Source organism: Armigeres subalbatus, unplaced genomic scaffold (assembly GCF_024139115.2).
Source record: "Armigeres subalbatus isolate Guangzhou_Male unplaced genomic scaffold, GZ_Asu_2 Contig245, whole genome shotgun sequence".
Taxonomy (NCBI): Eukaryota; Metazoa; Arthropoda; class Insecta; order Diptera; family Culicidae; genus Armigeres; species Armigeres subalbatus.
Window position 1 is genome coordinate 147,921 of NW_026942982.1, and position 72,089 is coordinate 220,009.

Sequence of the window (72,089 nt, forward strand, 5' to 3'; positions counted from 1 at the left end):
CAGCTTTATCAAAATCGAATTATTCTATGCAAAGTTGTGCTAATATTTAGGCTATTTATAGGACATTCTACATTGGAACAGATTTTCTCTTATCTATTTCACAAAACCTTCGTCTCTCTACCGCGTTCGGACTAGTTTGTCGAAACTAGGTGACTCCTACAGGGTGCATATGGCGGACGGTACGTGGTACGTGATCTTAATTACGTCAAAAACAGGAGTTAGTAGGGGCCCTCCTTAGCCGTGCGGTAAGATGCGCGGCTACAAAGCAAGACCATGCTGAGGGTGGCTGGGTTCGATTCCCGGTGCCGGTCTAGGCAATTTTCGGATTGGAAATTGTCTCGACTTCCCTGGGCATAAAAGTATCATCGTGTTAGCCTCATGATATACGAATGCAAAAATGGTAACCTGGCTTAGAAACCTCGCAGTTAATAACTGTGGAAGTGCTTAATGAACACTAAGCTGCGAGGCGGCTCTGTCCCAGTGCGGGGATGTAATGCCAATAAGAAGAAGAAGAAGACCGTGAGAAAACCAATTTTAAACACCCCACCATAGATGATATGCAGCACTTTCCTTTCAAAAACTCCCAGTGCTCTCGTGTCCATAGAGAACTACCGGTCTAAAAAGCGTTTTGTAGTTAGTCAGTTTGATACGAACGAACTCTATTCGATCGAAGCGTTTTGCAGAGTCCAAAGTACGTACGATTTCCTGCAATTATGTCTCCGAATATCTCTGCTGGTATCGTTATCGGAGGTCACCAGTGAGCCCAAGTACACGAATTCTTCAACCACCTCGATTTCGTCACCACCGATACAATTGTTTAAACTCGTGGAGGGTGGCTTACGTTGTCCTCTCTTGAGCCACTTCATATCATGTACTTCGTCTTCGACGTGTTGATGACTAGTCCTCTTAGTAGGCTCCTCCATCCTCTCAAGATTACGTGCCGTAATATCAATGTCGTCAGCGAAACCAAATAACTGGACGGACTTCGTGAAAATCGTACCTCTCGTGGCAATCCCTGCCCTTCGTATTACTCCCTCAAAAGCGATGTTGAATAGCAGATACGAAAGACCATCACCTTGCAGTAACCCTCTGCGCGTTTCAAAGGGACTCGAGAATTCCCCTGAAACTCGAACTACGCACATCACCCGATCATCAGTTTATCCGGAAATCCGTTATCATGCATTAGCTGCCATAGCTGGTCCCGATCGATTGTATCATATGCGGCGATAAATAGATTATGTGTGGGCACGTTATATTCGCGGCATTTCTGCAATAACTGACGTACGGCGAACACCTGGTCTGTGGTAGAGCGTTCACCCATAAATCCCGCATGGTACGGTCCACGAACTCTCTTGCGATTGCCGTAAGTCGGCGGCATAAAATATGGGAGAGTAACTTGTAGGCGGCGTTCAGCAATGTGATTGCGCGGTAGTTGCCACAACCCAGCTTATCGCCCTTTTTGTAGATGTGTCCCGACACCTTCCATCCACTCCTGCAGCAGAATCTCATCCTCCCAAACCTTGGTAATTACCTAGGGCTGCGCTTCAGCCAGTGCCTCACCACCGTATTTAAACAGTAGTTGGTGAACTTCAGGGTCATTGTTGTTTTTCAGCCCGTCGATCTCCTCCTGGTTTTCCTGGAGATTCGGAGCCGAAAATCGTATGCCCTGCGCGCGTGCTCCCAGGTTCATTAACATACCGCCACCGTTGTCGGCCATAACGCCATTCAGGTGCTCTTCGTAGTGCTGCTGCCATCTTTGGATCACCTCACGCTCGTTTGCCCTCATGAGGTATTGCAGCAATCTTGCCCCTGCTGCATTCTTCTCCTTTACTAACTGCTCACATTCGCCGTCATACCAGTCGTTTCTCTGATTCAGGGCACCGTCCCTAATGCAGCGGTTGCGGTCTATCGTCTTGTAGCCGGCCAATATTTAGCCGCGGCGGACGACTCCGACGCGCGTGTTGTACAGCGTCGAGAGCTTTGAGCGCAGACATACTGCAACGAGGTGGTGGTCGGATTTAATATTCGCACTGCGGTAAGCACGTTCGTTAGTGATGTCGAAGAAAAAATTATCGTCGAATAGAACATGGTCGATTTGGTTTTCCATTTCTAGATTAGGTGATTTCCATGTTGCCTTGTGGATATTCTTGCGGGGGAAGAAGATGCTTCGGACTACCATTCCGCGGGAGGATGCAAGTGTATGCATCATTGGCCGTTCTCGTTCGATACGGTATATGCAGACTATACATTCCGATGACCGGGCTATACATTTCCTCCGTTCTTTCCTGAACCTTCATGTCACCGATGATGATTTTGACGTCCCTCAGTGGGGATCCATCGTGTGTCTGCTCCAGCTGTGCATAGAACGCTTATTTCTCGTCGTCAGGTCTCCCTTCGTGTGGGCAGTGCACGTTGATGATGCTATAGTTAAAGAAACAGCCTTTTATCCCAAGTTTTATCCTCATCTTGCACATCCTTGCGTTGATTGGCACGCGTTGGCGCACCTTGTCCAAAATTATGAAGCCGGTTCCCAGCTCGTTTGTTGTGCCACAGCTTTGGTAGAAGGTAGCCGCTCAATGCCCGCTTTTCCACACTTTCTGTCCTGTCCAGCAGATTTCCTGCAGCGCTGCGACGTCGAAGTTGCGGGGATGTAATTTATCGTAGATTATCCTGTCTCAAGCTGCGATGCCTAGCGACTTACAGTTCCATGTTTCAAGCTTCCAATCGTGATCCTTTATTCTTCGCTTAAACTTAACATTAGGTGGAAACAACTTAAAAATTAGGTTCTTTTTCACACGGGATCAAACGGAGACTACTCAAATTCAAGTTGGGCCATCCAACTCAAAATTGGCTTCCCCCACCAACGGTCCAAATTTAGTGAATTGAACTTAATTTTGAGTTGTTTGAACTTCATTTTGGGTAGATGAGTTCAACCGTGCACATTCTAGGCAGGCACTAAATTTGTTCCTAACCGAACCAATTGGTTCACTTTTGGTTCACATTCAGTTCCAAGCACCTTTACGGAACAGGGTTTACTAAATCTGAAGAGATCTGAAGTCACTCAGTATCTAGTTGGCCTGGCCGTATGTAAATAAAAATGACGAAATTTAGAAACCGTCATTTTCCAGGATACTTTCAAGTATCCATAAAATAGTATAACATAATATTATAATAGTAGTTTGTGCAACTAGTTGCAAATTACGTGACACAAAGAATACACTATTTGAACACTCACCCAAGCCAATTTAGCTGAATGTTGTCATGTAACTATTGTTTTAATGCTGGTTTTCCATTATAGCACCCAAATGAGTGCTTTAATGGATTTTATGCAACCCATTTGAGTTGCATAATGTTCATTAAAGCACCCATGTCATTGCATGGAAAAGTAGGCCGTTTTATCACTCAAACGCGAACTGCAAACCAGGTAGGTATTATGATCAGGAATTGCAAAAAATTATTTTTCAAAACACTGCTATAGTATATTTTTTTATACGCTATTAAATTTTATTTCCTCGATTCGCCCCTGCGCGCATGCTGGAGCTTTTATATTATTTTGTTTTGTTTACATCGAATCTGAAGGCTCTGATGTTGAAGCTGTTTGTTCATTCATTTTCATCTTTCATTCTGCGATTTTACGGTGCTTTACACTCTCAGCTTCACACCAACATAACGGTTGTAGTTGTAAACAAATACGTTCGGTACCGTTGTTTGCGATCGTAGCGAGAGTCGAGTGTTTTCCGTATTATTCAATGTGTTGGTGGCTGCATGCGGTACGTGACTTCAAGTTCAGTGTGTTATCTTGTTTGCGTGTTTGCTAGGCGTGGTGGTGTGGTTTTTCGGTTCTCTATTTCAATCAGCGGTATTTTTTTCCGGCGACTTTCCAACAACCATCGTGCGACTATCAAGTGTCAGTTCCTATCCTTGCCTTGGTAGTGGTCTCTCTCAGCAGCGGTGAGCAGACCGTCCGGCGAAATTGTGTTAATTATTAGTAATTCATATTTGTCCGTTTTCGGGTGAAAAGTTAGTCAGCGGTCGGGTACAACAGTTGCCAGGCAAAACACTTCTATACCATTGAAAACGGAACGCTGCTTCAATATTATCCGTCGCGGTGGTCTAATACTTTTTACGGTTTCCCGAAGGCTGTGAGTCGTTCCTAAAAGAATCAAGTGACCACGAAAATGGGTCAGCACGTGTCCCGGACGGACTTCGAGTGGACTTACACCGAGGAACCGCACGCCAGTCGACGAAAAATAATCCTGCAAAAGTACCCACAAATCAAAAAGCTTTTTGGATATGATCCGCGATTCAAGTGGGTGGCTAGTGGCATGGTTCTGGCTCAGTTTGCAATGTTGTTTGTGGTGAAGGATCAGTCGTGGAAGATGATTATGCTGCTGGCATATTGCGTCGGAGGAGTGATAAATCATTCGCTTGCACTGGCCTGCCATGAGATTGCTCACAATTTAGCATTCGGACATGCGAGGCCCATGGCAAACCGACTGTTTGGATTTTTCTGCAATCTCCCGATCGGCCTGCCCATGTCGATTAGTTTCAAGAAGTATCATCTGGAACACCATCGGTATCAGGGGGACGAAGTGATCGACACGGATTTGCCGACTCTGCTGGAGGCGAAACTCTTTTGCAATACATTAGGAAAGCTCCTTTGGGTTATCATGCAGCCACTATTCTACATGTTCCGGCCGCTGATTGTCAACCCGAAACCACCGCAAAAGCTGGAGATTGTGAATGCTATCATACAGTTGATATTCAACGCTATAGTGGTTTACTTCTTCGGTTGGAAGGTGATGGTGTATCTGGTGGTGGGTTCGCTGATGGCTATGGGTCTACATCCGGTTGCGGGACACTTCATTTCCGAGCACTACATGTTTGCCAAGGGATTCGAAACCTATTCCTATTATGGACCACTGAACTGGATTACGTTCAACGTGGGTTACCACAACGAGCATCACGACTTCCCGGCCGTTCCAGGTCGGTATCTGCCGGAAGTGAAACGAATCGCGCCAGAGTTTTACGATACTATCCCTCAGCACGATTCGTGGAGTAGAGTGCTGTACGACTTCGTCACCGATCCCGCCATAGGACCGTACGCGCGAATCAAGAGAAAGGCGAGGGGACTGGATTCCTAGACGCGCCTGCCGAAGCTTTGACGGGGTAAGTCTATCTTAGTGATAAGGCAAATATCATACATCATACTATTAAGCATTGCCGTGATTTTTTTTTATTGTTTTCGGGCTTTGCAAGTCGATAATGTGCTGCCAATACTAGAAGATTCAATTGATGTCATTGGAAAATTAAAGATAACCTTTTTCTGCAAAAAAAGCGACTTAATCACCTTATATATGTCCTGTTCTTTCTTAACATTATTTAATTAAACACCGTGAAGGGCGATTCATTGAACAAGTCCCCTTCCCTACGTATAAGAATAATATATATAATAGCCCTGTTTGTCTGTCCGGTGACTAGCCAACCAGACGCAGCACGCGGGGAAATTCTCACAAAAAATAAAAGATTTGACACATCAATTCTTTTTAACTATCAGATGCAGAAAACAAAACCAGTGACAACCTTAGATAACCAGACACAGCATTTGATGAAAAAATCACAGACAACAGACATTGAAAATTTTGATTTTTTTTAAATGCATGAATTATTAATGAACCGTTTATATTTAAAAACAACACTTGCCACGGGCGCTTTTGCGTCTACAAATAAACTAGTGTAGAATGTTTTGTTAGAAAAAAATCATAATGAACACAAAGCCTTTCGATGTGTTTCGTCATACCAGAAAAATAAAAGGATGATAAAAGCCTATCTTTTCTGGTTGGTGGGTTCATACTGGCTATGGCTCCAAATATACAGATTTTTGCTTTGGGCATAAACGATTTTTAAATCAGTTTGAAGCAGTTTATAAACAAACAGAGTAAGTTCTCGGACAATTTGACTTTGTCAGATTTATTAGTTTAAGAACTACAATAGCATTCTTTGAAATCGATAATGTTAATGTTAGTTTATAAACTCATGTACGCCCGGATTGCAAACCACTCCAGGTGTTATCATGTGATTCACTGTTTGGACAAGATTCAGTCGTCTAGTCGTCGGCAAAAGTGTGCGGGTGATGAAGTATAAGTGTTTGTTCTGCCATGTCGTGTAATATTCCCAATGATATTCACAAATGACTGCAACGACCATTGGGACGGTTATCTTTTCTGCACGCTTTTGGTAGCTGGAGTTGCCGATCTGTACATGTAGGCATAAATAGCTTATTTGACAGAGTAGATAATTCTGCATTCAAAGTGCCATTCTGATTAATTGTAGCTACTCACGGAACGACGATACACTTATTATATTTAATGAGACGTTGTAGGCTGTAATATTTCAGTTTGCTTTTATTTTGAACATGTTTATGACAAAGAGATTGTCTTCACTGTTGTAGGGAACACCTGCAGGTTTGGGCAATAAATCCGCGCAACAAGCGATTTTCCTAACTCGATTACATTAGATTATGGTCTTCTACTGTGTATGTATTTAAAAGGTATGCCTTAATCGTTGTCTTGAACAATTATCAGTTAGATGTAGATGTGCGGAAGAAATACAATCAATATCAATGTCAGTTTCATAACAAACTATGATTCATCATTTGAAAACAATACGATTTATATCTTATCATGTTAGTTGCAGATGATATTTAACGAAATCCCCTATAGGTAGGAACAATGACAAATCTCTAAGGTTGTAAGGTTGTTTTTTTCTTGGACTTTTTTCAGAGACAATTACATTGATTTCGGACCATTTCTTTTGTTTTCTTTAACGACTCTGCATTACAACCAATGATGAGAAATGTCAAGAAAATTTCAAGGGATCTGCTATTATGTACTGATATGCTTATAACTTTTTTTTTTTCAAAAGTTATTTATAATTCGGATATTTTGGTTAACATGTGATGTTTAAAGTGGTCCCCAGGATGCTTACTATGAAGGGCCGCAAAGACGTTTTAAGCTGTTGAAGCGGGCCGCAGTATATTTGCAAGATTTGTAGCGGACTTGACATAAGAAAATGTTTTTTCGCCATATATAGCATCTTGTCGGCTCAGTTGACAGAAAATATTCTATGCTTTAAAAAAAAATCATGTGGCAACTAATTCTGTAATTTTGATCTCATGTTTTTCATACTTGTTGTTCGTAGCAAATAACAAAGGAATTCTTAAAAACACACTAACACACTCGATGTTCGAAGCAAAATTCGTTTGAGTTTCTAAACAGAATCCGTCTAGAATTCTGAACAGAATCCGTTTGGGATTCTAAACATAATCCGTTTGAGATTCTAAAAAAAAAAATCGTTCGTGAATCTGAACAGAATCCGATCAGAATTTTAAACAGAATCAGTTTGGAATTCTATTCGCGTTTCTGAACAGAATTCTGGTCGAAATTCGGGGCAGTATCTTTCGGAATTTGTATGAGATTTTCAATAGAGTCGGCTTAGAATTCTGTTTGAGATTCTGAACAGAATCTGTTTGCGATTCTAAAAAGAATTCGAATGATGTTCTGAACAGAAACCATTTCTGATAGTCTGGAGTTACTGATAATCCACTGAATTTCAGTTCAATTTATCCAAAACCTAACTTATTTTCAGAAATTAAAACATTCTTATTACGGAGCAGTGTATTACAACATTATTTTTACCAGTAGTTCAATATTTAGTTCCTTTAAATCTGAAATAAAATACAAATTTGCTATTATCATAACCCGGGTCAATAACATCGAAGTATATTTGCTGTCGACCTGCATATCATCCATGTATGAAGTTATGAATTTTATGAACCGTAATGATAAAACTAATCTAAATTCATAAATCTTGCTTCAACCTTACATCACTGAACTTGACAGGTTCCCGAATACCCCGAGTTATTGGAGTATTATAAAAATCATAAGGGTTGTGTACAAGACACGACCGCCCGACGTAAACTACATAAAACAGTTTGATGAAGTGAAGAATCAAGTGCCAGTGCAAGAATACATATTTGCAGCAGCTCTCTACAATACGCGCTCGTTATTCTGCTACGAACGGCAACGTAATTCTGCTACGACGTCGTACTTTGAACAAATTCGTATCGCCTCAATCTTCCTATGTTTAAAATGGTGTCCATGAGAAGAATCGATTAATTCCCAATAATGCATATTTCGAATCACTAACGACCACACGACCCACGCCATAGGCTGGAATAACAAAACCAAATAAGAATCTTGAAAGAATTAAACTTGACTGCCACTGAAGCCATCCATGCGAATACATATTTGTAGCATCTCCCTCCGACGCGCGCTCGTGATTCTGCTACGGATGCCAGGCAACTTTATGGCGTCTCCAAGCGGTTAATTTGCACTTTGAATAAAGTTCGCCTCGCCTCAATCTTCCTTTGTATAGAATGGAAGCCCTGAGAAGAACCGATTTTCCAATATCCCATATGTATTTGGAATAAAATTTGCTCAGCAACTCCGCCGATGTAGAGATGTCGTAAAATCTCGATTAATCGATTAGTAACTAATCGATTACTCTCGATTCTTGACGATTATTGAATCGATTCATCGTTGAGTAGTAATCGAATCAAAATTAATCGATTATCATAACGATGAATCGATTAATTGAAGTAATCGAAATCTAATAGTTGTCGTAAAATCCCGATTAATCGATTACTCTCGATTCTTGACGATTATCGAATCGATTAATCGTTGAAAGTAATCGATTTAAAAAGTTATCGATTATCACAACAAATTAATCGATTTGATCGAAGTAATCGATTAATTTGCGACATCTCTACCGATGCTGGGACCGCTCTCCGCGATATTTCAAATTAAATGCCACGCGCGCGGGGAAAAGCAGTTTTCTTATAATCAATAAAGATGGCCCATTAGTCCCGCCTCTTTGTTGTCCGGTATGACTGCAAATATTGTGTACCCGTCACACACTTACTAAAGGGGCGTGACTACAGGTTTAACTTTATTGATTACAAGAAAGCAGCTTTTCCGCGCGCGCGAGCCATTTCGTTCGAGATGTCGCGAAAAACAAATCGTAGTCCCACCATCGGCTTCGGCGGAGCTGCTACCGGAAATTTCATTCTCATCGATGGTGTGGTTTATGCGGTCGTTCGCGCTCAGATTAAATTTTCTTGTCTGAAGTACTAATGATTGGCTACCATCAGAGAAAGTAGCTCTTAAGTCACAACTTGAGGCGAGATGAATTTTGTTCAAAGTAAAACTTAATTGCTTGGTGATGGCAGATTGTTTTCCATCGGTAGCAGAATCACAAGCGCTCGTTATAAAAAGACGCTGCCGATAATTATTCGCGTGGATAGCAGTAACAATCAAGTGAAATTTCCCATCAAGATTTTAATTCTAGTAGGTAGCCTGCTACTTGTTTAAGGTTTTATTTCCATCCATGCGAATACATATTTGCAGCTTCTCCTTCTGACGCGCGCTCGGACCGGCAGTAATGCTATGATTGGTCCGCTTTCCATGAAATCCAGAATGAAAATGACGCGCGCACGCGAAACACGGGGCTTTTTATACACAGGAAAAACGAAGCAGTGGATCAAAAGGCCCGACCTTACTGCAATCTGATGTCCGTGTTGGGGATTTATGAACGGGATTGATTATTTTTGAATTTTTCACCCGGTTTGGAAAGAAATAACATTTTCAATAGTTTGCCGTTGATAATGAATAGTTTTAATACAATTAGCAAATTGGTGGAAAGTTTCCGAATCTATTAATAGCAAAATCTCGAAAATCCGTCGAAAGATAAAGTCGCCATTACCGTTTGAAATCTTACATGATTTCGTGACGGTCCCCAATTTGGAAATTTTCATTTTGCACCCTGTATCCGAGGCTTCCCCTTAAACGTAGTTAAGGCTCAAGACTCCATCACAATATTTTGAAAATTAATGACTGTATCGCTTGTTTGTAATAGTGAGGCAATTGGTACGGAAAAGTGCAGCAGCAATAGATAAATTTTGTTTACAACTGGGGTGGGTGGAAATGGGGTGTTAAAATATGCCAGCTGATGCATAATGTTGCCAGACTTGACGAAATGTTTATTCTATATCAAAACACATGTTCGCGATGTATCAATTATATGGGTATTTATCGGTTTAAAAACATTTATTCACCACTTGGAATGCAACAGAAGCTTACATAACATGTTTAAATATTTATTTCTGGTATATTTGTTCAGTCCGACAAACAACAATGACTTTTTCAATAAATAAATCTGGCAACGGAGAGGAGATGATTATTTTCTTTTGTATGCACACCTTTGTTTGCGTGCTGGCTGGCGTATACGTTGTATTGTTCGGATTGAATGAAGTTGCATCGCGTAGATTTTGTTCTCACCATTTCACTTATTGCGCTAGTGAATTTGAGTCTTCCGCATTTTATTGCATTTACAATACGGTCGTCAAATTTGTCTCTCACTTCGATTTTCGGAAAGCAGTTTTTGACAGTTTTGGACGTGAAGTAAATTAATCGGTAGTCAAGATTGAATAAAAGGTGAAACTCAGTTAGTGAATATGTTTTAGGAGTGATTAAATCAAGGAAACAGTGGAAAAAGATCAAGTGAAAAATCAAGTGCGTGTGTATGTGTTTTGCTCCGAACGTTCGGAGTTAGTATGCGTTCAAAAATACGAATGCCGGCCCAGGAAAAAGGCAGTTTTCAGCGTTTTTCAGCAATTCCTCAGTAATTGATAATTTAGATAAGTGAAAAATTAATATGAAAATGCAATGAATATGCTATGATGGAGGTAAGTCGGCAAATAGCCCCAAAATATTGAATTTAGTTCAAAACTTTATTAGTATTAGTGCGGATTCGAATAAAATCATCGTCATTATCGAATTGATTACGGTTTATAGAGCCTTAACGTCAAAACACGTCCGTACGTGCTGCTGTCTCGAACTGGAATGGGCCACGCGCGCGCGGGAGAGCAGTTTTCTTATAATCAATAAAGATGGCTCATTAGTCCCGCCTCTTTGTTGTCCGGTATAAATGCAAATATTGTGTACCCGTCACACACTCACCAAAGGGGCGTGGCTACAGGTTCAACTTTATTGATTACAAGAAAGCAGCTCTTCCGCGCGCGCGAGCCATTTCGTTCGAGATGTCGCGGAGAGCAGACCGTGGTACCACCTTCGGCATCAGCGGAGCTCCTACCGGAAACTTTATTCCCGGCGATGGTGTGGGTCGCGCGGTCGTCGTCATTAACATTAGCAGCGCTCAGTTTAAATTTTCTTGTATGATGTAGGAGGAATGACGGCTTTGGCAGGTATTGTTCTATTATTGTCAGGGGGGTTTTTGTTGACCAAATTTTATGAAATTTGGCCACAATATTCTTTGATATGTTATGATATGGTATGATATTTGATATGAAGTACTAACGATCGGCTACCATCAATGAAAGTAGCTCTTAAGGTGACTCGAGGGGCACTACACACCGTGTTATTTTTCCTATCTTCTGTCTCTTTCTAACATTGTCACCTCGTAATTTTGGAGTGGCGTATTTCGGTTTTCAGTTGTTTGGTGTAACTGTAAATGTATCAGCATGTAGATTGCGAGTAAGCACGCGCCGGTGATACTTTTTCAAAATCATATTTGTTGTAGAAAAAAATTAAGCAATAATGATAATCAATAGTATCAGTAGAATTGGCAAATTGCTGAAGGGTTTCCGAATCGATTGATAAGCAAATGTCGAAAATAAGATAAAGACGCTATTAGCGTTTGAAATCTATCCTAATTTTTGTGACAGTCTCGAATTTGGAAATTTCCGTTTTAAACCCTGTATCTGAGTCTTCTCCTTAGACGAAGTTTATGTCAAAAAATCTGTAGCAAACATCAATACTGACGCCATACAATTTTTTTCAGTCATAATGCGAATCAATTGTTTGCATGGTCTCCTTCCGATACTTGCTTGGGATTCAACTACCGACGTTAGTGTTGCTCTTTGAATAAAGTTCATCTCGGAACCGATTTCTTTTTCAATCAACAGGAAAAATACAAAATTAGTCTCGCGGGAAAATTTCATGTTGTGCCGACAACATCCAAATCGTTGCAAACGCCACATTAGTGAATAAATTGCTGTAGCAATCTTCCGATGACAGCCTATGCTGGGACCGGCACTAATGCTATGATTCCGCTACCGATGCCAAACAATTATGCTTTGTTCTATGAAGAAAGTTCGTCTAATATCAACATTCTCAAACACTAAAATCATACAACTCCGAATCACGCTAGAAAATTTCACCGAAGAATTTTCCAGTTCCTAACGGTTGCACTTTAGGAAAATTATTTCAACTTAACCTTCCTCCCAAATATAATGATGGTCCTGAAAAGAATCGATTAATTGCCACTTATGTGCCTTATCAGCAGCCACTGGGCTGCGCGACCGCCATCCGATGATTCGGCTCAACGAACGCCGTCGATTGCCAGATCCGCCGAAGATGGGACACGGATGAAAATGGTGTGCTGCTGCTTCCACGACCGCCACCACCACCGACCGAAAAAAATTCATCCGCACCACCACACCGCTGAGACAGCCGTTGTCACTGGGACCGCTTCTGGACGCCCTGGTCCGCTCGCCGTGACATCCAGAATGAAAATGACGCGCACACGCGAAACACGGGGCTTTTTATACACAGGGAAAACGAAGCAGTGGATCAAAAGGCCCGTACCTTACAGCAATCTGATGTCCGTGTTGGGGATTTATGAACGGAATTGAATTTTTCACCCGGTTTGGAAAGAAACAACATTTTCAATAGTTTAATATTGATAATCAATAGTATCAATAGAATTGGCAAATTGCTGGAGAGTTTCTGAATCGATTCATAAGCAAATGTCGAAAATCCATCGAAAGATAAAGACGCTATTAGCGTTTGAAATCTATCCTAATTTCGTGACGGTCTCGAATTTGGAAATTTCGGTTTTACACCCTGTATCTGAGTCTTCCCCTTAGACGTAGTTTACGTCAAAAGCTTTTTCTATCATATAATGCTTATCAATGGGCCACACGTAGTGTATTCTCAAAAAACCTTCGCGGGTCGCAGGAAAAGGCTTGGAGGGCCACATGCGGCCCGCGGGCCGCACTTTGGTGATCACTGGTCCCTTTCAGGCCCAAATTTTTCCAAGCAATACCATACAGTAAATTTGATGTATTCCGTTTGTTTTGGTGCTCAATAATGTAGAAACGGCTAAATATGTTGAAAAATATTTTTTTAGGATGTGCTAGGTCATCCAAATTGTCCTTGAGTTCAGAACATGGAATCTACTTTTGAATCAGATGCATTTTTTGTAATACAAAGATGCGATATGAAGTTAACTATATACATCTTGCCTTCTGAAAACCCAATAGACATCGTAAGATAGTTTTGAGATATTTTGGGTCATCCAAATTGTCCTTGAGTTCAGGACTTCGAATCTACTCTTGAATCAGATGCATTTTTTGTAATACAAAGATGCGATATGAAGTCAACTATATACATCTTGCCTTCTGAAAACCCAAATTTAAATTTATTTTCAGTTCATCAATCTTACCAGAATACCCGATACACATACTGATCATTGTATCGTTCAGGACGCTTGATGGTATTTCGTAGATGTAGTAAATAGAGCAATAATCCCTAATAGCAATGTTAACTTACCTGTAAATAGCTGTAAATATAAGTAATGAAAAAAAAAAGGAAAATAAAAAGATAAAAAAAAACAACAAACCACAGTTATTCGGGTAAGTTAACATTGCTATTAGGGATTATTGCTCTATGTACTACACATATCACAACTTGGAATGCCGATTAAATCTGTTTTACAAGCATAGGTCCTAAGCTAAGAGCTCGAAGTTAATCTGGAAGACCCAGATCATCTCGTAACCATTTTATGATGTCTGTCCCAATTTATTACCCATCGCCACTTAGTATAGTAACCTGTTGTTGCAACTGTAGATCCCAAGTTCCAAACTCAAGGGAATTTTGAAAGACATAGAACATCTCAAAACCATTGTATGATGTATTTGACCTTCCAGAAGGTGAAACAAGTTTAGTTGATTTTATATCACAACTTATAATAGCGAAAAAATCCGTAGTCACAACTGTGAATCTCATGTTTTGAACTCAAGGATATCTTAGATGACCCAGAACAATTCGCAGCCATGTTATGATGATATCTGTTGACCTTACAGCAGATAAAATTGGTAAAATGATTACACATCACAACTCAGTATAGCGACATACCCACCTGGTACAACTGTAGATTTTAAGTTCAGAATTCAAGGACAGTTTGGATGACCCAGAATATCTCAAAACTCTCTTACGATATCCCTTGGCCTCCCAGGAGGAGTAATTAATATAATTGAAAGCATATTGAAGCTTGAGTACTGAAAAAAGATATTCTTGCAACTGTAGGTCTTAAGTTCAGAACTCAAGAACAGTTTGGATGACCAGAATATATCAAAACTATCTTACGATATCCGTTGACCTCTCAAGAGGTCTTCTTTTTCTTCTTATTGGCATTACATCCCCACATTGGGACAGAGCTGCCTTGCTGCTTAGTGTTCATTAAGCACTTCCACAGTTGTTAACTGCGAGGTTTCTTAGCCAAGTTACCATTTTTGCATTCGTATATCATGAGGTTAACATGATGATACTTTTATGCCCAGGGAAGTCGAGACAATTTCCAATCCGAAAATTGTCTAGACTGGTACCGGGAATCGAACCCAGCCACCCTCAGCCTGGTCTTGCTTTGTAGCCGCGCGTTTTACCGCACGGCTAAGGAGGACACCTCCCAAGAGGTGTAATGGATATAAGTGAATGCCTATTGAAGCTTTGACTACTGAAAAAAGATTTTCTTCCAGCTGTAGATCTCAAGTCCCGAACTCAAGGACAGTTTGGATGACCCAGAATATCTCTAAACTGTCTTACGATATCCGTTGACCTCCCAAGAGGTGTAATGGATATAAATGAATGCCTATTGAAGCTTTGAGTACTGAAAGTAGATCTCAGGTCCCGAACTCCAGGACAGTTTGGATGACCCAGAATACTCCAGAAACACATTGCGGTGTTTTACCACCTTCTATAACATCTAACTCGAATACTCGAATAAACAAAGAGTAACAAAAAACACTTTTTTGCAATTGTAGATTTCAAGTCCTGAGCTCAAGGATAACTTGGATGGTCTAGGACGTCCAAGGAAGATGAAAAGATAGTTTATTGTGTATCACTGTGTCTCTACGGATACGTTCTAAACAAAATCTTTTTTTGAAACAGTAAAATCCGCTGCCAATATACTTTATATTGTTTTGTTCATAACTTCACCAAGTTCATGACGTTCTTGGCTGCCGTAAGGCCGTTTTTGACCATGCCTGATATTTTTCTCTAATAGGGGAGTTAATTTCAAGCAATTTTGCTGAAGAGAGCGTTCACTTTTATCCATCGTGCGATTTTATACATCAATTTTTCTGTTGGGGTCATATATGACCCCGTGGGCCTGAAAGGGTTGAAGGATCCTAGAACTTTGTCAAGCAGATCATTGTTCTAAATACAAAGTGTGAGGCATGAGAACTAAATTTAAAAAAATGTCACGGAATGTTATGACATTATTTTATAACTAATTTGGCTCTCACGCCGACAATTTTAGATTCAGAGCAATGACCTACCGTGATGTGCCCTAATTTCGCGCGCGCCCTAACTTCGCGCATTATAAAATCATTTATTTTTTTCTATTTTTAGGTACCAGTCAAAATTGAAAAATCTGGAGGATTACAAAATATCATTGTTGTTGAATGTTTTTCACGAAAAAATTTGAAAAACAAACTTGGTTAAGTACACCAAATAAAATTATTTCAATTTGATCCTCCCATTGACCGCCATATTTGCTTGTGCTTAGCACAGCGACGAAGAACATGACCCAAGTAAACAAATGATTTTACTGTACAAAACTGGCTACTTTTTGGAAATATTTGTATCCATTATACTCTGTTGGATATGTTTGATATGATGTAAAATTTTATGTATTTTGTGTTTATTTAGACTTTCGCTTTGTGAGCGAAATTAGGTATATGAGAGTAATTATGGTGCCTAATTTCGTTTATTGTTGTTGCGTAGTTTCATTTGCAACATTCTAATAAAACAAAAGCAATATAATACACAGGACAGGACACAGGACAGGACAGACACACTGAATAGAACCCAAAAAGTTCATTCCCATACGCTTTTTATCTAATTTTCAGGCGGATAACCACCAACATCGACTAATGTTGACTTGAAAAATCTTATAGATCAGTGCCTGCAATAGCTACCAAATCCGATGTGTAAAATGATGCTAAAATGTGCAGTGTGTAAAATGATGCTAAACTTAAGATAAAACTACAGCAGCTTTTTCGATAATGTATATAATATTGAAGATGTCTTGAATAAAACACATATTTGAAGATGTCCTATGTAAGAGATAGCGGAATTTAAGACTTTCTTTCATGACGTCTCGAAAATTGAAACTTTTTTTATACACCAGCTAAACATTGCTCATACAATGCCTTTTTTCTTAAAATATGGTTTATATTTCAGAAGCAAACGATCTTTTAGGAATTATGACTTGTGTCAACTAAAATGCATGAAGTAAAATCTAAGCAAAGCTCCAGGGTCGAAATATAGGCACATACCATTTCGACTAAAGAATGGGTCACTGACGGCTGTCTGATACCGTTATCTGCATATTTTGAACAATGGATGCATGCTTCTATTGGTTAATTGATTATATTTCATCAAACCAATAACGATATTCAATTCCAAACATGAGCGAAGTTAGGAACACTTTTGCGCGAAATTAGGAACTATCCTATTTTCTTGCGCGAAATAAGGAGCATACAACGGTCTCGGATTCATACTCCAATTTTTTTTTAAATAGCAGCAAAATTTGCAAGTAACATTTTTTTGAGAACCTAGAATCCTTCTACTACGTGATGCAGTAGCAAATGTTCTCAAATGGCAACTACATGTTTTTTAATGAACGTTTTAACTTTGTCAGATCTCAAGTGCGCGAAATTAGGGTACTTCACGGTATTAGAAAATCCTTTAAGAACCACATGTTTATATAAATAGGGGAACAGACGGCTTTGGCAGGTTTTGTTCTATTATTGGCAGGGGGTTTTTGTCGACCGAATTTTATGAAATTTGGCCACAATATTTTTTGATATGCAAAGAATGTTTGGGCCAAATTTGAGCATAATCAGTCATAAAAAACCCCGCTGCCTATAATAGAACAAAACCTGCCAAAGCCGTCATTACCCCTACCACAACTGTAAATAACTTGTGAAAAAAGTTGATAGAAAATTAGTCTCATGACATCGAAATGACATTTCCCATTTACTGATTACAACTGGAACTTGACTTGCTTTTGAACTTAGTGTTTCATTAGCATTTCTACATGAGTATCTACATATAGGGGTGATCGAGCAATATGGGCCACCTAAGGAAATCGTTCCGAAAAGCGCTGAAAAGCTTGAAATGAATTCTAATGTAGTTGACTTGTACTAGGGAGTGTAACCTTTCATATTATGTCGATGAATGATGAAAAATGCGTTTGGAAATTGTTGAAATGCAGTTTTAAAAATGTATTGATTTTTATGTGTGTTCCCGACTATACGGGGCAATATAAGCCACCATTTGGGGCAGTATGGGCCACCCATCCAAAACTTTTTTGTGGGAGTGAAAAATGTAATAATATGGAAGAATATGATATTCCTGCAACAATTTAGAGTATTCCATATCAAATAAAATTGTTAAACCCCACCACAGCGGACCGAACCGATTTGCCACTCTGCACCGTTTGAACGGTCACATTTCATTTTTTTTTCTGTTCCGATCGCAGTAATGCGATGTTGTCATTTCTCCGTCAAGAATCTAACATGGATGATAATATTCTTGTATTTGGCTCCTGAAATTTGAACTTGTTCGCATATTAAGGTCTGATACCTTACTCTGTGCATGTATGCCCATATTGCCCCATAGATACATGGTTTTGGAAAAAAAGTTTTATGATAAATTCAGATTTGTATCAGTACAAACATGTGTGCACAATATTCAATTATCATAGATCTTTTGATTGTGATGCATGTTTGACCTGTTTTTTAATCAGTTTTGTGTATTTGTATTGTGTTATTTATAAACTTCAAATCTTATAATCATTTTGCCTATGCAGAGGAAATTTACATTTTCAAGTATATTTTCATGTTCGAATTGAATTTTAATGCGGTTTTTATGTTGAGGCACAGAGCAAGCTTCTGCATATCAAATCAGTGTCGATGATTCATATACTCTTCCTTTATGTTACCCAGTGGAAAAAATATTGAAATTATTGAGATTCGTTTTAGTAGAACCCTTATTGCAAGAAAAGTGAAAAACGCACTCTTACCCCACCGGTGGGGTAAAAGTGCGCATCGGGTGGGGTAAGAGTACGCATTTATCCAATCATGTGCTTTAAGTATATATTAACACAAATAAGAGTTAATAACATTTAATTGATGATTAATAAGCATATATTAAGGAATGTTTAAAGATTACGTAACTCTTAAAGGGGGAGGGGGTCCGAAAAATGTGCACTTTCATACGAAAAACCATTGTTTTTTATATGTACAAAAAACTACAGAGGTAAAAATATATATCAGGTTTCGCGTGGCGTATACAAAGGCATTTTCCTTAAAGAAAGTCCACCAAACACGTAACATAAAATTTGGCTATTTCATCACCCCTCCCCCCTATCTACACGGTTTGTATGAATCTTCTAAAAATTATATGGATCTCCACACATCTCGCAACCCCTCCCAGCTAAACGTTGCGTAATTTATGAATGTTTCTTTTGATTAAATGAAATTATCATTTTGATGAAATTATGTTTTCGTACTATGTTTAGTTGTACAACAAGTCATAATACAATTTCATTATTTTGCTTCAGTGCTTTGTTCGCTAAGTCCTTTCTAACACCGAATTACTTCAACTTATCCTAAAAATTTGTGATAATTTCGAATTCTGTCCCTTTTTTCTTGGTTGTGGATCTTTACGCTTTGAAAGAAGTCTTATTTCGGCCGGAGATACGGGTTTGACATCATAACTTGAAGATTCATATGCGTACTCTTGCCCCACCGGTTCCTGCGTACTTTTACCCCACAGTCCCAAAAATTATTCAAGTAATGGTTTTGACTTCTTGGAAAACCAACCGGATTGGTGTTCTGTACCATAAAGGTTATAGGTTATCGAATAGGCTATCGAAATGGTATAATGTTCACGTTTATATGTTAATGAAATACTAGTTGCGGAAATCCAATTATTTTTAGCGAAATGTCCAAAAAGTTATCTAGCTCCATATCTCCCTTGTTGTTTATTCAAATCGTTTACAATTACACATGATAATAGTGATGCAGTGCTGCTAGTTTATCTTTTTTTATTACTTCAAAAAATCGAAAACGTACTCTTACCCCACGCGCACTCTTGCCCCACTCTACTCTACGGAATAAAGAAAAGCAAATGGCGTTAAACCACGCGTATAATTGAAAATGTTCACAATTTTAAATATGGTTCTAAATTTGCTGCTATGAAGTTAGAGGCACAACAATCGCTCTGGCCAGTAGCGACTGTCTGCAGCTCAAGTTTTATTTTCGGAGTCTTACCAATCTCCAAACCAACTCTGCATAAAACTTACAATATGCTCACTCTGGAAACGACGCTTCCGTTTGAGACGTTCTTTATTTATATATTCACGCACTTCGCGACAATCTTCTTCTATATCATCAATCACGGATCCACGATTTCCTCGTCGCCACTTAAAATGTTCTTAAACTTGGTAGATATTTGAATAGATTTCTTTCTTATAACTTTAAACACTAAGTTGTCTCCGTCACAATCCACGGCTCAACTTCGAATGAGCAGTTTATTCGATTTGATATATTTCAATCATACAGAACAGCGTATTAATAAGTATTGGTAAGTATATACATAATTTGATTTAATACTATCGAGATGATAGGGATGCTACATGACTATGCTATACCTTTGCTCGTAAGGCTTACTGGAAATCCTCAATCATTTACATTGGCATAATCTTTGTTATACGCAAATTTGTCCCGTGTTTACTGGGATTCCTATATCCAACATATATGTACATGCGACCGATACTGTTAGTTTTCGTGATCGTCATGTAAAAGCGAAAACAGTTACATTGTCATTTTCAGGAGACAAAATCAAAATGTAGCGAGCTCCATGTCACCTGTCATATCACATGCAGTCATGATGAGAATGTTGCTTTGTCGCGTGACCTCTCTAAATAAAAATGAAAATCTCTCCCTTCCATCTAGTTAAGGAGATTAAAATTTTATTTGCGGTTTATAATTTCCTAGATTTCATTGGCAAATGAGCTACAATGACCTACTGTACTTCCTTCATACGCATATTTGTCCCATGTTTGCTGGAATTACCTATGTACATGAGACAGTTATGCGTATATCGGCAGTGTAGTAAGCCTTTGAACAAATTCCTTCAAAAATTCATAAAAAAAAGTCATGACAAAATCTGTAGCATAACTTTAAAACAAATGTGTAGATATTCTTACGGCAGAGTTGCTGCCGCAAACATTATTCGTTAATAAAATTCAATTCGAACGAAACACCAACTCGTACCTAATTTACATTCATGACCTGTGCTTATTGTCCGGTCGGCGAAAGTATCTGTCCGCTTCATACCGGTACTAGAGATCATATATTCAAAGTTATGCTAATGCAACCAACTTGAGCCAGTCGAACTCTGCCGACATCTGAGTCAATTGAGCATTTATCGTGCTTGAAAATTAAAATAAGTAAAATAAAACTATTTCAATCTAATAAAATTATTTGAAATTTAATAACAATTTAAATCTAATCAATAAATAAAAAACTCTGATTAATATTTGTAGCAGTTGTGGTGTACTTGTGCCACGAAAGAAAATAAAGGGCAAAGATGTTGTCCAACTTAAATTTATTTAAAAAAAAAATGTACCGAGTTAACTATTGTTGGCGTAGCACCAACTTAGAGTTCGGAAGTCAATTTCAACCGAGTTCGGTTATATATTTTAAGTGTGTGGATATGAACGTATATGTATGTTGAAAAAATAGTTTGTCGTACGGCCGAACACCTTTATAGTCTCTTTAAAATGTGCCCTGTTGGTTACTATCAACTCCCCCAAAGCCAACATTTTGTGATCCCGCAGGTGCAGATTTTCTATACAGGCACCCAGATTCGTCTCAGTTCCGCATTGGAAGTGTCTAACTGTTCCCCTAAAATCTCATTTTCACATTATATGAAAAAAATGGTTATTTTGGGATACTTGGGTCATTCAAAGTCAGAACTGATGTCGGGTTGCATTCAGGTCTAAGGTAGCTAATGCCAAGTAAGATATTGGTATTGTCGATCTAAGCTTCAAATGTGTACCGGAATGTTTTAAATTAATCTTAGAGGAAATTTCTAGTCGATTTTGGGTGAAAAATTCCCGTAGACGTTTCCAAATGAATTTCACGAGGAATTTCGGAATCAGTTCTTGAAAAATATGGAGGAATTTGAAAAAAAAAAACTAAAGGAATTTTCGAAACGAATTCATTAATGAATTTTTGAAGAAATTTCTTAAGGAATATTCGAAGGAGTTCCTGAACGCATTCCGAAAAGAATTCCCAACGAAGTTTTTATAGATTTCTCCAGAACTTGCTTCGGAAATTCCTGCTAGAACTACTTCGAGAATTCCATCTGGAATTGCTCCAGAAATTCCTTCGAAAATATACTCATGGTCGTTATTCTTTGGGAAATTTCACCATAAATTCAATTTAAAATATATATATTTTTTTAAATCTACCAAAAATTCCTTTTTAGATTGCTCCAGAAGTTTCCTCGAAAATTCCTGGAGGGATTTCTTCAAAGCATCCTTTAGAAATATATTCAGTAATTCTTTCAAGAATTTCTTCGAAATTTCCTTCCACAATGAACTTCTTCGAGAATTTCTTTAGGAAAATCATAGGACCTATGGAAATTCCTGCAAGAATTCCTCTAACCAGAACTTTCTTCCAAAGTTTTAGAACACAATTCTAGGAAATTCCTGAGGATTTCTCCAAGAACTCCTCTGGATATTGCTTCAAGATTTCCTTCAGAAATTACTCCGGATTTTCCTTCGAAAATTGAAAGAAGGAATTATAAGAACTACTTCAGGAAGTCTTTCGGAAATTAGCCAAATCATTAATTTACAGGGTGTTTAATAAGTTCGAATACAAATGTTTGATCATTGTGTTTGTATGCCCAATGTACATATTCTGTATTAGTATTGGTCTCAGCTTTAGCTGCATATATACACTAACGGATGTGTGTGGTGTTGACATTCTGTCACTTGTTGTTTGTTTATTAGGCGCGTTGAAAGAGTATTGGGGCATCGTAAATAGCCGTTTTTGAAGGTCAAAATCATTGCGGCGTACTACAAAACTAAGGTTTTTGGGACGTTTTATACCCCCCAGTGGCCCGGTGCTAATACGGATATGAGTCCTACGTGTTCCAATAGGACGATACCCTTTTATACACGGAAAATGCGATTTAAGCCTAATATGGAGACAATTGGGTTTTTTTAGGGGTATTGAGATTATTACAATTCTTGAATCTATTATAAAAACTGAGCCTAAATCCAAAATTTCATGAACTTTGGTGCACGGGAACTATTTTAAATCAATTTCGAAAAACCTAATAATTTCGCGTATTGAACACCCCTACCTTAATTTTACCATGGACCGAGCTGTCAACCTGTGAGCTAACTGCCAAGCAGTCAAATTTTTAAAAACTTTTAAAATGGATTTTTAACATCAAATTTATGAGTTTGAAAAAAAATATGTTGTAGCTCAGAAAAAGGTGTTCTATCGAATGAACAAAAAAAATCAACATGTTTTTCAAAATTAAAAAACCCAATTTCATCGACTTTTTGGACAAAACTTTGCGGCCTCCCAGCTTCCCGGATTTGAACCCTCTTAACTTTCTTGCTTGGTCCTTTAGTCAAAGCTGGACAATTAATACAAGGTCAACGACTTGGACCAGTTCAAGACGGAAAATCTAAAAATCTGAAACGGAATGCCCATGGGTCTTAGAAACGTTTGAACCCCGTGAAGAGGTACAAAACACTGGACTTCTGAACCGAACTTTCTTCCGAAGTTTTATCTGTCAAACTAGTTGATGCGTTGTTTAGCGCATCTTTAGCCGAATCCAGCGCACTACTTCCGAAGTTGGGAAAGTTGCCTGTAAGTTTGCGTGATTTTAAAATCATATGATTCTTTGTCTGCGCTTGTCGACCTTTCGGTGGTAATTTTCCGTTATATTAGTGCACAGAAAGTTGCAATAAAGGGGGTCCCGTAACGTAGTTGGCTACACGTTCGCCTTACAAGCGAATGGTCATGGGTTCGATTCCCAGCCCCTCAACCAAACCCTCGTCAGTCGCCGGATGCGCAGCCTATACGGTGGCGTATTGGGGAGCGCCCTTACCGTTACGACTGCCTGATGACGACTGACAAATTGTTCTTCTCGGAGGCATTCTTCCAACGTACCCGGATAAATGGCAACCGAACAACGCAACTAGAGGTGTGCGCCGGTCCGATATTCGTCGGCGGCGGCGTTTGTCAGAATTTTGGCCGGCGGCGGCGGCGGCGTGAATCGGCGTGGCGATTTTTTTCATTACGTTTTTCTAAGATTTTTTTTTTGCATTTTTTCGGCATATTTTCAAGACATTAAAATAAGATTTTTTTTTATTTTCGCATGAAAAATCTAATGAACTTTTCCAGAAAAATCTGGAGGAAAACCAAAATTTGGAAAATATTTTCGGATTGTTTGAAGTTTCGAGAAATCTTTGGAATTACCAAGAGAAGCTCTTTTGAATTCCCAAATAAAATTGTTTGGAATTTCAGCAGAAAATTACATGAGAAACTTCAGAATTTTTACAAAAAAATGCTCTTAACTTCTACAGGAAAAACTTTAAAAAATTTATGAAAAGGTCTTGTTGAGTTCCTATTGAGTTTTCTTCCAAATTTGTACAGAACATTATTGATAATTGTAGTAGAGTGCGGCTGGTTGAATGGGTGTTTTGGCATGGCCAACGATAAAACAGTCAATTCTTAAGAATTTCCACGGGAGACTCTAAGGAGTTTTCGAGAAAAATTCTCTGGAATGTTCAGGAGAAATTCTCCGTAAGTGTTATTAATTAACGACTGGTAAAATTGTTGCATTAAAAATCTGGCCCATAGACTGAGAAAGCCAGATCCTTAATGCATTCTCCGTAAGTTTAACGGAAACTTCTTTTGAATTTCCGCGGAGGATTGTTCAAAACGATTCAACGAAAAATTGTTCGAAATTCTTGGAATTCTACGGGAAATACTTTGTACAGTAGACGTTCGATAACTGCAAGTCATTTAACTGCAATGCTTTTAACCGCATTTCGAAAGTTACATCAGTTTTGCAGTTATCGAACAGCTAAGCATCAAAACTATGTCAAAGTCGATGATCACTGCATAGCGGTGAACAATCAGATACACTTCGATTTTGACGACGTCTGACAATTGTTTGACGTCTAGAATGCGTCATGTTACAGTTATCGAACGACTAGTGTATTGTCCGTATGAAATTCTTGGGAAATTCCATTGGCCGAAAGCCGTATGTCCGAACTGGTAATTTAGCCGAAAAAGTCGTTTTCCCTATCAGGTCGTTTTGCCGAATAGGTCATCAACCCAAAAATGCCGATTGGCCGATATGGTCGTTTGCAAGATTAGGTCTTGTCAGAAAATATCGTTTAGGCCAACAGGTCTTACGGCCAAATGTCAATAACTGAATGGGTAATTTAGTCCATAATATCCATCCGTTTGGCCTAATGACATTTACGTTGAAAAGATTTATGAAACTCATATGTGAATATGTACGTTATGTGGAAGATATTGATTTGGAAAATGTATTGGAGGTAACCACTTTCCCTTCGATGGGACTCGAACCCATGACCCTACAGTACGCTAGACGTGCTTTAACCAACTAAGCTACGAAGGACCTCCGTCGGCCTTCGCAACCTAGCAGCTACTGAACGAGATCGAGATTCCCATATTGGACGCATAGTCAAATCACTCGCAATCCATTTCTCAAGCCAATACTTCCACATGTGTATGGTACACGTCCACATTAGAGGAGCGTGAGTATTTAGAATGTCTGGCGTACTGTAGGGTCATGGGTTCGAGTCCCATCGAAGGGAAAGTGGTTACCTCCAATACATTTTCCAAATCAATATCTTCCACATAACGTACATATTCACATATGAGTTTCATAACATTGTAAATTAACGTCCAAGTCGGGTGGTATAATTCCCGGAAATAGGCAATTAACTTTGATTGAGTTGAAAAGACTGTTAAACGAAATTTCGTAACCTCTCTACTTTTAAGTCGATACTAACATTTAAGCCAAAAGCCATCTAACCAAACCCCATTAAGCAGAATTGAACGTTTATCCGAAATTGTTATCAGGTCAAAAATGGTCCGACCAAAAATGTATTTTCACCGAAAACGACATACAGCCGAAATGGACATTCAGCCGAACTGGTAATTTGGCCGAAAAAATCTTTTACCAAATAGATCATTTGACCGAAAATGGTGTTTGGTAAGAATGGTAATTTGGCCAAAACAACTTTGTCCTTTCTGCAAAACAACTTTTCTGGCCGACCAGCATTTTCTGTCAAATGACCAATTCGGATAAACGTCTTCTTTGGCAAAATGACCAATTCAGCCGAACGACACTTTTCAAAAAAGGTTGCAGAAAGGACATTTAAGGTCCAAATGACTCTTTCTGTCAAATGCCATTTTTACCAAATGGCCTTTTTGGTCAAATGATGTATTTTCGGTCAAACGACTTTTTCACCCGAACGGCATTTTCAGCTAAATGACCTGTTAGGGTAAACAACTTTTTACAAGTCCGTCCAAATTTTCCTTTTGGCTGTACATCGCTTTCGGTCAAACTACATTTTCGGTCAAACCAATTTTGATCTGATAACAGTTTCCGTTTTGCTAAATGGTACCTGGCTAGATGTCTTTTGGCCTAAAGTCTAGTATTGACCTAAAAATAGAGAGGCCACGAAATTTTGTTCAATGGTCAATTGTTAAAAAGACCATTTCGCCAAACATGTGGCCATTTCTGACCATATTATCCGTTCAGTACGAGGTTCAGTCATTGAAATTTGGCCGTATGACCCCGTTTGGCCAAATGACCCATTCTGTCAAAAAACTATTTCTGCTAAATGGCATTATTGGGCAACGATGGTTTCGGCCAGACGACCTGTTAGGGCAAACGGCTTTTTCTGACAAATTACCAGCTCGGCCGTCTGTCACTTTCGGTACCTATTGGAATGGAATGAAACTTACCAAGAATTTTTAATCGAAAGTAGAAAGAATTTTCTGAAGAAACCAGAAACAATCTTCAAAAACTCCGAGCATTTTTCCGATGTTTTAAAGTTGGCTATACCAAACTAGCCGTATGATGAACTTCTCCCTGCGAAAAAAAAAATCACTCTAATAAAGGATAAAAAACTAATCGGCTTGATTAATTTAGATTGGGGAAGTCAACGTTAAAGCATCTCTTTCACTAGTCAAAATTTTCTGTGTGAATTTTGAAGAATACTCAACAGAGACTCAATAGGAACTTTCCGTGAATATTCTGAATATTTTCCTGTAGAAATTTGGAACAACTCCCCGTAAAAACTCTGTAGAGATTCTCATGTAAATCCCAAACATTTTCCCTTGGTAATTACAAAGAGTTCTCGAAACGTGAAAGTAGTTCCCGTGGAAAATCTGAAAATAATTTTCAAATGAATATTCTGGAAAAACTTGAAGAATTTCTTGGGAAGTTCATCAATTGTTTTAGGCGAAATTCAAAAGATTCTCCAGATATTGTCGTGAAAATATCCTTAATGACCAATTCAGCCGAACGACACTTTTGACCGAATGTCCATTTTGACCAAATTGCCCTTACTACCAAACGACTATTTCAGCCGAAGGAAAAGCTCACGATTTTTTTTAGCCAAAGGAACTGTTCGACCAAATAAGATTCTCGGCCAAATATCTGTAGGCTACATATCCTATCAAAGTCTGAAAACATAATGAGAGCATATATAATATTTTGATTTTGACAAAATGATTCACAATTTGTTTTCAAATATGTATAAATCATCATGATTGATTATATATTTTGATCTCATGTTGCTGTAGATTACTTAATTGAATGATATGACATCAAACTGTGTACTTATTTTGCTATCGGAAACCAATATCAAATTTAGTTTTCGATTTCCTCTCATCGACAGCAGAATAGTTTTTGATTTGATGTCACGGTAAGCTGATTCTGCTAAACGTTTTGTTATTTCAACAGTTGAAACGACCAAAAAGTTATCAAATTAAGTGAACATAATCGATGAATACACAACATTAAAACAAGTTATCGATTTGCTCTTAAGCTTTGCTCGGGTAGGCTTCTACCAATTAATATTTTCGGTTGAACGATTCGGCCTAACAACTTTCAGTCTTGTGACTTTCTGCCAAACAACTCTTTTTTATTCAAAAATTCAATTTAAATTAGATTTTCATTTTTTCCTTTTTCGCAACACGCTTAGTTTTTACGGAGAGCTCTTCGAAGTTTTAACAAGGTATTGTATGGAATTTTCATAGAAATAATTGGTATCCTCACAAAAAATTCTCTGAAGTTTCAACGTAATGTTGTAGAGATCTATCAGCAAATTATACGGAAAATCCAATGAATCTTAGGAGTTTCTACTGAAAATTTCAATCGGCGTGGAAAATTATAGATCAGCGGCGTGGCAAATTTTAAACGGCGGCGCACCGATGCAAAAATGTCGGCGGCGGCGGCGTGCCAAAAACTGCCGGCGGCGGCGGCGTGGCGCGGCGGCGCACACCTCTAAACGCAACGATCATTGGATTCACGACACGGACAAATGGACACAATGGGCTCACGGTTAGATGAACCAGCAACGACAACAACAATAAATAATGGAAAATCTAAAAATAGATTCAGAATACCACAGTAGATCTCGGCACAGTAGCGGTTGAGTAACTACCAAATAAATAAAGGAATAAAAAAAACAAGTTGCAATACTCACGTAATTGGTACTGGTGATATTAAAACTGTTGATTATGTGAAAGTCAATTAGGGTTGTAATATAGTTGTCTATAGAAGTTCTATAAAGTCTATAAAGGTAATATTGCTAAAAATTCAAGGCGGCATACGACAGTATAGACCGCGTAGAGCTATGGGAAATTATGGACGAGAACAGTTTCCCTGGGAAACTTACCAGACCGATCAAAGCAACGGTAGATGGTGTACAACACTTTCGGGCGAGGCCGAGTGTCCGAACCGGTGTAGATACTATCTGAAGCAACCATGGCCTGTAAGGACCTGGATCAGGTGGAAAGTGATTTCCCCATGGCGTCTCTTGACCCACGTACATACCTATCTCCGGTAGCAACCTATGTGTCCATCTTACCAGCACTGTAATTTTGCAGCACGTTTTGACGCCGGGCACTTCGAACCCCCCGTGGGGTGCTTGCTGGGGGCAGCAGGGACCATGTCCAAGGGCTTGACGACCCCTCCCCAGCTGTCTGCGAGTCAGGGAGAACTGCCTAGGGCGTGGTGGGATTTAGCAGTGGGCTCTGCTAAAATCCCTCCCAAAAACCACAAGTGTCCGTAAGCAGACTCTATCAAAGCGACTGTGTGCCGCCTCAAAAGCCCACGCCCAGGGAGTGCCACTGGCACATCAGGATTGATACCAGTAAGACCCTGATTATGGTATACTGGTTGCGTGTTATTGGACTTTGTATCTGGATATTGAAATATTGTGAACGCGAGGGCTGATAGTCTGGTTATTCTATTCTCTTAGTAAGGCCGGGTGACACCGACCTGAAACGGCGAATGGGCTAATGGCCAGGCTGTCTTCCGTTCCCTAAAACCGTGGCGGGCCTTGTAGCACATGGTACAATCCTGTGGCTCAGCTGGTAGCTGAGTATGAGTAGGCTCCTTCCTGACTAGCGCTGATCTGGCTCTGAACACGAAAGTGTCAACCCTCGCATGGCCTCCCTGCATGCCGCAAGGTATGTATAGATAACCATGGGATCGCGAAGGCGACTACACCAGGAGGATTCGACAGCAGCCGCAAGGGGGACCCAACAGCAATGATCACATCAAAATCAAAAACTTCGAGGAAGGGAGGTGAGGCGAATGGCGACAAGGAGAACCCTTTCGCCAGGCGCAGTGGCCTTGATCGGTCACCCCAAAGGTCGCCGGGGGAGGCGATGATGGAGCCCGTGGTGGGTCAGACGAGGTGCCGGTCGACGTCAAAATGGACGGCCCCACTCTGACCAAAGTCATCAACTCGGTGATGACCAACCATGGGGATGATGGAGTCCAGACCATGGAAGTGATTACGGACGTTTCGGACGTAATTATGTCCTTCCTGGACAACCGGGTGAATTACAGTAAGGACTTGAAGCAGGCCGTACTGACCCTCTGCGCTCTAGTCGTGGAGGCGAAGTCGGAATGGAAGTCTTTGCTGGAAGCCAGTAAGGAGGCGGAGCACAAGATCCGTCTTCTTACTGAAGAGAAGGAGTTGGCGGTTAGCCAAGCGGTGAAGGTCTCGAAGGAGGCTGAATCGAAGATTCGGCTCCTTACAAAGGGGAAGCAGCTGGCGGAGAGCCAGACTGCAGAGTTTCAACGGCGTATGGCAATTAGCGGAGCAACTCTTAAGCTAAGTAAGGTCACGCAGGAGGCGAACCCGAAAGTAGCTAAAAAAGCCTCGGTACGGACAGTCGAGAAGGTCCGAGTGGATAAGACCGAGAGGAAAATGGTACCTCCACCAAGGATGATACCAGAGGATCGCCGGGAGGAAGACCTGCCATGGACGGAGGTCGTGAATCCAAGAAAGGCGAAACGAAGTCGTCAGCAGGTCGCAAGGAGTGCGACCAAAGGTGCGGAGCAGGTCACTGCTAAGAAGGGTAGAGCCCGTGTGAAAAAGGGTGCGCCTTCCAATGGCAGTGACAAGCGGAAGGACAGAGGCGAAGCGATTATTGTGAAGACTGACGATAAAAGCTATGCCGACAGGCACCGAGAAGCTCTCTAGTCTAGGAGGAGATGTCAACTGCATCCGAAGAACGCGCAAGGCGAGATGATTCTCGTCTTGAAGCGGGATGCTACTCGGAAGAGTTCCGAGTATAAAAAGTTGACGTTGAGTTAGAGCCCTGTGTCCAGTCTTGAACATCCAGTGCAAGGACATGGATGAGATAACCGAAGCCGGAGACCTGGTAGACGCACTGAAGGATCAGTGCAATGTCGAGATCCAGGAATCCGCGATTCGGTTACGCAAAGGCTTTGCGGGAATGCATGTTGCCTCATTCCAAGTACCCATGGCCGAGGCCAAGAACTGAAGGTGGGCTGGTCAGTGTGCTCGCTGAGCACAAGCCAGCCCAATCAGACCTGTTACAGGTGCCTTGGCCACGGTCATAAGTCCTATGACTGTAAGGGACCTGACCGTAGTAAGCTGTGCCGTATGTGCGGAGCCGAAAACCACCAGGCTCGCACTTGCCAGGCTGCACCGAGATGTCTGATCTGTCCTCCGGGGGCAGACATCAGGCATCTCACCGGTGCTCAGGCCTGTCCTAAACTTGAACCATTGCGAGGCGGCCCAGCTGCTGCTACAACAGTCGGTTATCGAGTGTAAAGCTGATGTTGCCTTGCTGTCTGACCCATACCGCATCCCTGCTGGAACCGGCAGCTGGATTGCGGACAAGTCCGGTATGGTGGGAATCTGGACTTGTGGGCGCTACCCCATCCAGAAGATAATATCTTCTCCTGACGATGAGGGTTTCGTCATAGCAAAGGTAAACGGTGTTTACTTTTGTAGCTGCTACTGTCCTCCTAGATGGAGTATAGAGCAGTACACTAGGGAGTTGTTATTCTTGCGGCGAAACTAACTGGCCTTAAACCAGTAGTTGTAGCAGGTGACTTCAATGCGTGGGCAGTGGACTGGGGTTCCCGGCTCACTAACGCTAGAGGTTATATCCTGCTAGAGTCACGAGCGGTATTGAACGTAGTTCTGCTGAACGAAGGTCAAGTGCCAACGACTGGGGAGACCTTTCAAGACGACTTTGAACAATCGCTCAGTTTTGTCGTCGTTCGCGAAGAATTTATACCGCTTATCAGTTAAATACTGAAGAAAACGTTTGTGATCGTCAAAGGATCCCGGCAAAACGCGGCAGTCTCTGAATTCTCCACTTCCTTCTAAGAAACAAGGTTTCAAGACCGTCCTGCAAAAGCGCGGTAAAAATAGAAGGAAGCTATTATAGGCTTCAGATATTCCTTCTAACTCTAACATTGGAAACAATTCTTCTCTTATCAAACTGAGCAATCAGTTTAAATTGATTCATGACGAAATTGAGCAAATCGAATCTACCTCTAGCCCAGGTGATTCGATTCACGCGAAGAAGCAAAGAATTCCGCCAATTGTGGTGACTGTTACCGTGTTCTCTGGCTTTCGGAATGAGTAACCTCCAGAGGTCGACCCTTCCTGGCAATCTGAAATGAAATAATATCCTCTGTCATATCTGAAATCAGTTACTGAGCAGAAAGTGATACATAAATAATCCATCCCAACAGAATACACGGAACTTCAGAGTTTCTAGTGTAAATACATTGTCGGGCTTCTTTCAGCAAAGAGAACAGACAACCGCACAGTACAAAAGCACAATGTGGTCTCGATCACGGTTCATACCCACGGCCCGACGACGTGCATTGACTCATGTTTTGTTGCTTTGCGTATCACTCCTGAATTAACCTGCGGGCAATATAGAAAATTGATTCCCCTTCAATTTGGTTAATAGGCACATTCTTCCATGGCCATGGCTTTATACATTTGTTTGTTCTGATAGTGGCGCAACACGCAAACCACAGACGGAATGAGTCAATCAAAGTGATTCCCCTTAAAGGGGCGAGCTCTTCACGCCATACTACGATCTAACGGTTAGTTAGTATCAAGTGGGTGAGAAAATGGTTAGTGGCTTGTTTATCCCTCGGTGGTTTCGCTATCAGTGAATGATCTAATTGTGGTATCTCCGAAACACCTGCTCCAATTTGTCAATGAACTTTGAATCATACCCAGCTAGACTGGCGAAGGGGATCGTTGTCGATAATATTGATAGCGCCGATGCAGCTGCTTGGTTTAAAACAGATAACAGTGTGATCCGGTCTTAACCAATTTATACTTTGTGAGTGATAACATCTTGCGTAATGGATTGTAGAATATAAACATTTAGGTGAACAAGATTAGGTGTCAAATGATTGTGTTAATCATTTTATTGTTTCGTTTTCTTAGTATTACATTGGATTTATGCCAAGTGTTTTTCCGTCATAGGTATGACGTTTGGGCATATCTAAAGCATGGCTCATTTATTAATGAATCGTGAGCGTGTTTTGGGTTAGAACAAGAACTTAAAAATCGTTTTCATATAACCACTTGATTCGTTTTTTTTGTCTAATATCAATATCTCATGGTTATTTCAAACACAGAATGACATAGTCAGCTTTCTTTTTTTAACTGTGTGCCACAAAAATAACATCATTTTCTTTATAACTTTTGAATGTAATGCCCGATAATGATCAAATTCAGTAGTAAGTACAGTCCTTAGAGACAACATTAAAGCCGACCCGGTGACAAGCGCGGTGTCATCATCATCAATAGACATAGACCGCTGTCATCATTGAAACGCAGTATGAAAAAAAAATTATAGCCCAGGACATCCTGGCTACGATCTGGCGATGGGCTAAACAATAGGATGTCAGTAGCCTGATTAAAGCACTCTGCTTTCAACATTATGTGCTTCTGTGCTTAACTATTGACCAACATTCGAAAAGGGCGTAACAGCCAAATTTTATTCCTTCTGATTCTTCGTCTACATTTATAGCTATATATGTGGACAACTTATCGATCTGCTAATTTCAGTTAACTAACTATTATCCTATCATTTTCTTAATTCCAGGTTTACCCGTTGCTCGCACCATCTCGTCCACATGGCACCGTGTCAAATAGTAGGATTTGTATAATCGTAAAATTTTCTCACGCTTGAACAGACCCCACACTCCCTAGGTGACTAGCAGCGTAAGACTTGAGACTTCTCCTATCTGGGTGAGTATTTAACCGTAAGCGAAACTGGTAAATGAATACCAGCATATATGTATAGAAAGAGATAGTTATACTATTCGTACGTTGAATTGTTAATTTTCACAACGCTGCAACTTAAACTAGGCTGCAAGTTTTTCTCGTTTATTTTACTAGTATTTATGCATTGAATCGCACGCGAATCTTTGACGAGACCCTTTGCGACGACGCAGGATATTACTTTATGGTCGTTTGTATGTTTTATGAATGGAGTGAACTACTTTTTCCTCAAACACTCTTTGAATCACATAAGTATTTAATGGTAAGAATTGGAAGCGATCATGTGAAATTTTTGTTGTCAAAGCCATATTCAGTTTCACAAATTTCAAAGTTTGAACTTCGTATCTTAAACATGTGTAATCCTGGTGAACTACACAGACCTTTAGATAGTATAGAGCTAATGATAACGAATATAAATGTGCATAAATCAATGTTTATGAAACGTCCTACGAGGTCTTCTCGCTAGATATTAAACTGTACACGCAGCTAAATGATATCTACTGAATAAAAAAACAAACGATCTGTGCAAGATTCATTATGGGGACGGAAGAATCAAACCAACCAAAACCTGTTGCTTATGATAGTTTACTATATTTCAAAATGAATGAGCTAATTGTAATAAATAAGAAAGATGATTACTATTTGGACCACGTCCACTAACTAAGAAGGATTGCGTTTTGCATTTATAGAACAAGAAAAGAATCTCTTTTGTGAGCATTTCTACTGGAATGTTAGTACACCATTCGAAACTGTGATAACGATATGTGATATAAAAGCTTTTTACCTTGTTATTTATTTGTTTTTGGAGTGAATAAGAAGTTAATATCCCCGAATTGAATTGATGTGTGTGTGTTTTTTTTACAAGGGTTGAAGGCTATCAGAAATAAGCGCGACAGACACCTGAGCATCCACACAATGCTCGAAGGCGAATAGGGCTGGGTGGGGTCGACCTGCCAAAAATGCTGTGATTATTTTTTTGGGGGGCTGTGCTCATGCACTTTTTCTAAAATTCCGGCCCCTAGCTTAGGCTGGTTCGCCGACTTGCTTGCTGAGATCTACTGCTACGTTGTCTCGATACGTCGGCGGTCGTTCCACAAACTTCCTAACTCGAATCCTCATGACTCCCCCCGGCGTCGAAGGTGATCGATCCGGATCCGGTGAAGGAAACTTCCGCACTGATGGTGCCCTTACTACCGGGGGCTATCGCAGGGAACGCTTTCGCGCATTGCGCTAACTTCGTCTTCGAGTTGCAGAGGTGGTCCGACAGTTCCTGTGGTGGATGACGTCCGCACTGTCGGTGCCCTACATACCCGAAGATCTTTTTCCTTCTTTCTTCTTTCATCAGCAGGTTGGCTGATCGAGGTCGGTCCGACGATTCCAGTTTGCAGAAGGCTTCCGGTGCAACGGCGCCCCGACGACCCGAGGCCAAACACTGCTCACTGCGCTGGATTTTCCTCCGAACCGACACTTATTTGCTGGTCCCTTCTCCATCTACGCTGCAGCTCTGACAGTATTTGCGTCACGACTCGGCTTACCGCATTCCACGTGTCTTCTTCGTAACACATTCGTAGGGCATGCATTCTTCTGCGTACTTTCGTCAACCTTGGGCAATCGAATCCCATGTGTTCTGGGGTCTCCTCTAGGTTGATACACGCCGGGCAGAATGGCGATGCATGGTCACACCGATGCAGATAGTGGCGGAAACAGTCCAGACAGGAAATGTGTGAGGTATAAGTTTACCTCTCCATGCTATTCACCCACGTCGACAAATTGGGGATGAGCCGGTGGATCCACCTTCCCTTATCCGCATAGTCCCACTCCTGCTGCCAGGACTTCACCATAAAGTCCAGTCTCACCGTCTTCCTCACATTTCTGGTATCTCTCCGTTGGCAACACTCGATATCCTCTGCTAGAGTTATGCAGCTTGGAATCACCCCTGCGATAATGCAAACTGCCTCCGACGAAATGGTTCGGTACGCATTCTTGACTCGAACGGCTATTAGGCGAAACACGCTGTTCAACTGCCTGCGGTTTCGTTTCGTCTTGAGTGCAGCTCCCTAGGCTGGAACTTCGTACCTCAGTATCGAGGATAATACTGCTGCCAGAAGACGTCTACAGCTGCCTTTCGAACCACCCACGTTCGGCATGATCTTTGCAAACGTACTGACCATTTCAGCCGCCTTTTCACAGGAATAGTCGACATGACTGTTGAAATTCAAAAAGCCCGCGCGAGCGGTATGTTGTGCCCTCATACAGTAATCTGCATCCGCTGGATCCTTTGACAGTTGCTAATCAGCAACACTTCTATTTTGTGGTGAGCAAGCTGCAGGCTGCAGCTTGGCTCCATTCATCCAGTTTTCAACCGCGTCGGTCGTTTCCACCACTAGCATTTCTACTTCTTCCAGCGCCATCGTCCGTGAATCCGAAGATCTTCACGCCTTTGGGCAACTTCAGTTTTAGAACTCCGTTGTACATAATGTTCCACAGCGTTGGGCCTGGTATGGAACCTTGCGGAACACCCGCCGTAATCCTAATCGACTTCTGTCCCGAATTCGTTGCGTAAACCAGAATCCGGTTCTGGAAGTAACTCTTAAGGATTCTACACAAGTAGTCAGTGACCCGCATATCGTGCAGCGCAGCGGCGATGCCACTATGGGGAAAGGGGTGGCCATTAATCAAAAAATTTACTATCTCCAATTTGTCTAATTTATATATCATATGAAAGTATATACCCTAGATAAGAGAATCGGAAAATATTGAAGCGCTATGTTTATTCTGTCAAAAGATATGGGCTGGCGAAGTGAAAAAAGCTGATAAAAATAAAAAATCGTTCCTTACTTTGAAATGTATGTTATGAAGTCAAATTTTCTCCAAATATAAAGTTTTATATACCATTTCAAGGCTAAAATCTTAGCTTTTTGATAGTGTGGTTTGTTTTGTACGCGAAGATTAATATTAAAACCTTATTCACCTAGTGGTGATACTGCCTTTCTCGCATTTAGCCAAGACACCAATCTTATACGGTGCTAATATAGTTCGATGAACCATTTTCTTAATAAATTCTAAACGCAACGGCCGATCGTTACCAAATTCAATAGTGATCAACTTTCCCAAGAACTTTCCCTCTGTCGAATGCAACTTATTGCAAGAAAAACGGTTGAAGATTACTATATGAAAAGTTGTCTAATGTTTTTCTTAGCTTTTGTGCACACACATACACACACATACACACATACATACACACGGACAGACAGACATGTTTGATATTGAACACTATGGGTCTCCGAGACTTCTATAAAAAGTTCGTATTCGGAGTGAAATGATAGCCTTTCGGTACAACTTTGTTGTACGAGAAAGGTAAAAAGTTGTAGAAGAAAAACTTTCATTATCATAATACTTTGCTATAAAATGGTCCCGCAAACCTAATGTCCCCAAATGTCCTCTCATCTGTAAATGGGGGAATGAAATATAACCCTAGTGCCACCTTTTAGTGAGTGATTTGCTTGCGCGTATATGCGCTTTTACGAGAACGCTGCAATCAAAATTTTCTTGAAAATTGTAATTTTTCTTCTCTACACCTCGTAATGATTAGAAAATAAACAACATTAATACTAGAAATATGATTGTTTGATATTTTATGCATGCTATATTGGAAACAAACAAAAAATCCCCAAAAAATTAGAAAAAAAAATCGCGGATCACATTTTTTGAATGGTTAACGATGGTCCTTGAAAGGTTAAAACAGGTTATTAAATATTCGTTCACATAATATATGTTGCATAGAAACAGTTTTCATTGAAAAAATATTTTTGGCCGCCCATTTGTATGATAATTCCCCATAGTGCGATGGCCTCCCAGCTGACACTGCTAAAAGCGTTTTTGAGTCAATCGTTACTACAGGGCAGAATCGATTGCTGCTCCTCTTCTTCTTGGCCGCTCTCTTTGAAACTTCAATGACTGTCCTGATTGCATCCACCGTTGATCTGCCTTTTCGGAATCCGAACTGCTGTTCCGTTAGGCCGGTCTTGACCTCCGTGAACTGCTGGGCATAAAAGTATCATCGTGCTAGCCTCATGATTAGGGGTGGTGGAAATTCGCGGCAAAATTTTCAAAATTTCGCGGGCAGCCAATTCAGAAAATCTGAAAATTCGCGGCAATTTCGCGGTAAATTATATTTCGGTACAAAAAATAGAAAAGACAATTTAGATTCCATATTTATTTAAATTGTTGTGTTTATTAATTTCAAATTATTTTTTTAATTTTTTTTTCATTGCTGGTCAAATGCCATTTTTTTTGCGTCAACTTTTGGCACTGGGACGTGTTGATTAAATTGTACTGGCAGACACTACGTTCAGCATCTACCGAGATTCCAGGAATAGACAGATATTTCACCACCATTTAAAAGAGGTGAGGAAAGCGGAAAGAGACCGAATGAGAAAAAATAGATTTGAAACATGCCACAAAACGATCAACGTTGGGAAACTTTTTTCTCCGAACTTCGCCAAGCAATCCCATAATGTGAGTATTGCAGGTCATGTGAATGCAATTCGGTAGTAGCCCTTTGAGAACCTCTAACTTTCCAAAAGAACCAATATTTTTAACGTCTCCAACTATTTTTAAAATTTGAAAGAAAAACAAAATTGTTCAAGAAAATTATTTTGAGCTTTTTAGTGGAATGTCTTCACTTGTCACAGGCCTGGTAGCGGGTCACTTTTTAGTGACTTGGTCACTTTTTTCGGGCAAGTCACTAAAAAGTCCCTTTTTTCGACCTCAAGTCACTAAAGTCACTTTTTCTCGCAAAAAGTCACTATTTTCAACTATTTTGAAACTGTTGACTAAGATTTTATTTAAATAAAGCTTTATGTACCCATCGGATGATGTTTTGATCATGGCGGAAATACAATTACAGGGCTGGTAGCGACCGATGCAGCTCAAAAAAGTGACTTTAGTGACCAAAACTGATGGAAAAAGGGACCAAATAGTGACTTTCAGTTGCAGAAAAAGTGACCAAATAGTGACTTTCAGTTTCAGTTGCAAGTTCGATGAGACGAAATCAAGCGTTTTTGGGTCGAATGAGAATCATCTTTCACTCACCACTCTTTTGCCTTAAAACGAACTCAGAAGAGAAACGAAAATCGTAGACGCTAACACAGAGAACAGACGTTCATCTTCATTCGCAAACTTGTGTAAAAGTTTGTACTGGTCATTTTGAGGTATGTCGTTATGCCCCCGTTGCGCGGTGCTAGTGTGCTGATTAATATGGTTAAAATTTGCCGTGTTTTACTTTTTAGCGCTAGTGTTCATTCCGAATCGCTCGTAGGCTCGCTCCTAGGTGGCAGCACTACATTGTTTATGTAGTGTATGCCAACTCCATCAATTAGTGAGATTGAGTTTTTATGTCGGGCAGCCAGCGTTGGCGGCGCTGAGGTGCGATTTAAATCTTTACAAACGTTTTTACAGAAAATTAGTTCGAGGATCCATGTCTGTTCTCTGTGCTTTTATCTACTCAGTAAAATTGTATTGGCCTTCCTTTTAATCTCACGGAAATTTTATTAAATATCAGTCAAAAACAGTACTCAAAACTATGAGTAGTCTTCCGAGAAAATCAAATTTTTACGCCACTGGAAGTGAGCGAAACATGGTTATCACTCATAAGACCTGTTTTCTTTTCTGAAAAATTATTTCTAGGCAAAAATCTGCGTGAAGGAGCATACCCTTCACGTGAGAATCAGTGAAAACTAAGTTCACTGGATTAGCTGAATACCTATTTAAGAAAGATGCACGATTTATCATAGGTGCCACGGAAGTTATTGGAATTTTCAGTGCAAAAAAAAACAACAGTACGGATCGTTCGGGTAAAAAAATTATGAAGATCCAGTACAACGAGTCTGGGATTGAACGCTCAACCTCCTGCTTATACTGCAGGACTATGCTCTCTGAACTATTTAAATATTTTTCTTCCAAAATACGCAGATTTGCTGTACGTATTCATGAAAGATTTTTGCTATGGAATTCGATAGCGCATGCAATCTTCAAAATTGGGGAGACTTTATTCTCTCTATAACATCTACTCAATAAATTTTGTTTTAGAGCAAACCCTTCATCACATCTGTCAAATCTACAAAAAAATATCCGCTTGAGAACAAATTTATATTTTCTTGAATTTGTTTGCCAAACTTCTCAAGTCTCAGAATCAAGTCTCCTCATATTGTGACAACAACTCAACATCCAATTATCCTGAAATTGTGGTGGAATTATCAGTGAAGATCATTTAGCGTATTGACGGCTTGTGCTGTGAAAAAATGATAGCATTTTGTCAATATTAGGGGAAGTTGTTCAAATTTTGCTAGTCACTAAAAAACATCTTTAGGAGGGACAAACAAAGTAAATAATAGAGTAAATAAGGTTGTCAATCAAAAAATAATTCGCCACATGACGATCATTTGTCTAGAGGATCTATAATAAAAGTACGCTCTAACAATACTGCTATAGTTCTCGGTAAAACAGCGGAGAATTAAGTCTCCCAAGGGGTCAAGTCTCCCAAGGAATCAAATCTTCCCACCTTCTCCTACTGTATAAAGTTTAAGCTTCAAAACAAAATCGGAATTGGCAGGTCTCCTGCTTGCATGACTGTATACCAATTTATAAATTGTGACGTGAAACACCTTCAATTAGCTACTGGTGAAATGCCAGTTAAAGCAGCGATTTAAATGGCTGGCGAAGTTTCAGCACGATCATTTTTTAAGATCCGTAATTGTATTTCCGCCATGATCAAAACATCATCCGATGGGTACATAAAGCTTTATTTAAATAAAATCTTAGTCAACAGTTTCAAAATAGTTGAAAATAGTGACTTTTGCGAGAAAAAGTGACTTTAGTGACTTGAGGTCGAAAAAAGGGACTTTTTAGTGACTTGCCCGAAAAAAGTGACCAAGTCACTAAAAGTGACCCGCTACCAGGCCTGCAATTACGGATCTTAAAAAATGATCGTGCTGAAACTTCGCCAGCCATTTAAATCGCTGCTTTAACTGGCATTTCACCAGTAGCTAATTGAAGGTGTTTCACGTCACAATTTATAAATTGGTATACAGTCATGGACCTGCCAATTCCGATTTTGTTTTAAAGCTTAAACTTTATACAGTAGGAGAAGGTGGGAAGATTTGATTCCTTGGGAGACTTGACCCCTTGGGAGACTTAATTCTCCGCTGTTTTACCGAGAACTATAGCAGTATTGTTAGAGCGTACTTTTATTATAGATCCTCTAGACAAATGATCGTCATGTGGCGAATTATTTTTTGATTGACAACCTTATTTACTCTATTATTTACTTTGTTTGTCCCTCCTAAAGATGTTTTTTAGTGACTAGCAAAATTTGAACAACTTCCCCTAATATTGACAAAATGCTATCATTTTTTCACAGCACAAGCCGTCAATACGCTAAATGATCTTCACTGATAATTCCACCACAATTTCAGGATAATTGGATTTTGAGTTGTTGTCACAATATGAGGAGACTTGATTCTGAGACTTGAGAAGTTTGGCAAACAAATTCAAGAAAAATATAAATTTGTTTTCAAGCGGATATTTTTTTGTAGATTTGACAGATGTGATGAAGGGTTTGCTCTAAAACAAAATTTATTGAGTAGATGTTATAGAGAGAATCAAGTCTCCCCAATTTTGAAGATTGCATGCGCTATCGAATTCCATAGCAAAAATCTTTCATGAATACGTACAGCAAATCTGCGTATTTTGGAAGAAAAATATTTAAATAGTTCAGAGAGCATAGTCCTGCAGTATAAGCAGGGAAGTTGAGCGTTCAATCCCAGACTCGTTGTACTGGATCTTCGCAATTTTTTACCCGGAACGATCCGTACTATTGTTTTTTTTTTTGCACTGAAAATTCCAATAACTTCCGTGGCACCTATGATAAATCGTGCATCTTTCTTAAATAGGTATTCAGCTAATCCAGTGAACTTAATTTTCACTGATTCTCACGTGAAGGTAATGCTCCTTCACGCAGATTTTTGCCTAGAAATAATTTTTCAGAAAAGAAAACAGGTCTTATGAGTGATAACCATGTTTCGCTCACTTCCAGTGGCGTAAAAATTTGATTTTCTCGGAAGACTACTCATAGTTTTGAGTACTGTTTTTGACTGATATTTAATAAAATTTCCGTGAGATTAAAAGGAAGGCCAATACAATTTTACTGAGTAGATAAAAGAGCGTGTACGATTTCCGTTTCTCTTCTGGGTTCGTTTTAAGGCAAAAGAGTGGTGAGTGAAAGATGATTCTCATTCGACCCAAAAACGCTTAATTTCGTCTCATCGAACTTGCAACTGAAACTGAAAGTCACTATTTGGTCACTTTTTCTGCAACTGAAAGTCACTATTTGGTCCCTTTTTTCATCAGTTTTGGTCACTAAAGTCACTTTTTTGAGCTGCATCGGTCGCTACCAGCCCTGTAAGACGAGTTTGTACCTTCCCATTCGGTCCCGCCACTTGATTGTACCTTGACAGATACGTATTTCGACCTCAACAGTAAGGTCGTCTTCAGTGCTTCGTATACGTATCTGTCAAGGTACAATCAAGTGGTGGAATTGGATGGGAGGGTGCAAACTCGTCTTATGACAAGGGCAAAATTGTTCTTCAATTTAATTTTGGCTCAACATTCGACCAATTTTGCACCTAGAAAAAAAAAAAAAAAATTCGAGACGTCAAAAAATGCGTTGTTTGTCGAGTTGGTATTGACTAGGTCAAGAAATCGACTGAGGCAATAGAATGGAATAAAATTATTGACGGGAAAGGTTAATTTCGCGGTTTTTCGCGAAAATGTTTAAATTTCGCGGCTAACATCAAATTTCGCGGATTTCGCGGCTTCCGCGAAATCGCGAATTTCCACCACCCCTACTCATGATATACGAATGCAAAAATGGTAACCTGGCTTAGAAACCTCGCAGTTAATAACTGCCCGAGTAGCACACTTGTCATATACCAGTCCCTGTGACTCATATGCAACCAATTCCAGTCACATTTGAGTTGCTGCAACAAAATCGATCTGAATTGTGCTACTAGGGTGTGGAAGTGCTTAGTGAACACTAAGCTGCGAGGCGGCTCTGTCCCAGTGTGGGGATGTAATGCCAATAAGAAGAAGAAGACTAGTTTCTGGATCTTCCACCTATCCAGAAAGATACCATCTACTAGGCATTCCTGCAGCACCATCCTGAACAAATCTGGAAACGCCAGTATTGCATTTTTTAGAGCCATGTTTGGAATTCCATCCGGACCCGGAGCTTTCTTCATCTTCGGACCTTTCGCCACTGATGACAGCTCGTCGTTGGGGACTAGCATACCTGCAATGGATACTTCGTCTTCATCTGCGTATGGTGTAGGCGGCCACATCATAGAATCATGCTGCGGGAAGAGACCGTCAACGATGATCTTCAGCTTCACTTCACGCGCTGGCCAGGAGTCTCCTCTTACTGCTACTAATCGCAGAACTGTTTGACATGATTCTGGTCAACGCTGAGATCGCTTTTTTGCCTTCTTGCAAGCATAATCGACGTGGCTATTGGAACTGTGCCGGTCGTCGATCATTACCCCTACATTTTTTACCTCTCGCTTCGTGCTGGCTATTTCTTCCCTGTTTAACGCATTTTTTCACTTCTATAGTTATCACAGCGCAGTAGCGGTTTCTTCTCCTCTTTTGCTTCTTGGTTGCTTCGACGATTACCCGGATAGCGTCACTGTGGACCCTGTTCTTCCAAAATCCGAATCCGTCCTCACCTTCGGCAGCAGTACTAACTTTTGCCGCTTCCAGCAATCGGGGAAGTTTCCTTCGTCTATGCACTTCTACAATGCGGTGCGAAACATATCCGGATTCTCCAGGATCCCCGTTTTCAAGACCAGTTTGGGGATACGATCTTGTCCAGGAGACTTATTTGTGTTGAGGCTTTTTGCTGCCGGCTTTCGCATCCGCGTTGCAGCAGAGCTCTTTCATGCAAGCTACCTTATTGAGCCCGATTTTTTTGACAGCAGCTTTAGCCGCCCTACACACGTGTCTGCGCTCTTATATTTCTACGTCGTTGCGTGCTCTCTGTATCCTCCTCCTTGCTTGAAAACAGCTGCGAGGGAGTTCGGCGATCATTTCATTCCACTAGTAAACTGGCTTACGTGCATACCGTGGCTGTATCTTTTTCGGCATCGTAGACTCGAGTCAATACTGCAATAAACTCGACCGGACTCAGATTTTGCAGATTGCACTCGAATCGCATTGCTTCCCCAAACACATCATTGTCAAAGGCTTCTGTTTTCCACTTTCACTGATCTCGCGTGGTTGCGAATGTACCCTCCCTCCGACATAATACCGGACCGCTTAATGGTTTCTTTGCATATAGTCCTCGCAGACTCTCCAGTTCGTGTTGCTAAGGCAGGACTGCACAAGGTAACATCGATGATGGACTCTCTGTCATCCCTTTGATATGTGCTCGTCGAACCTTCAATAACTAAATCATTGAGCCTGACAAGTGCTTCTAGTAGACTCTTACCTCTAGGGTTAGTCCAACGGCTGCCCCACAATACTGTCCAGGCGTGGAAGTCGCCAGCAATGATGGCTGGCCTCCTGTCTATATGGTTCTCTGCTACCTTATCCAGCATCCGGTTGAAACGATCAATCGCCCAATGTGGGGTGAGTAGCAGTCACATATAGAAATACCGTTGACTTTGGCGATCACGAAGCCTTCGGCTGCACGATACACAATTTCTTGGTAAAGGAATCTTCCAACCGTACAGCATTTTTTCAAAACTTTATTAACGTGTTTTTTTTAATCTAGATAAATTTCAACACTAGTCGTTCCAGCTTCATTCGCTACCTAATTACCATTACCTGGTGGGATCCGCGTATGGATCAGAGATTGTTACCGACGTAATCGGCAGCAACCTATGGCTATTTTAGATCATAAAACAAACAGTTGTTCTTCGTTAGGTTAATAACATTGTTTTTATTGTATTTATTGTATTGTAATTCATTTAAAGATAAAATTGTTCATTTAATTCGAAATTAGTTTGAGAACCCATGCTTAATATTATATATAAAACTCGAACTTTAAAATTCACCCATGGAGACTTTGTAAGACCCCTCGCAAAAGGGAGCAAACTGGGGATGCTGCAACACCAGATCCTGGAGAATAGTGGAACGAAGGACTCAGGAAGAGGGGGAGCATGGTGGAGAATGGAAGAAGGAAGATTTTTAAAATGGATGGGATGAGTAGCTCTGGGTCTGAGGAAGAGGATCAGTATTGTTCGGGATAAGGAAGCAACATAACGTAAATTTTAGAAAAAGTTCCTCGTAGATGTTCGAAGCGATATTCGGTTTTTGCCAGGTGGCATTTCTAAAAAAGTTGAGCGCGTAGATTTTCGGAGGAGAATTCCTCAAAAAGTGCCGAGTGAAGCTTTTAGTGCAGAACCGCGGTTTCTACGTGTAAGCTCAACGGGACGCACCGGTACACGCCACGTCGCTTCTTAGCGTGCCCCCGGTTTTTCAACATCCCGACAAAACCGACTCCGTAGCCTACCGCAAACGGCTACTGGGATTTCGCTCTCAACCAGATTGCACAAGGTGCATACACCCTTCGCGGCGGTACACATCTCTTCAGTGGAGACGTACCCAAGAACGGTGACAATTCCCGCCCGTGGCCAGCCGCTCGGCGGCGAGATTCAAAATTTGAGAGGAAGTCATCTGAGCAACGTCGCCGCAGCACCGTCAGCAACGAGCATCGACCCGAGTGACGCGACGCTCATAGCATCTCAACGCTCTAACACGTGATCCAAGTACGCAAGGTATGCAATAACCCTCCCCCTCCCACCAACATCTGACGCAACAGAACGGGCCCCAACGACGATCAACACCAAGTAATAATCGCCCCAGTCTCAGTAGAAAATTAATAAATTTAAAATACCAAAACGAACCCCTCTTGTTTTAGCTTGGTTATAAAACGAATGCAACTTTCATCTAGGTAGAGGCCTATCCATTGTTCGCTCGATCGGTTGGCAGGTGAGTATAGGCTTGTCCAGTTTTCCGTGGTCTAAAGCCGACCCTGAGATAACACCAAGGTGAGCTGGCCCAGGCGTGTGGACGCCAACACCCCAGAACGGGTGGACGTTCACGGTGATTTCAAGATGCTTGCAACATCGCACTCCTAGTCCCTCGCAGATTGCCGTAGCAAGTGCTGCGCAGTATCATAGTGGTTGAGGTTAATTTTGTTTTATCCACAATTTACTTGACATCACCTGTTTGAACGCTGTACATTTTTGACCACCAGTAACATGGTCTCTGCATCAATCCACTTTGTGTCTTATGACCTTCTTCTCCGCATCTTCTACAAAGTTTCGACCTATCTGGGATTCTATATCTACATGAGAATAGTTCCCGGGTAGAAGCTGTGATATTGATAACAAAACATGATATGAACTTGTTTGAAATAAGAGTAAAAATAACAAGCGAAAATAACAAAAATTTGCACCGAAATATCATAAAAATATCAGGTTTTGCTATTAACAAGAACAAACTAATAGCTCAAGATATTGATAAGTTCTTGTTAATAGCAAAACCTGATATTTTTATGATATTTCGGTGCAAATTTTTGTTATTTTCGCTTGTTATTTTTACTCTTATTTCAAACAAGTTCATATCATGTTTTGTTATCAATATCACGTTTTACTGTTAATGAGCTATTATCGTCTACCCGGGTTTCCACCAACGTTTTCCGGAGTTGTCGAGTCTCATTCCCATAAAAACTGCAATAACAAATGACGGCAATCCATAGTATTGTTAAACTATTTTGAAGCCATTTGACTATATTATAAGCTTTTCATAAAAGCCTTCTTCGTCTTAACTCGGGTAAAGGGTAAGCTTAGAATTTTCAAAGGGTTAGCTAGAATTATGGTATTTCTTTCCATTAAAATAAAAAAATCGTAAAGTTTTTAAAATATGTACCAACAAAAATGTTTGTATGTACCTATTATTCATGTTGTTAATCCAATCAACTTTCTTTTTTTGGTGCAGATGCCTGAGCCCGAACGCCATCCTTTCTCTGGTGTGTTTTCATATGGGTTTTGAGATTGCTGTTCCGATAGAAGGCTCTACCACAAAGTTCACAGGCAAACTCTCTTGGTAGGTGCATTCTCAAATGGTTTCTCATTGAGCCACTGAAAAGAGGAGGCAAGGTGTTACGTTTATAAATCAATAATACATTAATGAATACGTTTTTAACTAACGGGCAAAGAAACTTGCGACCACACTCGGGGCACGGGACTGATGGTTCTTCGAAATGCGTTCGTTTATGCCGACAGAATGCCGTCCGTTGGTAGAAAGTCTTCTCGCACACCGGACACACATATTTCCGGTCCTTGGTATGCGTTGACAGGTGCGCCTTCAAGCCGTTTCTCTGCGAAAACTCCTTTCCGCATTCTTCGCACTTATATTCTTTGGCTCGCGTGTGGATGTTCAGGTGGCGGTACCAGTTTGACTTTGTGTTGAAGTCCTTCTCACAGTACGGACATTGGTACCTGTTGGATGAGTAATTTATATCATTTTTGCGACGGCGTATTTTTGAAAAGGGTGTTGATCATGGTCGGGATGTTGTAATCATTAATGTAGGTTTGTAAAGTACAGTTTTATCATCGGTATCAGTTGAATGTCCCCATGAGTGCAACTAGCAAGTCCGTTGAAGACAGTCCTATGTATTACCACGGAGATGATCCCCATCTGAGGAAAACGCTGGAAATCGGTTTGATGGAAAGGCAGTAGCAGTAGATCAACTCCGAAAACACGAACTATGAATGTGTCATGGTCTTGGAGAAGTAAGCGAAAAAGTTGTGCTGTTTGAAAAAATCTCTGGCAATAACAACATGGTGGTTGAGGAATCGCTCTCCTCCCATTGACCAGCACACAAAGTTACAAAAGTGTTTAGTGATGGCCATAGGTACTGAACATTAAATCTACATCGGCCAAAAATGGAGACGGTTTTCTTATTGTCCACAATAAACACTGAGCCACAGAGAAACAGACGTCTCACTCAACGTATGTTCCATCGTACACCTTTTTAACGGTTTATTTAACTTTTTTTGGTGGTCAATCGGCCACCGATGGCGCTTTCATCGATTTTGCTTGTGTTTGACGTTTGCACACTACCGCCATCTGGTTGCCGCTTGACCAATCACCGGGATTTCAGCATTGGGCGACAATGTTTTCGTGACGATTTTTTGACGATTTTGATTGCATTTTGTTCTAAGTGAGACGTCTGTTTCTCTGTGACTGAACTGTCATCGCGTCTAACAATCACTTTGGTCGCGTTAGAGCGTGCTAGAACCAAAACAACCAAATACCTACGGGTCCGGTCAAAGGCATTCGGCTCTAGAGATGGAAGTTAAACACTGCCGCAGACGGAACAAGCGTGCATGGATGGACTTCCTGGCTGGCGAAGAATAGAAAGCCGCAACAACTGGGAATATGAGGGACGCGACCCAACTGATCAACTGGAGGGATGCAACTGTCAAATATCAACGCACGATCAACCATCGACCTCTCGGCATGACATAAAGGTAATATTATTACCTCTATTCATCATTATCTGTATCAACTCGTAAGCCCCATCGCTGTAGAACATTAGAAACAGCTATCTAAGGCATGAAATCCAACAAGGATCGGGGGTCGATCGCATTAAAAGATATTTTAGTTACTAAATAAAGATTGTCGCTGTCGTCGCTGTCCGGAACATCTTTTGTTGGCGAGGATAGGGGATCTAAATGTCACCCAGCTAACCATTAAGCACTGTAATAAGCCTTATTTAAACCGTAAAGCAGCTTTTCAGTGCTTATAAGCTGTATATGTGTTTTTCAAATGCTTATTGGCAGTATAAACTTCAGGCAGTAAAAGAAGCCGTATATCGGTATTTAACGCTTTGATGGAAAGCTGATCAGCCCTGTGGATACAAGCCGAATAAGGGAACTGTCAAAACCAATTTAGAGCTATCATTTATGACGTTTGGGTGAAATCAATAACAATAATGCCTAGAGTTATACAACCTGTCTCTGTTACTCGCATTTGAAGCTGAAATACTTTCTAATGCCTACCATGTATGCTTCGCAGTAAATGATTAACATTTTTATAGAAAACTAAATCGTACTGCATGGAAAATACCGGATAAATGTTAGTGTCAAGCCAATGTTGATGATGAAACAAAACATGCACTACAAAATGATGCATAATGCACGGGCAAATTAAGCTTGCTGAAGCATATTTTGGCAAAATGCTTTTAAAGACTACAGCGCCACTAGCGTTCTAGTACTTATGCTTCTACTTAGCATCCCGTCATGATGGAGCGCAGCAACGCGGCAACAACAATTATATTTAATGCCTAGTAGGCAATGCTTAATTTTGGCATGTAGATATATAAACCTTCTAGAATAAATTGTTCATTCTGCTTCTGACCACTAAAAGGAAGCTTCATTACGACTACAGTCAGTCAGTCAGTTCCAGTCCAATAGGTTATTTGTATTTATTTTTTTATTCATTGGACTGTGTACAAACATTAAAGACGTCCCAGCAAGCGGCAGCGAAATCTGGATGTAGAGATGTTGAAATCAAATTCATCGGACATTTCGTTGAAGCGATGGATCATGGGGATAATGGAACTGTTTACAGCATAGTTAGTAGCTTGTGGCTCCCCATGTAGCAGCGCTCGCGCTCGAAGCGTCCGGACAGGTGCGTATAAACTGATCCTCGACAGCAACTCAGGAGCATCGTATTCAGATGATAAAAGCTTGGCAATGAAAACACACTGAGCCACATTCCTCCGCTTGGCTAGAGTATCCAACCCGAGTAGACGACAGCGATCAGCGTAAGCAGGCAAGTTCAACGGGTCATTCCATGGAAGGTGGCGCAAAGCATATCTGACGAATCTTCTTTGGACAGCTTCGAACCGGTCACTCCATACAGCCTGGTAGGGATTCCAAACAACAGATGCAAACTCTAGTATTGAGCGTACCAGAGAGCAGTACAGTGCTTTGAAACACAACGGATCTTGGAACTCATTGAAGATTTTAAACATGAACCCAAGCTGGCGATTGGCTCTAACGATGGTATTTGAGAAGTGGCGGCTATAGGTAAGCTTTTCATCCAAAGCAACTCTCAGGTCTTTAACATGATCAACCCATTTAAGTTGAGAACCAGCAATACTGTAGTCAAACTGGATGAAATTGGTCGTTCGTCGGAAACTTATGACACAGCACTTCGGAATGCTCAGAACCATCATATTCCGAGTACACCAGTCATGCACTCCAAATAATCTAAACGTTGTTTCCACCTGAATTTTCAGGTACATTTTACGTGCACACGTAGCTGCAAATGCTTCAGAAAATTCAGGTGAAACTTACGTGTCCGGTGAATTCTATCCAAAACTCAGGTAGAACTTACCTGATTTTCACGTAGAATGAAATTTCTATCGGAAAATCCGGTAAAAGTTACGTGAATTTCAGGTGGAAAAAATCTACGTATTTATTCAGGTGGAAACAACGAGCAGATTTTTTTGGGTGTGGAAGATTTCGAGAAGGTTCTGTAGCTCATAGCAGTCAGTGAGGCCTCGGACAACTACATACATTTTAAGGTCATCGGCAAACAACAAACAACCTCCACGTCGCAGAATAAGGTTTACGTCGTTTATGAAAAGCGAGACTAGCAATGGTCCACTCCAGAAAGGTTCGAGAAACAGTCGGACGAATTGTTTCCAATACTGACCGACATTTGGCGTCCAACCAGATATGATCTGAGCCAGGTGCATAAAGCAAAAGAACAGCCCATTTTTTCTAGTTTTGCAAGCAGCAAGTCATGACTAACTTTGTCGAAGGCAGATTTTAGATAGGTGTAAACGGCATCTATTTGGAATTGTCTACACATGTTCTCCATGCAAAACGAATTTAAACTGGTAAGATTCGTTTCCACAGAGCGGCCAGGAAAGAAACCATGCTGAAAATACACTTGAGAAGTGTTTAGCGAAAAGGCTGCATTTCTCCTCAGTATTCAACGCAATGTCGTTATCGAGAAAAACACGTGATGGCAGTCCAGTTTACTTCCTTTTAGAATTCACGAAAGACCAAAACTTCTTAGGGTGTCGTCGGAGATTTTGTTGCGTGAGATAAACATAATGTTTGTAACGAAGTTTATTATACCGCCGATAATCATTGCTGTTCCGTTCAGTGAAGGCACACCGTCGATAGGTATAAGCGCGAAGAGCTCTAGGGCGCACTCTTTTCAGGTTGCGTAATAGAGCATTAGTCCACGGTGGTTTCCTCGGAGGCTTTCGCTTCGGTACAGTGTCTAAAACGCAGTCACGTAGCAGACAGTTGAAGCGGTCTACAGCTGATTCGATGTCCAGGCGGTCTAAAACATTCCAGTCAATACAGACAAGCATTGTCGGAGCTGTTGAAAATCGGTTTTGCGAAAATTGAGTCGGTCGTCACTCATAGGTCCATCGAAACGTAGATTGAATCCGTTGTCAATTGATATATCCAACGCAGGATGATAGTTGTCAAGTGGCACAACGGCGTCCGGAGCCTCAAGGACAGTGCATTCATGCAGTGAATAATCATTGATAAACACCAAGTCGAGCATGTTTGATTGAAAGTTGGAAATCCTGTTGATTTGGTTGAGTCCAAGAAAAGCAATTCCATCGATTAGTTGGCGACTAGCAGGTGTAGTTGTAGACAAAAGCGGATCAGGAAACGTATATCCATGGTGAGAGAGAGACCAGACAAGTCTTAGTTAATTCAAGTCTCCAAGCAGAAGAACCACATCCGATGATAAGGCCAAAGCGGAGGCAAATTCTGTAGCACCAAGGTGAAGTTGTATTACACTGCAATCATGTCGTCGGTCGGGAGGAATATACGAGGCACCGATGAAAACGCTGCGTCTAGAGAGACTTATTTTGGCTCAAAGAGTCTCAATTGAATTGAATTGTCCGACGGCGATCTGGCAGGAAACAAGCTCATTGGAAACAGCAACTAGAACACCGCCACCACGCACGCGAGAGCTATTAGATATACTGCGGTCCACTCTATAAACGATGAAGTTGTCACCGAAAAGTTGGAGTGAGCTGATTCTCCCATCAAGCCAGATTTCGGTGAAAACATAAACATCATACTCGTCGTCAAGTACAGCCAGATCAACGTCGTCCAATTTGGTAGAGTCCTCTAGTATTTTGTTAATATACTCGCAGATTCCTAGTGGAAGCGTTTTCCATGACGGAAGTCGAAACCAAACTGAAAAGCGGCGAATTTTCAGGCAACGACAGATCATTAACGTGATTATACTCCGGAAGTCCCGTATACCATAACGACAACGACGGGTGGCATTGGAAGGCACGACTGGGTCGGTAGGCTCAGGGACTTCCTTAGTACTTGTTACAGGGTGTCCCAGATCCAAAGTTGCAGTAAATGATGATAGAATGCTTCCCAAGTAGCACACGCAACATCTTCCAAAAAGCACCTTGTTTCTTTTCAGTTTCATTAAAGGCATTAGAAAAACATCAAAGCACGAAAAAGTTGCATCAAGATGTCAAAAACGTTCGAGTTGTGATCAATGTTTCATTAACATTGCAGTACGTGTTTAACATTGGGAAACAAACCACCAAAGAATACTGCACTTTATGTTGCAAACACGAAACAAAATCATTAGGTTGCATATTTTTAACCATGTAACTTCAATGCGTCTTTCAAAATTTATTTGTTTGTTTAAATTAAGTTGCAGGTAAGTGTAGTGTGTCTTCATGTTTAGTTTAGCATCGTTCAACGTTTTGACAACTAACATTTTTTTCCTGTGATGGTGCAATCAAGTAACAGAAAATCCGAGTACAAAACTTCGAAGTGTTGAATGGTGCTGTGGTATAGTGAAGGACTATCAATCACAGGATCCAGAAATCGAATCCAGTTTTATGTTTTTATTTTGTTTTTTTTTCCGCTGTAGTATTCTGCAACATTATTGCAATTTTACTGCAATCAAAGGATGTTCCCGTAGGCTCCACCTCTTGCGCTTTTTAGATTGCAAGAGAGTTATGTTTGATGGCACATACACAAAGATTGTTTCTTTCCGAATAGTTGCATCGCAGTGAAATATTCAGTAGTGAAACAAGTTGTGCTGCTTGGGTTGTTTCTGATGCAGGAGCACTGACAATACAGTCGAATGGTATGGAGTAGCTGGAAGCCGGAGAAGCATCAGGTACCGAAAGTATATAATTAGGAGGATACTCGCCTGAGGTTGGAGTGCGGAAACCCCCACACGACCACACGACCGGGACGATGATGAAAGATGCTGCAGAGCTCGAATGGGTCGGGGGATAGGAGAAATCCTCAATACTTGTCGAAGATCAGCAACAGTAGATTGTATGTTTTTTCAAAATCCAAGATTAGTTTTTTGAGAAATCAACAAACTCTCTTAGTCGGATTCCGGTGGGCCATGACGATGGTTCGAGCGCCAATTCTTTGAGATCAGGATCCAATCCGATTTTGTAGGACACGAAAGTCATCTCTGCCTCTGGGAACAAGACGAATCACCTCAGCGGCAACCAAAATATTCAAACAACGTGAGACTATTTTCTGCACGTCGCTATCATTAATTAGCGGATTCAATCCTGTCATGTACAGCCAAAACTTATCCGGTTTGGCGACTTGCATAATAGACGGCACGGAAAGTTGAAATTCGCTAAGATCAATACTTTTCGTTCCGCTCACAGCAGCAGTGCATTCATCCAGCCTACGGTCATCTCGGCGGCGTTTAATACCAAGCCTCGGCCATGCCGACGACGAGAAAACAGAAATTGATTTGAACGGTTTAAGGTGGTTATACAACAAAGCCACAAATCGGCCATCTTGGAAACCACGTGCTTTTTTCTAGTGATTTTTCAAGAGCACGAATTGAGAAAACCACAACGCCCATGGGGATGAAACATCCGCAGATCGTTTGTTTACTTATGCTGAACAATCGACGTGGTGAACAGCTCCTGCACCTGTTTCGGTATTTCAGCAAGCTGTGGCATTTCATCGGGTTGGCTCCTGAGGTTGTCCGCCAGATATGCGCGAACGACCGTTCAATTCAGTTCGACAAGGAAGACAAATAAACATTGCCTTCCCTGATGCGAATACTTCTTTGATGGAGCGAGAAAAAACCTCAGCAGTGCTGGTTGAAAGAAGCCTCACAGAAGAAGCCACAACAAATTGGCTCGAGATCGTTTATCTCCTGTTTGCACTCGCTGCATTTTTTTTTGCCATATTGCACTCGTACCCGCTTTCAACACAGCAGCAAACCAAAAGTTCTGACGACGTTGAAACAGTGGTAAATCATCGTTCTTCGATATTCCACAATATACACGCACAATGAGCACAAATTTTTACAACTTAAAACACAAAAACTACGGTTTAAAAAGCTAATTTGCGTAAAAATAACTGCTAGACAAAATAAACAACACGAACTCATTTTATAGAAGCTTATAAAAGAATCAAAACCAAAATGGAAAATCCAGTGTCATCCGAAGCGGCAGATTCGAGACCTGGAAGGTCAAGATGGAGAAGGTCAAGATGCTAGTTCGGGAGAACATACACGGAAGAAAAAATGTACCCAAAATTGAGTACTTTTAAACTTACTTTTGAGTTATTTTTTCTCTTCGCTTTCATCCACTCTTTCTTTTGTTGTCAAAAACAAAAGAGCCAAACAATCCAACGACGCCAGTTCAATACGGGAAGCCAATTTTGAGTTTTATTACCTGAGGTCGAAATTGAGTGAATTAAACTTAAATTTGGGTCAATAAATTTTCCGTTGGGTACTTTTTTAACATGGGAGTAAAGGCAAACTACTTCGACCCTACTTACTCAATTTTGGCTTCCCGTACGGATGTTCGAGGTTGGGTGAATTAAACTCACTATTGGGTAGTTTATTTCTTCCGTGTATGGAAATACGTGTCAGAGGCGTCAGAGGACATCAAGAACCACCATCAAAACACGACGATGACAGCCAAGGTATCACTTCTGAAAAGGCTTTGCAAGGCAAAGTACGACGAAAACGGTAATATGGAGACCCACTTGTTTCGGATGAAGAACTATTCTCAAGCCTGGCGAATGCGGGTCAGGAACTAGGCGAACCTGAATGTAGTATGATTATGAAGAGCATGCCAGAGTCTTTTGATCACCTCACAACGGCATTGTAGACCCGTGCGGACAAGGACTTCACACTTAAAATAAATCGCAGATTTCTGTGAAATTTCACCGTAATCTCAACAGCAGAACTGTTCGGTGAATAATTTTACAGATTTTCGGTGGTTTTGACAGTTGAACAAATAAAAATCGCCGAAAATTTTGTAAAATACATACCGAACAAATCTGCTGTTGAGATTTCGGTGAATTGAAGCAAAATTCACCGAAATCTGTGAAATGATCTAAGTGTGTTGACCATGGAATTGGTAAAAAAGCAAGTTACTGGATTAAGCACAAAAGAGAATGGAGAAGTCCCATCAAAGTGAGTCAATCCTATGCGTCGCTTCCGAGAAAAAGATAATTTGCCATCAATGTCGGAAAACGGGCCACATAAAGCGTGACTGTTCGATGGCGAAGTACGAAGCATCAGCATCCTATACGAAACGTGATTGTTCAATGATGAAGAGCGAAGTTTCAGCCACATCCGGTGGACGAGGGTAACAGAAGCTTGAGCAAAAAGGGAAAATAGCGAAAACCTAACCATTTCCTTTCATGCTGTCCCACAACCGGAAGCAATTGAAGAATTGGATAGTCGACTCCGGTACCACCTCGCATATGTGTTGCGACCGAACATCCTTCGATGAACTGAATCAAAGCACGGGTGTGACCATCACTCTACCTTCCGGTTCCGGTCACTTGAGTTGTTACAATGAGAACGGAGGTCAGCCTCAACGACGTATATTATGTCCCGGATTTGGAATCTAATTTGATGAGCCGTTGAGAACCTCGTTAACAAGGGAGCGGAAGTTACATTTGAGAAAACCCGTGGCTGCTTGATTAGATGTGGAGACGTTGTGACAGCAGTTGCAAAGAAGATAGGTGAACTGTACCAACTGAAGACTATCCACGAACGAAGCATGAAGGTTGTAAGGCATACGAAAGATTGCATTCATTCTTGGCATCGCGAGCTAGGGCACCGAGACCCGAACGCAATCCAGCGGGCTGTCCGTGAAGGACTGGCAAAGAACGTATTTATCAAGAAATGTAACATTTTTCGGACATAAGTTGTGCTGAAGGGAAGATTGCACGGAAGCCACGGAAAACGGAGCGACAATCGATGAAGATCCTGGACCTATTACATACCGACATTTGTGGTCCCATGAATACCGTGACACCGGGCGGATCAAGATATTTTTTAACCATAATCGACGACTTTAGCCGCTACACGACGGTGTATTTCTTGAAACGAAAATCGGAAGCAGCAGAAGTGATCGAGGAATACGTTACCATGGTCCACAGCCGTTTTGGACGAAATCCCGTTGTCATCCGTTCAGATAAGGGCGGTGAATATAAGGCCAAGTGTTTAGGTTAATTTTATCGATCCAATGGAATTGTTGCACAGTATACAGCAGGTCCCGCATCAAAACGGAGTTGCGGAAAGAAAAAATCGGACGTTGGTGGAAATGGGTCGATGGGTCGATTGATGCGAAGCTTGAATATCGCTACTGGGCCGAAGCCATCAATACAGCTGTACACCTCCAAAACATCCTATCATCTAGGTCCATCGAAAAGACACCATTTGAATTATGGTACCGTCAACTGGGGGGAAGATGATCATTGAGGTGAAGATGATCATTTGATGCGTCAGTCAAAAGTGCCAAATTTTTTTATGAAACGGTAGTCAACAATATTCTCCGTTCAAGTAATTTTACCGCTAGGTAGAAATTCGAGTTTTTCGATTATAATCATGAAAATGTATTTTGTGGAAGAAAGAGAGAGATAGTCATAAATGACGCTATTTTCGTTTCAAATATTGACTTCGTAGACTTCTTTTCGTAGTAAATTCAACATTCATACAAATAACCTAGTGTATTTTGACTACTAGGTCATAATGATTTTAGTAGAGCTGTCTTGATCAACTTCACCCCAAACCAGATTACTCAAAAAATGTGTGATAATTTAATTTATTTTAATAAATGCGAACGTATTTCAGAAAACTAAAGTTGTTGATTATTGCAACGTATAGCAGTACATGTTTTGAAAATATTTGTTTCGATTTAAAATGTAAACACACATTGTTATTGCATTTTTTGCCTTAAAAATGATCATCTTCCCCCCAGTTGACGGTACGGAAACATTCGGACAACAGCAAACTACACATTTTTGGATGCTTAGCTATCGTTCATGTGCCAGCTGAGAAACGCACGAAGCTTGATCCTCAAGGGTAAGAAACTGACTGCGAACTTTATATAAATGGAGGATCATGAGGACATCAAGCATTCGGAAAAGTTGGATACTGAAATCGTAGAGTACGAACCAGAAGTCGTCCAGCAGTTCAATCTCGATATTCTGGGTGATCTTGTTGATGCGGCTCCAGAATCTGAATGAAGATGACGATGGTGCAGCAGTCGACGAGGTAATTGAGCCAACTGCCACGCCGGTTAGACGATCATCCCGAAACACAAAAGGTGTGCCGTCTCTGCGTTTCCGAGAAGCAACAGGAATGGCAAGAAAATTTAAACATGAGCCGAAAACATACGGCGAAGCAATGAATAGTCCCGAAGTAGAGCTATGGAAGATTAGATAAAATCATTGCATGAGAATTGTAAATGGCATTTGGCGGATCTTCTACCACCTGATCGGAAAGCGATTGGCTGCAAATGGATATTTGTACGCAAATTGGACGACGACGGAAGATATCGAAAGTAATTGGTGGAATTAAATGGAGAGTACTTAACTCGTCTTAGACGGAAATAAAGAATGAAATTTACTCTAACTTAAATCTGTGTTATAAACGAGAGATCTCATAAAAGCTGCGAGTATTCATCAAGTATTCGAGAGCTTAAATAGATGTAGGTTGCGGTCACACATTTCGAAAGACCGGAGAGTGACGAAATCTTTATTAAATATTTATTGGATTAGAATCCGGCAGAACATCGCAGCAAATGCAGACCCAGGGGCTCGTGATGAGTTTCCTCAACAAATAAATCATGGAATTCAATAGAGATCTGACCTGGTGAAGGCTAAAAGCGAGCAGCCGCCCAGGATAGAGATTCTCTACGTTGGTCCTATGTATTCCTAGGGGTGCTAATGGCCTATGATTAAGTGAAGGGAAATGTCCAATTTGACCCTGGATTAAGGCCTGAATAATGTCGTTGAAAGCCACTTTGTTTCGAGAATGGCGGGGAGAAGCGGCTGCATAAACGAAACCAAGCAGCCGGATAATGTCTTCGAGAAACGCACAAAACCGACCTTAATTCACACAATACGTTTGGGTTTGTTAAGCAAACTTGGCAACTTCAAAAAGAAACAAAACAAGAACAGCAAAACGCAACAATTCTTTTTCAGTTAACTCTTCAAAGAGAAATTGAATTTGAAGTTGTATCAACAATAAATATTGTTATTCATAAATTAATGCGAAAATATTGTTGAGTTTAAGGAGAATTTGATATAATAAATCTATAGGGTACGTATAATACTTACTTATCACCACAACCGTGAGTCCGAATGTGTTCCGACAATGTAGAGACGAATTTTCCGCAGACTGGACACATCTCTCGACGCGGTGGGGCCTTATAATCCAATGGATAGATTCTAGGTCTGCCAAGTTTCTTTTGCGATTGATCAGTATCCACTGATGGCTTTGATTTGTCGCCCTCGTTCGGTGAATGTTTCGAAGCTCTAGAGACTGGCGATTTCTTCAGCATTTTTGCTTTTTTCTTTGGTGCTTGTTCTTCGAAATCAGTTGTATCAGTTCTGGGATCAACATCGTTTTCAGAGAGTTCTATCTTCTCGCTTACATTTATAAGTTCGACCTCAAGGTACATGCGAGGTTTTCTAGTTTCTTCTGCCGAATTTTCGGTAACTTCGTCTTTCAGTAGCACTGAATGTTCTTGTTGATTGAATGCATCACCAACCCTGTGTTGCAGCCGTTCTTGATAAATTTGATCATTTTCAATGCACGACGTGCAGAACCTGTGCCACTGATAGATCAATGAACTACAACCAGTGCAGATGAATGGATAATCAACATCATCCTCCGTTTTGACGATCTGAAAAATGAAGAACTGAAACTATTTCAAAATTTCTTACAATGGAATTTCTAACTTACCTTTACTGGCAAATATTGCAGAACAAGTTGTTCCAATTTCTTTTCACCGGGCGAGGAGTTCTCCTTAGAGCTATCGTATCCATAATGACTGGGATCGAAATAGGAACGTTCTGCCAGGCACAAACGACACACAGTTTCCATCATGCAGAACTCTGACTCTTGAACAGAAAGTTCTCTGTGAGTATTTAGCTTGTGTAGAAATTGGTTTCTTTTGCAACAGCACTGTTGTTGATTTCTTCCTTGATCTGACGATGTTTTGTTTATATGCTTTGGATTCGGCGGAGCTTTTTAGTTTCGCCGTCAATAGGGAAGAAGAATAAGCCATTTTATGAGACAGATTCGAACAGCTGATCGAAATTTTGAGTGGACGGCTCGGTCTTTGTTTTGGTAAATTTGCATGTAAACCATCATCATTTCGTCATCATCATCATCATTTCATTTCATTTTCGCAAATGTTCCTTGTAAAATGTAAATCTCGCTTAACTTTTCAAAAGGACCTAAGTAACATTTTTTTCATGAATTAATTTGAATACTGCAATCAATAGCTTTCATGTTGTTCTGTTGATTGCGCTATTCAAATTAATTCATGAAAAAAATGTTACTTAGGTCCTTTTGAAAAGTTAAGCGAGAAATATTAGTGTTTGGTCTCCTGTCATTTGAGCTTTTTATAAAATGGCTTATACCGCCAGCTATGCTTTCATTGAGAGAAAAAAGCAGATTCATGGAAGTATATTTTTGTTATAAAACGAGAATTAAAGATTTTTATCATAAAGTTTTTTGTTTAAAGAATTTTAAAAGCACACAGAATGATTATGTTATCTCGATTTTTTTTGTTTCACTTGAAACGCAGCTATTAGCATAATTAAATTAAATTCTTAAGAATGTTGACACTACAGACCAAAACTAGTTTGACTGAAATTTATTCATAACGTTTTAGAGCCATTTGAATTCTCATTTCTTAAATCATGCCATTTCGAATTTCCATGTTACTATACTTTTTTCAAGTTTTTTGTAGGTGGCGGCACTGATGAACGAACCACCCCTATGGACCACGAGCGTCTGCTTTTTCCACGATTCTTCTTCTTATCGGTCGGAAAAGTGACATCCGCTGTGGGCCGATATTATAAATATTTCAGTGACCTCGGAGCATTTTAGTTAAAGTGACCAGATATATTTTGTGCCAAAAGGGACAAAAAAAAAATTTAGATCCTTGTTTTTATTCAGAAACGTGCTCAAGTCAAAACTTTAAAATTTGATAAACGTCTTTTGGACTCGCTTGGTCCTGAATCATGCAGTAAATTCTACCCCTGTTGTGAATGAAGAGCGAGCTTTACTTGAATCTGTTTAACTTTTTACAACGGTGCGAGTTCCTGAAGGTTAAACTTATTTGTATTGGTTACATGATTCATTTTGCTAACATTCAAAGTGATCGTATTATTCGTTTAGTGAATTCCACCGGCAGTTCCTCCGGGTGTTCCTCTGCAAATTCCTCCGAGAGTTCCACCAATAGCTCTTCAACGAAATCATTCAGTCTTTTTTCAGAAAATCATTTAGGCTTTCTTCAGAAATTTAGCTGTAAATAGTAAATTCCTCCCAAAATTCTTCCGAAAGTTTCTCGGCGTTCCCCCGGGAGGTCTTCGAGGAATTCTTCTAGGAGTTCCTCCTAAAACTCCTCCGAGAGTTCTTACGGGAGTTCCTCCAGCAGTTCCTTCGGGAATTCCTCCGGGAGCTCCTCCATTAGTTTTTCCAAGAGTTGCTCCGGGAATCCCTCCAGGAACTTCACAGGGAATTCGAATTTCACGGGAAATGGGAATTCGGAAGTTCCTCAAGAAATTCAACTCCGGCTATTCCACCGGCACTTCCGGAGGAATTTTCACAAGGAAGTCCTGAAATAATTATTGGAGAAGTTCCTGAAGGAATTTCCGGAGAAATATCTGAAAGAATTCCAGGAAAAATACCAGGAGGAATTAATGGATAATTTCCCAGATGAAATCCTGAAAGTATTCTCAGATGAATTGCTGAAGAAATTATCGGATGAAGAAATTCCTGGAAGAACTCTTGGAAGATATGCTGGAGGAACTCTCAATTTAATTTCCGAATGAAATTCTGGAGTGAAGTCCGGAAAGAATTCCAGGACGATTCCGCAGAAAATTCCCTTTAGAAGTATCTGAAAGAATTCCTGGAAAAATATATGGACGAATTCTTGGAGAAAATCCTTAAGAAATTTCTAGAGTAATTCTCGAAGGAAATTCTGAAATAGTTGCGAAAAAAAATTCAGAATGAAATCCTAGAGGATTTTGCTATTCAATTGATGGAGGTATTTCCGGAAAAATTCCGAAATGAACTGTCAAAACAGCTCAAGGTATGGTACATGGTCAATCGCACCCACAAGATCTTATCGATTACGATGAGAAGTAGCAGTGGAGATAAAATGCATCCTTGCCTCACATCAGCGACTATCTAAATGGGGTCAGTTAAAGCAATGGGCAATACACAGATTTTCTGATTCAGACAATATAAATTCCTTCCGTGGGGTCTTCAGTAGTCTTGCGTTGCCAATCGTAGATAGCAGGTTCGATTTTCGTCCGGTCGGAAGTTTTCGTTGGAAACTTCCTCAACACCCTAGGCATAGTGTATCCATTGTATTTGCCACACAAGATACATACTCCTAATTCGTATGGGACGGCAGTCGACAGATTTTTGCCCCGTATAATCATGTGAGAACCATACTATCATGCTTTGCATCATCCTGGACAGTCAATGAATTTCAAGAGTCCCTCCATTTGGTGCTGATTGACCTGGATCGTCTGAATCACAAGAAAACTGTGGCGTCCCTAGAAGCAAGGGAGTTCTGGACAAACCCAGAGTCCTGTCAATGGAGTGCTAGAGTGAGGCAACGATAGTTGTATTATATTTCTGTTGTTTTGCTCATAGTAATCGAGGAAATCAAGGGCCGCTCTAGCACCCACCACCATAGAAACAATCGAACAACGATCGACTCAGATGATGATACTGCTCTACCAACGCAACAACGCTCTACCATGTACAGTAAACTGAATAACCTGGTCGTACGCTCCTACCATTAACTTAGCAAGACCAATCGTTGAGTATGACAACTCCGATAGCCGGGCAAACAGTGGAGAAAGTCGAACCAAAGCCAACCAACGTCAAGCGGCGGAAAGATCAACATAGAACATGGAATCTAATCGGTCCGAAGCAATACCAAACCTCGAATACTCGTAAATCAGGATGTTATACGCCAGTGGACTTGGTGCGTATAAGCGAGAATCACATAGATTTGCAAGGTATGTATTGAGCGTAGGCCGGCCACACGCCACGTAGAGCGGAGACGAAATCTACAAGCAAGCGCCGGACAGGAATCGGCAGGACATCGCAGCAGATGCAGACCTGAGGTATCCTGGCAGCAAAATCTAACAGAGAAATAAAAGTCGATAGGAATCAGACTTGAGGGCCCTCCTTAGCCGTGCGGTAAGACGTGCGGCTACAAAAGCAAGACCATGCTGAGGTGGCTGGGTTCGATTCGTGCGGTCTAGAGCAATTTCGGTTTGGTGTCTCAACTTCCTGAGGCATAAAAGTATCATCGTGCTAGCCTCATGATATACGAATGCAAAAATGGTAACTTGGCTTAGAAACCTCGCAGTTAATAACTGTGGAGTGCTTAATGAACTCTAAGCTGCGGGCTCTGTCCCAGTGTGGGGATGTAATGCCAATAAGAAGAAGAAGAAGGAATCAGACTTGGGCTCAAGTCAAGAATGGAGAGAGAAAACCAATCCCAGTGCCTTATAGCCTATGTATTGTGTAACAATACCCATCGCTTATTTTACAAAGTATTAGTTTATTTTTGAACTTGTTTAGAAGAATGTTTATATAAAACAAGTGGAACTGTAACTCTCAAAAAGCAAGGTTGTTTTCAGTGTATCGTCCTTTGCTTGGAGTAAGGTATTTAAGGAGAATCTAACCAGACACCTGAGAAGACATCTCAGATTGTGTGAGGGGTTGGGAAGCCCAGGCAACACACCGCCCATGTTTCTTGCATTGGTGAGCGTAGCGTCTATTGCATCCTGTCTACAGGTTTGTCCAATTTTGTGTTAAATTCACTACTGGATAAATATTTTACAAATATTCATATTATTTTTCTTTACTATTTTGCCATTAATTTAAATTTTCAATTAAAGAATTTGCAGAATGGATTTTTTTTGTTTTCATGGATTTTTTATTCACTCCCCTCCTCATCCTTCAAGAGCTGCCGGACATAAAATAAATTAATATTTGTATTGGCCTTAATATAAACCACCATTTATTTCAAAAATGTGTTGTTTGCCGTATTATTTACGAAAATAAGAAGACGCATTCAAATTTTCATTTTTTAATGACAAAACGGTCGAAAACGTGATAAAATCAGGGTATAGACAATATCGTGGAGTGACAAATTTACTACTCAATGAATGGCTTACTATTCTAACAGAAACAAACATCAACACATTCCACCGAGTTGTTCGAGCAGCTAGATAATCATGGTACGGTATCGGTACGGTAGGGTTCAACCACCTTCAACATGCCTCATCCCACGTGGGCATCAATCGAACGCGCTTGGTCGATTCATCGCAGAGACTTTGGATAAACAGTTGGTGATTCTGAACCACCGCGAAAATATTCAGCATAATCTACAAAAGATACGAAGGAGAATTTAAATGTATATAAGCGGATCCTCCTCTTCCTGTAAGTACATTAGTTAGGATTGAAATTGAATCGTAGAAAGGAACATTTAAACCGGTCAGTCTTCCGCTTTATCCCGATTTGATCCCGGTTCAAACGCATTATCGCGATTCTGAATGAAATTGCTGAAGCTGAAGAAAAAACAACAAATCCGCTTTCAAACATTATCTTCTTCGCGTTTTACCTATTTATTCCAGTCTCAATAAGGGCGACGAGCAAACCCTAGAAGGAGGAACAAAAACGATATTCACTGTTCTATTTGCGCTCATCTTAGGATTTTGTCACTTTACCTGCGCTAAATATTACTTCAATGATCGTCATTCTGCAAGAGAAGAATCCTGAAGCTCTTTGTCCTTTCGTATCTATTTTTTGCGCCCTATTAAAAATATTCAGTACCTTACTGACGGTTTGAAAGTGTTCATTGGTTTGTGATTTATGAGATTTATGTAGTGTCTAGGAATTTGGTTTTCTGCAACCTGATAAATTTGGTGAATTATTATTTACTTGGAAACAAAATAACTAACATGATTTATAAACAAAAGTGAATTTTAGAAAATAGTGTTGTATTTAAATCACTTACAATAAGTAAAATTTCACATTGAAGTATCCTTCGTTCATATTTCCTCTTCTTTTATACTGGCATCGCACCCCTAACTGGGATATTTCCACGATGTTAGTGATTCTCAAAGTATTGGCAACGATTCACTGGTTTTTTAAATGCAACTTTCAGAATTTATATTACAAAACAAAATTTTGAGATACAATACACATTTGTTAGAGGCACAAATAATTATCTAATTCATTCTTGACTGAATAATGAATACAAAATGTCGTTCTGAAAAACCTAGATGTTTCCAAACCATTCTGTACTGAGTAAAGGATAACAATAAAGAAAACTTTCAACAACGTTTAACAAAATTATAGATATAAAGAAATGAAAATATTGGTTTTAGAATTTTGGATCTTCAGTAGACTTGCGGCAAAGCGTATCGCCAATTCGGAGATGATGAGTTAGAATCTCGTTCGTCTAAAATGTTTTCGGTGGGAAACATTCTCGACTCCTGGGCATGGTGTCACTTGCCACAAAGAACATACTCATGCAATGGCGAATTGAAAAAGTTTTCTAGTTTCAATTGTAACTGAAATGCTGATGAATACAGGTTGAAAAGCAGGTCATTTCAGTTGGAATTTAGAGCCATTGAAGAAGAAGAAGAAGAGAAGAAGAAGAAGAAGAAGAAGGGTTTTTAAATGATTAAAAGTAAAACAATGTAATTGAATAAAATGATAAAGCATCGAAAATTAAATAGTTGAGTTGATAATCAAGTATTCTACAGGTGAAAGCATATCGAACACATGGGTTTCTGGAGATGTTTTAGTTTATTTTTAAATTTTCATCTTCAGTTTTGCAGCAATTTTGAAATTTGAATGTTACGGTTGTTGTTGCGAACGTGAGCATGATCAGATGCTACCTACTACGGTATCGGTGCGCGCTCAAATGCTACCATGATTCGTACCCTCAGTTACATAAAACATCATTTATATTTGTCCATTTGTTGTATTCCGTCTTTGGTACAGGTTCCCCAAATACCGTCTCTCTTTGGACGGTCTCAGCTATACCTACAATCGTCTGGAATCAGGCAGATGCAAGACAGAACAGAACTCCCATATAGCTACGCAATCGAAATCTCGTGCGAAGTCGTAGAATAAATTGTCATGCTAGGATCGATGAGGCTGGTTATAAAACGCAAGCCCAAGCGCATTCGCTCATTTTACTTCCTCGATTGTACTTTATCGATTACAGACACAGTTGTATCTGGATTGTGTTCATATCGCAATCTATGTATCTACGATTGTAAAATAGATTGTACACTATTAATTTATGTATCATAATTCATAATTGTAAAAAGATTGTAATATTCATTAAAAACAAACCAACTAATCTTCTTCTTCTTCTTCTTCTATATACATAAAAATGAATTTCTGTCTGTCTAAACCTTATAGACTCCGAAGCTACTGAACCGATCGGCATGAAAATTTGTATGCAGATGTTTTGGGGCGAGAAGGTTCTTCAAATGGTTCAGACCCTCCCTTTGGAAAGGGGGCTACCCTAAATGAAACAGAAATTTCTGCATAACTCAAGAACTAATAACTAAATCAATTTAGGTGAAACAAAGTTCGTCAGGTCTCTAGTATTGAATAAAATCAAAATCATCATCCTTGTCTTATTTTTTTTCATTTTAGTGATAAGCCTCGACTGCAATAATGACAAAAAATATTTTTTTAACACATGACCTAAATTATTCTAAAATCAGAAACATCACTACTGGGTTTTCATGCTACAGTGACTCTTCCTTTTCGATGCTGAAGGGACTATCGAGGTAAGGAGTAATGAGATTGTGAGCATTATATTTTTTTTTCCATTGGCCGAATGCCGTTCGCTGAATAAAATTTGTTTCCTTAAAAGTGAAGTGAGATATTTGAAGTAAGGTACAGTAGTGAGAAGTGAGTGGGCGAGTTGATGAAAACGCAAACTTCATTTAATCAAGTGAGATTAAGGTTTTTCTGAGGAAATCAGAAACAAGAAATGAGAGAGAGAGAGAGAGAGAGAGATTTTATTGACTGTTGATAAATTGTACAGAATGGGCCTGCACTGTACTAGGGCCCTCCTTAGCCGTGCGGTAAGACGCGTGGCTAAAGAACCATGCTAGGGTGGCTGGGTTCGATTCCCGTGCCGGTCTGGGCAATTTACGTTTTGAAATTGTCTCGACTTCCCAGGGCATAAAAGTATCATCGTTTAGCCTCATGATATACAGATACCAAAAATGGTAACTTGGCTTAGAAAACCTCCAGTTAATAACTGTGGAAGTGCTTAATGAACACTAAGCTGCGAAGCGGCTCTGTCTCAGTGTGGGGATGTAATGCCAATAAGAAGAAGAAGAACCTGGCTGACTCGTTGGATATATTCCTACTTAACTGAACGTTAAGCGTACGTGCGCATTAACGGAACCCGCTCGGACTCTTTCGCTATCTCTTCCGGCGTTCCACAAGGAAGTTACTTAGGTCCATTCAATTTTTTTTGTTTTTGGTGGATGATCTTTGCACTACAATTAAATCCCCGAAAGCGACGTTCGCTGATGACTTGAAATTCTTTCGAGTGGTGTCATCTTTGGTAGAATGCTGTCCTCAAGCTGACGTCGATAACTGGTGTACGCTAAATTGAATGTAAATCAACGTCAAAATGCAATGTAATATCGTTCAGCAGATCCTAGATGTCCGTCTGTCTTCGATTATAATATGTCTGCCGCCAGTATCAAGAGTAGCACGTCGACCTTGGCGTCCAGCTGAATTCAGGCTCAACTTCAATTTGCACATAACTACAACAACCGCCAAGGCGTATGCAATGCTTGCATTCATAAAACGAAACGCTCGAGAGTTTGAAGATATATACTGCTTGAAAACTCTCTACTGTGCTCTGGTTCGCAGTACACTAGAATACCTGTCCTCGTGTGGACCATATCATATGTGCAGAGTAATCGGATCGAATGATTTAACGAAATTTCATTCGATTTGCGCTCGTCGACTCCGTGGAGACGCCCGTCCGCCTTCCCCAATATGAGCATCGCTGTGGATTAATTCATTTATCATCTCAGTAGCAGGAGAAACCTTCTTCAACGGTTGTTCGTGTTCGATATCTTGTCCTACAATATTGACTGTCCGACGCTGCTGAGTAATGTCAACATCAACGTTCCTGCGAGATCAACCCGCTATACAAATTTCCGCACCGTTTTTGGACGAAATAACCCGTTCAATGTTTGTTGTCGACGTTTTAATGAAGTGTATGTTTATTTTAATTATAATATGACCAAGTGTGTGTTTTAAAAGTAGTATAATTAGCTAGTAGTATCTGTCTGTACGATTAATTCGAAGACAAGTAAGGCCGTTACAAATATTTAATTAACATTTTGTCCTACTGGTCTCCGATAGGTCAAGGGCGGGGATTATAAAAATAAATATTAAAATGAAAAAATCAGAAATACTCCTCAGGTTTGTTAAAGAATGTTTTGAAAATCCTCAAAATTATCCGAATTTACTTTGTTGCCCCCTCAAAATATTATTTTGTGTAAAACAAAGAAGACAGAAGAAGAAAAAAGAAAAAGAAAATAAGAGATTAGAACAAGAAGAAGATAGGAAAGAGAAAAATAAGGATAAAAGAAAAACAAGAAGAGGAAGAAATAAGTAAGAAGAAGATCGAAGCATAAATTAAGAAGAAGAAAGAAATGATGAAGAAAGAAGGAAGAAAAGAATAAGGATGAAGGAAGTAAGAAGAAGAAAGAAGCGAGAAAAAATGAGAGGCAAGTTGGAAGGAATAAGGAATAACAATTTTCAGTTCTTACACCTCACTTCTCACTCATCGGTCCTATAGCATAGCTTGATTGACTGTACACATCGTAGTTGCTAGTCATTATGGTTGAGAAACAACAAATATGAACAGCTTATTAATTGAATAGTCTTCTTGAATTAGAAAGCTTGTCTTCATTTTTTTCTAATTGCCTAAAACATGTATTCATCTGCCAGACTATGTTCCGTGTTTTCTTAACACTATCATCCTTATTTCTATACTTTTAGTTATATTAATACATTTCAATGCTCTGGCAGTTAGAATTTTTCCTCTGGTTTCATTGAACAATGTTTTCAACAAGCTAAACAACCTAATTTATACTAAGGTACAATTAGCTAATCGTTGCAATAGAAGATTACAGATTTTTTTAAATTGGAAATTATTTTGTTGGACATTTGATCGTCTCAATATTAGAAATTTATGAAGTTCATTGGTACTTTACCACGGAGGCAACTTCAGAATCATTTTCAAAATTTTTTTTGAATCCGATACTTCTTTCTGGTATGCAACAACATCATATTGGCTCATACAACATGGCGAATGTGGTAGAGGTGTGCGGGCCAAAAATAGACGCGGCGGTTTGTCAGAGGTTTTGCGGCGGCGTTTTCGGCATCACGCCGAAGCCATTAACCGGCGAGCAGCGTCGTGAATCGGCGTGATGATTTTTTATAACGTTCTCAAGATTTTATTTTTATTTTTCAGGATATTTTCAACTATCAACGAATCTTAGTTTTTTCCAAAATATTTATTGATTATTCTCAATTTACAGAACTTTTAGCTTAATTCAGATTGTTTATTCAGAATAATCAAATTTGATAACTTAGAATTTTCATGAAATTTTCTAAATTGCTCAGAATACTCAACAAAATATTTTATCAATTTACTGAACATTTTTGAAATCCACGGAGACTCTAAGGAGTTTTAGGAAACTCGCTGAGTTTAACCAGACATTTCTGAAAAAATTTCGAAAGGAGAAAAAATTTCATTTAATAGAAATTGGATTTTCATGATTTATTTATGAATGAGATTTTTTTAATTCATAGAAAGTTCTTGGAATTTTCCAGAATTTCTGGGGTGACTCTACCTGGAAAACCTGAAAAATGCTGGAATTATCAGAGAATTTCTGACACAATCAGGAAGCTTTCAAACATGAATGAATTAACAAATTTAAGAATTGAACACGTTTATCAAGCTTCAAAGGAATTTCTGAATAATTCCCGAAGCAATACCTAAAGAGAGCTAAGTATTTATTCGGGAAATAAATTAGGTTCTGATAACATCTTCTGAAATTCGGTCGGAAATTCTTCATGAATGTATGAATGTATTAAAAAAATATATAATAATTAAAGATCTCAAGGCGTTCGAAAAGAAATTTCAGGATCAATTTTTAAAAAAAATCGGATGGTTTACAGAGAATCCGTTGCTAGCAATCATAAGCGTAATTTTCTAAAATTACTCTGGGGGAATTTCTAAGATGGGTTACGAATGAATTCCGGAGGAACTTCTAATAAAGTAATTCAGGAGAATTTCCTAAAGTTCTTTAAAGAATTTCCATGAGAGAACATGAGAGAATTTTCAAGAAAAAAAATCTTAAGAAATTGTAAGGATTTCTTCTAAAGGAATTTTCGATGGATATCGAATGTATTTTTCGAAGAATTTCCCAGAACAATTTTCAAAAAATTTAAATGTATTCTCAGAACAATTCTCTAAAAAAATCAAGAATTCTCAGAAGGGTTCCAAAATGAATTTATGAATAGATTCCCGATGGAATTTCAAAATCAATTTCTATCCAGTATTTTGCGCTCGGTAATGGCGGCGTGAGTTCCCTACAGTTTGACGTTCAAGAGGTAGAAAACATTGGAACTCATCTAGTTTGCAATTGATAATGAAAAATTTGAAAACAGCAAACATCAACTACTTTGACGGAAAACAAGCATTTCACGGTTTGATTTTGGTTAAACAAGTTTCATCCATATTTTCTTATTTTCGGAGCATAAATAGGAAATATACATTATGAAGAACCTTAACCTTAGGCCAAACAAGAACCGCTTAATGAACGATTCCTGAATATTTTTCCCTAGATCTTTGGATGAGGCTCCAAGTCTTCTCTTCTTCTTCTTCTCTTCTCTTCTTATTGGCATTACATCCCCACACTGGGACAGAGCCGCCTCGCTCCAATATTCCTTTAGCACTTCCACAGATTATTAACTGCGAGGGTTTCTAGCCAAGTTACCATTTTGCATTCGTATATCATGAGGCTAACACGATGATACTTTTTATGCCCAGGAAGTCAGACAATTTCAATCCGAAAATGTCCTAACCGGCTAGGAATCAAACCCAGCCACCCTCAGCATAGTCTTGCTTTTAGCCGCGCGTCTTACCGCACGGCTAAGGAGGGCCCTAAGGACTTTGTAGAACATCTGAAATATCTTCATGCGAGCGATATCTTCAAGTCACAAAACCGGTTAATTCCTTCATATGAATCGATTTTGAAAAGATGAACTTTGATATAATAACCGTTCGCCATTCGATATGAGGAAACACTTCCGCAGTAAAGGTTTAATGTGGATTATAAGAAAGTTTCAACTAGGCTGGGCGATCATTAGGTTGTCACATAATTAAATATGTGAATGTACTGATTTTGTAACTTGAAGGCATTAACTGCAAAGTTATGCAACGAATGGGGAATGTTTCAGAAGACTTTGAGGCCCACTGAAATAAAAATTCATTAAAATCCCCATCATTCTTCTCTATTCAATTGGACGACTAGCTTCTTGGTTCGAACAACGTCAAGATACTCTACTAAATTAGTCTAAATTTTTCAAGAATGCATAATTATATATAAAATATTTTTGGCTTACCTAATGAAATACTTTTTAATTTACGATAATCACACTAATTTGCGATGGAAATGATTGATTGATATTGATATTGATATTGGTTGAATTCAAGGTTGTACCGGTTGCTCCTTCATGCAAGAAAATGCAAGGCTACCATATAAAATAGCGAAAAAATATCTTGAGAAAATTATACAGAAGATGTCTTCAAAGCATTTCTTGTTTGGCTTGTCGTACGCCTGAAAATGAGAAAATATATCTAAAGGATTTATAAATATAAGAACAAATCCAAATGGAAATAGGGGGAATGACGGCTTTGGCAGGTTTTGTTCTATATTGTCAGGGGGTTTTTATGACTGATTTTGCTCAAATTTGGCCTAAACATTCTTTGCATATCAAAGAATATTGTCGCCAAGAACAAAACCTGCCAAAGCCGTCTTTTTTCCCCTACTTGTTCTTTCTCATGATAGTTGACGTTTATTGTCAAATTTCAATAATCCATTGCAAACTAGATGAGTTCTAATGTTTTCCACCTTTTGAATGTCAGACTGGAGGGAACTCACGTCGCCATTACCGACCGCAAAATACTGGATTGAAGGAACACCCTGAAAACATTTCATTTTTACACTCCCGATAATAAATGCATTAATTCGATCATTCTTGAATCCATGTGCTTTAAGTTTTACATTACTAACTAAAAAAAAATATTTTAGTTTCCGTTATTTTACTATAGATTGTCCATCGATATTGAATTGAAACTATTTACTAAATTTCCAGATGCGATTGAAATTGAGCTGGAACCAAGATACATCATCACGGACTTCGAGAAGGCTTGATATTCCGTCAAGCTAGGTTCCCAGATGCCAGCATTCTGGTTGCTCCTTCTACTTGAGTCAAAATCTCTTCAAATTTGTTCAACAGCATAAATTGTTGAATAATTTTTATGAATCCAGTCACTCAGCACCTTCAAAAGATCCAAGCTTTGGCTTTCGTTATACCTGATAACGTATTAAAGCCTTTGAAGTTATGAAACAGGAAGCATCAGAAAAAATGATGTTATTTGGCTTATGTTGAAAACACATTTGTGGTTGAAACAAACAGTCGGAGAAAAGCGAAGAAGGCATTTAAAATTTCACTCCTATTTCCACCCTCCTTCTGGTCAGTTCATACTAATGTTTTGGATAATGTTTCACGGACTAGCAACCAAGCTGAGAGTTGGCATAGTCGTTGGATTAAGAATGTTGGTGTCGTCATACGAATTCTAGGAGAAACAAAACGAGAAATCAAATACTATGCAGGATGGATATCAGGAATACTAGCGGCACATCGATAACGAAAGAAACGAAGATGTTGCCCAGGAGGCTAAGATGTGAAAATAGTTAAAGCTGATCAATTTTCTTTGAAAGATTACTAAATGCTATTAGTGCTAATCTAGATTCTAAACGTTGAAG

At 40.0% G+C, this 72,089-nt stretch overlaps 2 protein-coding genes across 2 annotated transcripts in view; one reads left to right on the top strand and one right to left on the bottom strand.

Annotated features, from left to right (window-relative positions):
• Positions 1–3,785: 3,785 nt before the first annotated feature.
• On the top strand, positions 3,786–33,988 carry LOC134203816 (sphingolipid delta(4)-desaturase DES1-like). The gene is made up of 2 exons (XM_062678663.1): positions 3,786–5,169; positions 33,143–33,988. The coding sequence occupies exon 1, from the start codon at positions 4,179–4,181 to the stop codon at positions 5,142–5,144; it is 966 nt and encodes a 321-aa protein (XP_062534647.1). The 5' UTR covers positions 3,786–4,178; the 3' UTR covers positions 5,145–5,169; positions 33,143–33,988.
• A 12,307-nt stretch (positions 33,989–46,295) lies between these two features.
• Positions 46,296–72,089, bottom strand: part of LOC134203808 (zinc finger protein 184-like) — a 43,017-nt gene continuing 17,223 nt past the window's right edge. The window contains 5 exon segments of the mRNA XM_062678655.1: positions 46,296–46,523; positions 46,593–46,883; positions 58,038–58,606; positions 58,666–58,949; positions 63,242–63,350. Coding sequence (XP_062534639.1) covers positions 46,358–46,523; positions 46,593–46,883; positions 58,038–58,606; positions 58,666–58,949; positions 63,242–63,350 — 1,419 coding nt within the window. The 3' untranslated portion in view covers positions 46,296–46,357.

Coding starts and splice junctions, on each gene's coding strand:
- LOC134203816 (XM_062678663.1), top strand. CDS start 4,179: ATGGGTCAGCACGTGTCCCGGACGGACTTCGAGTGGACTTACACCGAG.